Source organism: Lacerta agilis, chromosome 6 (genome assembly GCF_009819535.1).
Source record: "Lacerta agilis isolate rLacAgi1 chromosome 6, rLacAgi1.pri, whole genome shotgun sequence".
Taxonomy (NCBI): Eukaryota; Metazoa; Chordata; class Lepidosauria; order Squamata; family Lacertidae; genus Lacerta; species Lacerta agilis.
Window position 1 is genome coordinate 1577351 of NC_046317.1, and position 70728 is coordinate 1648078.

At 45.5% G+C, this 70728-nt stretch overlaps 4 protein-coding genes across 5 annotated transcripts in view; 1 reads left to right on the forward strand and 3 right to left on the reverse strand.

Moving 5' to 3' along the window:
- Window positions 1-22567: 22567 nt before the first annotated feature.
- LOC117047841 (laminin subunit gamma-1-like) lies at window positions 22568-32823 on the reverse strand. Its single transcript, XM_033151067.1, has 8 exons — window positions 32817-32823; window positions 32290-32369; window positions 30324-30461; window positions 28717-28861; window positions 26848-26997; window positions 25496-25610; window positions 24553-24681; window positions 22568-23149 (listed from the first exon to the last, which is right to left on the reverse strand). The coding sequence occupies exons 2-8, from the start codon at window positions 32328-32330 to the stop codon at window positions 22893-22895; spliced, it is 975 nt and encodes a 324-aa protein (XP_033006958.1). The 5' UTR covers window positions 32331-32369; window positions 32817-32823; the 3' UTR covers window positions 22568-22892.
- A 14747-nt stretch (window positions 32824-47570) lies between these two features.
- Window positions 47571-49991, reverse strand: LOC117047934 (N-acetylglucosaminyl-phosphatidylinositol biosynthetic protein-like). Of its 2 annotated transcripts, none has more exons than XM_033151182.1 (2): window positions 49631-49991; window positions 47571-48126 (listed from the first exon to the last, which is right to left on the reverse strand). In XM_033151182.1, the coding sequence occupies exons 1-2, from the start codon at window positions 49921-49923 to the stop codon at window positions 47643-47645; spliced, it is 777 nt and encodes a 258-aa protein (XP_033007073.1). In that variant the 5' UTR covers window positions 49924-49991; the 3' UTR covers window positions 47571-47642. The 2 variants fall into 2 exon arrangements, with proteins under 2 accessions (XP_033007073.1, XP_033007072.1); XM_033151181.1 differs by having other exon boundaries at window positions 47573-48131; window positions 49636-49989.
- LOC117047935 (lysosomal-associated transmembrane protein 4A-like) lies at window positions 48138-49616 on the reverse strand. The gene has a single exon (XM_033151183.1). It carries the CDS (start codon window positions 49504-49506, stop codon window positions 48817-48819), a length of 690 nt encoding a protein of 229 aa, XP_033007074.1. The 5' UTR covers window positions 49507-49616; the 3' UTR covers window positions 48138-48816.
- An 11841-nt stretch (window positions 49992-61832) lies between the features above and the next one.
- The window catches only part of LOC117047843 (nicotinamide/nicotinic acid mononucleotide adenylyltransferase 2-like), a 13748-nt gene continuing 4852 nt past the window's right edge, over window positions 61833-70728 (forward strand). The window contains exons 1-5 of the mRNA XM_033151068.1: window positions 61833-61960; window positions 63202-63242; window positions 63438-63526; window positions 65967-66101; window positions 70112-70238. Of these exons, the coding sequence (XP_033006959.1) occupies window positions 61833-61960; window positions 63202-63242; window positions 63438-63526; window positions 65967-66101; window positions 70112-70238 (520 nt within the window). The remainder of the gene's footprint in view (window positions 61961-63201; window positions 63243-63437; window positions 63527-65966; window positions 66102-70111; window positions 70239-70728) is intronic.

Sequence of the window (70728 nt, forward strand, 5' to 3'; positions counted from 1 at the left end):
GAGCTGGGACAGAGCAATGGGAGCTCACCCCGTAGTGGGGATTTGAACTGCCGACCTTCTGATCGGCAAGCCCAAGAGGCTCAGTAGTTTAGACCACAACAGGGGACATAATTATCAGTCCACAATGGCTTTCTGCACCTGAGCTTTATACTTTCCTTCAAAGGGGATGACCAGTCCTGTAATCTTCAGGTGGAAGTGAGTCTTGGACCTTTTCCAGTCAGTCCAAGTCCAAGCTTTCACAGTGGAACACCAATGGAAAGCCATATTTCCGTCTGTGTCCAGGGAGTTCTTCAAAGCAGTGGACACATCTGGAGCTAATTGTGCTTCATTGTTGTCTCTCACTTACATTAGTGACCTTGTGGTACCCTTGCATTATTTCTTAGCTCTATGCTATATGCTATAGAATGTATTTGTAAGCATCTGGGTGAAAAGAGTAAAGATATGGAACAAAGTAACAATCTTTAACCCACTTCACCACACAACTTGAATACTCCCTATCGCACGTTGTATTCTTGACCTTTAAGATTTCACCCAGATTGTGACAACTCTCTCTTAGTTTAGCTCAAATTTTGACTTGCTGACATGTGATCAAGACATGACCTGCGTCCCATATTTTTGTTCGCTGCAAGTGGATGTATGAAGCTTCACACAGATTCAGAGCAAATCATGACAGACCAGCTTGACTATGCAGCCAAACCAATTAGCAGATTACAGAATGGAAAGTTCTGTTGAGAAATCCACCGTGGTAATTTTTGCAGAATCCTACAGCCCTTTCAATGGCACGGGCAAATGAAATAATTCACAAGAACTCTAGTGGTAGAATATTATCTGGCTTTTCCTTGTTTATTCCCATGAGTGCCAAAGAAATCTTAGCCGACGGTTTTGTAAACTGTTCTGAGACTTAAGATTGCAGTTTAACCTGGAACTGCTGTTTGTATAGACCAGCTCTTCTTATTTGTGTAAAGAAAAGAAAATGGGCCTTGGTGTAAAAACTCCCCTTTCCTTTTCTGTTCAAGAGACACCTTGGATATCATAAGCAGGGGGGCTGAGATAAGGGGACAGGTCTGCTTTCTCTCCTACCTGTCTCTCCTCCAGTCCCACTGCCCATCTAAGCGGTCCCACCCGCCAAGTCTGCAAGCCCCCAGCCTCAGGAACTATGCTCCATCCAAGCAAATGGCAGCTTAGCCTGTGCAGCTGCTGTCCAGCTTCTGAACTGACTGCCTCCCTCTGCTTCTGTTTCTCCTGCAGACTGGCTCTTCAGCATGGTGATGGTCATGTGGTGGATTACTTGTGTCAGCCAGTCATTGATTACATCCTCCAGAGTCAGCTGTACCTGAATGCCTCTGGCTAAAGCTGCCTTGGAGTTGCAACGGGGCAGCCCTATTACTCCACTCTCCTACGGTTGTTCATCCCAATTCTCTCTCTCTCTCTTTTCTCACTCTCGCCTTTCTTTCTCATTGCCTCTTGTGTGCATCTGCCCGTTTCACTCTGATGCCCCACCACCACCACCAAATGCCGGGAAGTGCTGCATACAACAACCAACCAAGTGCACACGCCGTCAAGTCAGCTTCCCCCCTTCTAGTTAGGAGAGAAGATGGAAGAGAGGATCAGATGCCATGTGCCTAAGGGGGGCAGCTTGGGTGTCTACCTTCCCAGCATGCATTATTAGGGGGTGGAACATTGCATACCTTTCTAGCACGCCTCGGAAGCCAGGAATGTCTTTTCATAATACATCAGCTAAATAAATTTCAGTGGGCCTTTTTATTTTTAATGCAGGGTTCCCCCCCCCTCCCTCTCTTTTTGGCTTTCTAAAAAATTGCTGTGATCCATTCAAATTAGAATGTGGTTGGCAGGAGGAGATTCTGACCCACTTGGTACAAAGCCCAGACTTTTTAGGTCAAGCATGGAAGATTTATCTTGAAAAGAAAAGAAACTGCCCCAATTCTGGATTGTGTTATCTGAAGGAGGGGAATTGCTGGGGAAAGGGTGCAAGAATGGCAGAGAGGCAGAATTGTCCTTTGTAAATAGATGCTTGTTTCTAAGGGCAGGGGATTTAAATGGGTTTCCTGTTGTGCTTTAATCCCTTTCTAAAAAGGAGCACTCTCTAGAGTAGAGTAGCCACACAGAGCACACCTGCCTGGGATGCTACAAGTAAGTAACCCACCTTGCTTCCTCGTGGAATGCCTTCAGTAATTTGCCCCAGATTTGCTGTGTCCTCTGGGTTTAGACTGAGTGTTTCATTTTCTGCAGAAACTCATTTGTTGTTTCATCCCTTGTGGTGTCCACTGTACCCTTGCTAGTGTGATTAGTTGAGGCTCGCTCCTTCGCAGCTGTTTCCCTCTGTCAACATGCCTGCCTCTTTCAGCCTTGTGAGTTCCACACTCAGGAAGAGGCATTCCCCCCTCACTCAGGCAGCGCTCTCCCCTCAACCTCCAGGAAATACCAGCAGCTGCACTAGATCTACCGGTAGCCAGTTGTGATGGTGTTATAGCTAGGGAGAGGAATCAGCGAATGTCCGTCAGAGAGGAAGAAATGCAATATGGTTCTTCAGAAATAATGTGTCACAAGAAAACCATGAGTTGCACTTCCTCACTTGGCCCCACTAAACAGAGTTAGAGGATAGAGAAATGGGCCAAATGTCCGAGGGGTTGTGTGTATTTGCTTGATCTGGGGAAGTATTCACACGTGTGACCCTCCATTAACACTCTAGAGTGGTCAAGCCTCAGGAAGGCTGTTCCATGTGAGATTTCTACAAGTGTAGATCAGCTATTCTTGGCCGGAGTGAAAGCAATGCATACTTCATTCTGAGCTCTTGCTTGGCTACATGTTTCTCACTGGACCATCTGCACTGAATACAGGGAGTGTCCCTAGAAAAATCAGTATTTAGAATCTCTGGCTGCTTCCACATTAGTGACCCTGAGTGCTAATGCAAACTACAACCAGAATTGTAATTGTCTTCCACACTATTGGGGATATTTCGCTTTTCTTTTGTTTGTTCTGCTGTGTGACATAGCTGCTCTGGATGAGGAAGAAGGTCCAAATAACCTGTACAGTTATTTGAGGGGGGGGGGGAAATCCAGTTGTTGTTGTTTTAAACAAAGAGTCATTTATTTAGTACTAAGCACTTACTCATTTGAGTGTGATTGTCCATTATTACTAACAAAATGTCAATAACCAAGTATTTAATGTTTCCTTTGTGTTGAAGGTGTTGAATCAGGGGGAAAACTCATTGAGGTGATGAGTGGAAAGGTTTCTGTCTTCTTTTCCTTTAGTAATTTATTGTTAGAGTACTAAAACATTTTTTTTTCATTTAAGCAGTATTTTGCTACTATTTTAATATTATATGCCCAGAAAAGCATTTTAGTGCTATTTTAAATATTGACGTAAAATACTGTCTGATTATAAAATGGTGCCCACCACAAAGGTTATCATGAATGATGAAGTCACTGACCCCATCAAAACCACATCTCTTTTTTTAAAAAAGAGGATAAGAATAACACTAAGGGCATCCATCTATGTGAAGACTGCACAACCCTTTTCAAGAAGATAAAACTCTCTGCTATTAGAAAAAAGATGAAAGAAACACTGAGAAAACAAAGGGGTTATAAATGGGAGATGTCATGTGCACTGGTAAAATGTGAGTGAATGGGGCATGGGGATTCCACCCTAAATACACCCTCATTTTCTTTTGCACATTCCCAGGCAGCTGCTACCCATACAAGCGTTTGGCAACCAGAGAGGATGGTGGCACACAGGGATGGCTCTCTGAGATTTGTGTCGCAACCTGGCATTATAGAACCACACCCCAAAGCATTCACTACCCCTTAGACACTCACTGCCGTCACAGGCAGATGTACAGAAGAGACCGTCTCTTGGATGAGAATTTTTCTACTCACAGAAGGCTGAGATATCCTACATGACTCTAGATAAGTAGCCATTGCTGTCCTGTTCCAAGTTACCAACTACTATTTCCAAAGCACTCTCTCTTTCACATGCCTCCGTTTTAAGAGCAGCCACAACCTCTTGCTGGAACCCACGATACATCTCAGTGCTAAGCTGCAGAGTGCAAAGCCAAGGACGTATCTGACAGTGTGTATATGTCTCTGTGTGTGAGAGTGAAAGGCAGAAATGGTGGCCTTCCAAAAAGTTTTGAAGGACACTTTTGTGGGGAGGATAAAAAAAAAATGAGGTTAGCAAAGAAAATAGAGGGATGAATTCTCCACACTCTGGAACAAAAGATGGGTTATTTAGGCCACTTTCCAGTTTCATCCAGTTAGGACAGCATGCCTTAGGAACATAGCATTGTGGTTCAGATGATGTATATAATGTCTTCTTTGTCCTATCTTTGCCTTCATGTGCTCAGTTATGGTTGGGGGGGGGAGAGCAGGGGCGTAGCATAAATTTGGGTGGTGCTGATGGGATTGGTTTGGAAAGAGTTGGCAAAAGTGTCAGGCTTTGACCCACTCATTAAAGGAGTGGGTTTTCATTGCAGGGTGGGGATGGGGGGAGGGAGAGGGAGGGTCGGAAGGTGACTGTTTTACATTACTTGCAATTTTAAACCGTAAAATTCGCTTTGTTAAAAAAAAAAGTTTTAAAAGGGGAAAAAAAGATTTGAATATGCTAGAGTTAGATCATTGTTGCTAAAATGGTCATGGCCAAAAACCAAAACAAAATGTTTAAACGGATGTAATAAAAGGAAAATTACACTAATGAAATTTGTGTTGATCTTCACTACTGCTTCCATTTACTAGGTAAATTTCTGTGGTTTGCAGCATTGCAACTGAAGCCAAGTTCTTAACCTGAAGCGTTATTTCTGGGTTAGCGGAGCCTGTAACCTGAAGCGTCTGTAACTCAAGGTACCACTGCATATTCAAATAGAATTCTGCCGTGCTTGCTCATTTGTTGTAGCAAAGGTTGAATGACCCTATTAGAGAAATGGCTGGTTGTTGTTAAAGTAGCCCGCTGACTCCATCGGCTGCTGCTGCCTCTTCTTCACGCACAGAATCCCATGTGGAAGGTCTGGTGAACAGGGAAAGGCAGATGAGTCCTAATCCAGAGAAGTATCCAGTCAGATTTTCATGTGCACCTGGGTTTTTATTGTACTTTTATTTCTGTAGCACAACAACCCTCCATGTAGCATCAGAAGCTGATTTCAAACTCTGGTGGGAGAGCAGTGCTAGAGCAGGGCCTTGGTGTGTCAAAAAACAAGAAGAGAAGCCTCGACCCTCTTCTGGACTGAAAGTGAATCATGGTTGTCTGTTTTGTGGACTGAGCAAGAAGCTGGCCAGGCTGAGGCCAGGACTAATCCCTAGTGGTAGAACGGCTGAGGGGTGTTCACAGAATCAAGCATGGACCAGGATCCCTCAGTCGCTGGGCCATGCTGCAACTACCTTCATCCAAAGTGAAAGTCGATTTCCCCTCCACTCAAATGTCCACACTGTACGGAGTAGGGAGGGGGGAGAGATGTTTCCAGAATGAGAAGCACAATTAAGGAAATAAACAGCCTTCTCAAACAAGCATGGGGATTCATTCTTTATTTGGCCCTTTTCACCCAACCACAACAGAATACTTAATATTGAGCACCATTATACCCGTGTATGAAGTACTGTTTGAAGCAAGGGCGTAGTTCATGTTTCTTTTTCCAACTACAGCCTTGAACGATAACTTAAAACTGAGTTAGTTATACAATGGAAACCAACAGAATTATCCAGAGGGATTTTGTCTGTCTCCCACAAGAAAGTCTGTCCCTCCTTTGACTGAGATGGTGATTCAAAACAAGAAGCTTAGGCTGCCATCCTAGACCCAGTTACCTGGGGGTAAGTTCTATTGCATTCGATGGGACTTTCTGATGAGTATATATAGGCTTGCACTGCTAGGCAATTTTACTAAGCTATAACCTAAGGCCGGGTAGGTGGTTCTCACTATATAGCCACATGAGGTTAACAAAACACTCTTGAGCTTGTTGTAGATAATCTACCAGAGACACCCCCATATTCATTGTTAAGTATGGGAGGAGAAATGAAGCAAGAACATATTAAAGCACCATTTCTGCCAGAGGCTTCTACAAACCTATATTTATTTTCTACAAGTACCGTAACTCAGGGCTTCCCCTTGGACTGGGAACTGTAGTTTGATTAGAGTATTGAGAATATGCTGTTTGATATCACTGATTTCCCAGAATTCCTGTGGTGAGGCAATGCTACTGAACCAGTTTTAGGCCTATGCAAGCTTTCAGAGGCCCACACTTACCCCTCCTTGAGGTTAAGGAACATTAGATGCTAAGAAAGATTTTCAGAAGGAAAAGCAACCTGCAAGATTCTAAGTGGGAGGGTGAGAGTTAAGAGTAATTCATGGTAATAAAAAGGTTTTAATGGAGCATAAGTTAATTTACCTAGCTGGGTTTAACTTCCATCTTATTACATTAGATCAGGCTGGGAGAAAGGAAGGCTAGGATGGCGGAGACTTAGTAGGGAGTTCAGATTCAGCTGCTGGCTCCGAGCTTTGAACTGTGGCCACACACTAACCCAGGGCACATACCTTCTCCTAATATATTCAGCAATAATCATGTCTCTCTGCACACCGGTTTCTTTAAATTCAGCTGCTTTGTTGTGCAGCCTGCAGGTTTTCCTCTTGCTTCCCAGGAGTGGGACAACCAGGATAAACTTTATGTCTCCGTGCTTGATGCACCAAAGCGGAAGAGCTGCAGCATAAACCAGAATGATGCACCTGCTCTTCCAGCCTGATGAACGGAACTTTAAAAAGATCTATTCAGCAGCCACATGTGGCTTTTGGAGTCCTGAGAGGCTCGGCTCTTTGGAAGCACTCAAAACCGTTTGCCTAACTGATGCTTTGTGTATCCAAGATCTGGCAGAGTACACGAAAGTCTTCTGTCCCAGCTTCCAAAGGCTTCAAGGTCTCTCAATGGGTGGTATGTTGTAGCAACTTGGGGGAAGACTATCCCGGATTTCTTCCAGGTTCTTGATGTCTGCAAGGATCTCAGTAATGCTCCATTCCAGTGTCTGAATCCGAAGTTTCTGACGCCGGGCTGTTTCCTCCAGATGCGCCATCAGTTCTTTCAACTGGTTGTTTCTTGTTCTGACTTTACTTAGGTTCGTTTCAAGCATGATCACACCTTGCTCACCCACAAACTCAGGTTGGTCTATACGAGGAGGTAAAATAAAAGGAGAACTCAATAGCAAAACCTTCTGAGCAAGCATCCCTCAATCTAGTTGGCTGTTGAAGGAGCTGTCCCATAATCCCACAAACCCAAGACTTTATAATAGTGTTGCCTAAACTTCTGGTAGCTAAGGCCCACTTAAATTGTCTGAATTAAATTTAGAGGCAGGTTCACTGTACCTTCAAAACACTGACTTTAGAGGCTGAAGGCAGTAGGTACCTCCTATACCTTCAGAGGACTCTGTGTGAGAAACTGTTCAGAGTAGGCCTGGTTGGAAGAAGCACATCCAGAGCAATGACTCTTGCAGGGATGCAATGGACAGTTCCTCTGAAGGCAGGTGATCGAACCAACAGGTAATGCAGAGAGGCTGTGTAAGTTTCCAGAGAATGACGGAAGGGGCAAGACCAGGCAAAGACACTGCAAGTAGCCAATTTAGGGATCAGAGAAGCATTCACTTAATTCCAGCTTCATTCACAAATCCCAGTTTGACACAATCAGTTACAGTAATTAAGCTATTGTCCATGGATAAATCTGCCATTGGAATGTTATTTATTCACTTATGGATCCTGGATTCTAGAAGGAGATCGTCAGCTTTATTTAATAGGTGCACATCGTGATTCAGAAGTGGTCAAAAACCCCGGATTTTCTGCTACCCCTTGCTGAAAACTGACCTAAATTAGAAGATCTTAGAAAGGCTTTCATTAAGGTAAGTTTCCAAACAATGTCTCCATTGTATGTGGGAATTTTTAAAATGATACTAAGCAATCTATGATCTTGCATTGTGGATAGATTTTGAATTGTAGACCGTTATTTGTTTAATCAACCAAAAACAGTCTTCTTATAGTAAATATGCAACCATAGACAATGAACAATGTTGTCGTCAAATTGCGAGAAACTTCATAACCCATACGTCTCTCTGTTTGCAGTTGCAGCCAAGAAAACCCAATCAAAGCTTCTCAAAGGGCTTAAATTGATTGTGATGGAAATCACGTAGTATGAGTGGTAAAATTTATGATAGGAATTTCCCTATCAGTCACCCGAGCTATTTATAAATCCAGTCTGAGCTACCCTCTGATGTTTAATTCGGTAATTTTACACTCATAAAATTTCTAACAGACTGCAATTTGTGATGACTAACGTTGTTTAAAAAACTTGATACAATCTTTTTATTTAGTGACATTTGCATTCCACTCTGCTCCTCACTTGCTGGCAACAGTGCATTAGCTTTACGGAAATATACAAGGTAATGATGCTAAGCAATTTCTCCACAAGTGCCTGCATTTCCCCATAGGTAACTGGATTTCCCCTGTCCAAGTGCAACACTAATCTCCAGCCATCTGTCCACATTTGTCTCACTCACAGAAGCCCCCAAGCTGTGTGGCGCATCTATGCAATTTGAGAATGTTATGACTCCACCTACTACATGTGCTTGCCCCATTTTACACCCACAGCCTGGATGGGATATCATAATTTCCAAAGGCTCTGTGTGTGATACCTGGGTATCAGACAGGACAGGCATGCAGAACTCCTCCCATGCAAATTCATGCATACCTTAGGGGACTGTGTGAACTACTTTGTCACAGGGGTGTGATCATGGGTGTCATCTTATAACAGAAATAAGCTAGGTCTGATTAAGGACTTTGCATGGACCAGCAGCCTCAAAAGATTGCAATTTATCACACAACAGCATTCAGTCCTAGATTCATAGAGTTGGAAGAGACCACAAGGGCCATCCAGTCCAACCCCCCGCACCCTCATGAACTGGTCCTGGTGCATGTAACGTGTGAGGACTTCAGATCCAAGATCTTTTCATTTCTAACATCGGTAACGTGTTATGCTTTGACACACCGCAAAATGCTGCACATGTTGAAGAGCAGCTGGTATGTGGAAAAATATACGGCCACTCCTAGGGCACAGAAATATGTTACCACAGCAAACGTATGTTTGCAATCCCACATTTGCCAAGATAATGTGAATGTGGAGTGGGAGGATCAACAGGGAGTAAGCACTCCAATCTCCTGCTTGCCTATTCTCCCCACATACAGCCTGGCTCTCAACAACTGGGATAGGGACTCTCTCATGATGATAGATCACATGGTTTAATCATACAAGGGGAATAGAAAGCTAGCAGTTAAATTTTATCTCTGTATTTGAACCCATCATGTTTTGTCCAGTTGTGTTTTAGACTTCTTCAGCCTATGAAGAATGGGATAGTAGCAGCCTCTAGATTTCCCTCTGCAACAGGGGGCATCAGTGCAGGACAATACACTACAGGGATTTTCATTGTGGGACAATTGCATGTGGTGCCTCAATCTAGGCTGTCAGTGCCCAGCTAATCCTTAAGTACAGTGGCACCTTGGTTCTCGAACTTAATCTGTTCCAGCAAGTCCGTTTGACTCCCAAAACCGTTCAAAAACCAAGGCACGGCTTCCAAAAACGTCCACAAACCAGAACACTTACTTCCAGGTTTGCGGCGTTCGGGAGCTGATGTGTTCGACAAGTTTTTTTTTTGTTTTTTTTTAAATAATATTTATAAAGGTTTTCCAATTAAATCCAAATTACAATACATGATTACATTTTTCTAACCCCCCTTTCTCTCACCAAGAGGAGCATACTAAACAAACCCCCCTCTCACTGAGGTAATCAATAATACTTTCTCAATTTAACCACTTACATTACTCATATCATTTTTACATTCGCAGACTTCCCCGACTCCCCCCCAATGATTCCCAAATTAACCCTAATTTACAGTTATTGCCAATTAATCCCCATATTATTTTTTCTCCTTCTTACATTTTCCATATATCTTTCACTAAATAATTTTCCAACTTACAAATCATAACACAGTCTAAGATGTTAGTATAATGTATTGTGTTGTATTACAGTCTTTATTTGAATGTACTAGTTACAGCGGGAACAGCAACCATTTGCTGAGGCAGGGAGCAGAATTTGGATCCTCTGTTGGATTGGTTCCCCTCAGGAGGGAAGCCGTGCCATTGGCTCCCGCCAAAATGTATCTCTCTTTACTAGACAACTGTTTCTATATAAACCCCAGTTTTTCTCCATTCCCTTGAGTTCTTCCCTGTACCAGAAATAAAGAAATGTTGTACCTACTTCTTGCCTCCAGTCATTGACGACACTACATTCTGGCGACGAGGATGGGATCCGGCTTGCCGTAAATGGAGGACAGAGGTCGGCATCCGGAGTCAGCAGAAGAGGAGGAAGAAGTCGTAAACGCTCCTGATCACGCCATGGCAGGAAGTAAGATAATTGAGCCGTTCAAACCGGGAGCCGCAGAGGCTTGGGATTCCTATCTCCAACGTTTGGTTTCGCTGCTGCCGCACAAGGAATCACCAACAGCGACAGGAAGAAGGCTGTCTTTCTGAGTTGCTGCGGTGCCGAAGTCTTCGAGTTGGCCCGAGGGTTGGTGGCTCCTCTCACGCTAGAAACAGCGACGCTGGTGCAGATAACAGATCAACTTACGAGGCACCTGGCCCCAGCAGCAACTAAGACAACACGCCACATAGAGTTCCATAATAGGAGGCAGAAGGATGGCGAATCGGTCTCCATGTTCCTTGCTGAGTTGAAGGTCCTGGCGAGGCAATGTCAGTTCGTGGCTCTTGAGGAGGCGTTGCTTGACCAGTTCATTGGCGGCCTGAGCAGCAGTAAGGCCCACCGTCGAATCGCTGCAAAGGAAGAGGTGGATCTAGCAACGGCAGTGCCCGAGGCCTTAGCCACGGAGACCGCAGAGGGGGAAAAGCAGAAAACCCCACAACGAAGCACCAGGCCGGCAGCAGAAACAGCCCACGCAATGTGCATCCAGGAGTCCAGCCCGTCCCAGAGTCCATCCCGTGCCGTTGGATCCCTGGGGGCTGGTTCATCGGGAACAAAGGGAAGAAAACTAGAATGCCCCGGTTGTGGTGGGGCGCACGAACGTCGGAAGTGCCGGTTCCGGAATGTCACGTGCCGCATTTGTGGCAAAATGGGCCATATTGCTCGGGTATGCAGGTTGGCTACCGGGGGAACATCAGGATCCCCGCGATCGTCCCGGCGACAGGAAAGTTCATCGGCACACGTTGTGGACGACTGCAACTACCTCACCGAGATTGAGGGCAAGACTGTTCAGTTTCCTGCTCAGGGGAAGGCATCAATCCAGGTCAGCATTGAGGGCCACCCTTGCCAGATGGAGGTAGATCTGGGTCAGGATTCACGATTGTCTCTGACAAAACAGCGAGGTCGTTTTTTTTTAGGGGGTAAGCTTCCTCCATTGGAACCTTTCCCCGCCACATTACAATCGTACTCGGCCTGCCGGATACACATCCTTGGAATGTGTTCCGTCAATGTAAGCTTTAAAAACAAAGGGCTGTGCTTAAGCTGGTGATTGCCAAGGGAAAGCGCACTAGCCTATTGGGAACAGACTGGTTTCCTGCTTTAGGGCTGGGCATATCTGGGTTGAACGCCATAACGATAGCCCCAAAAACATTCGAGAAGCTTTTTGAGGAGTTCACACCATTATTTGATGGCAGTCTGGGGTGCTATAAGGGGCCTCCCATTAATTTTGAGTTGGACCAAGGGGTGACCCCAGTCCGCCTTAAACCAAGACGAGTACCATTTGCCTTGCAGCCCAAGATAGAGGCAGAACTCGACAAACTAGTCCAGCAAAAAGTATTGGAACCAGTTGAATCAGCGAGGTGGGAAACCCCAATAGTGACCCCGCTAAAGGCAAACGGGGAAGTGCGTATCTGCGCAGACTATAAATGCACAATAAATAAGGCAATTCGGGGAAATTCTTACCCCATTCCAGTGGTGTCGCAACTGCTAGCAAAGTTGGCGGGAGGCAAAGTATTTGCAAAAATTGATCTTGCCCAGGCGTACCAGCAGTTACCTGTAACACCACAGACCGCAGAAGCTCAGACTATTGTAACCCACAAAGGAGCATTTAAGGTAAACCGATTGCAATTTGGAGTAAGTGTAGCTCCGAGAATATTCCAGGGCATTATGGAAAGGTTATTAAGGGAAGTACCGGGCACCCTCGTGTATTTTGATGATGTTCTAATATCGGGGAGGAACCCCCACGAGTTGGAAAACCGCATCAGACAGATGCTTAACAAGTTCCAGGAAGCTGGACTCCATCTAAAAAAGGAGAAATGTAGTTTTGGAGTTCCTACGGTGGATTTCCTCGGTTACACCATTGATGCTGAGGGAGTGCACCCCATGGAAAGCAAGGTTAGGGCCATCGCTAATGCACCCAAACCCAGCAACAAAACAGAACTCCAATCATTTTTGGGTCTGGTAAACTTTACCATGCGTTTTTTACCGCACAAAGCAGCAGTGGCAGAGCCCTTGCACAGGCTTCTGCAGAAGAAGTGCGTCTGGCATTGGGGAAAGCCGCAACAAAAGGCTTTCGAAACCATAAGGGGAATGTTGTCGGCTGAGAGTGTTTTGGCCCATTATGACGAGACGAAGCCCCTTGTACTTGCTTGTGATGCATCGCAATATGGATTGGGAGCTGTGCTCAGCCACAGAGAGGCGGATGGGTCAGACAGACCCATTTCATTCTACTCAAGGACTCTTACATCCACCGAGAGGAACTACGCGCAGATTGACAGAGAGGCATTGGCTGTGGTAGCGGGGGTTAAGAAATTCTATGACTATGTGTATGGGCGATCGTTCTTAATCGAAACGGACCACAAGCCATTACTGGGCCTGTTTAAACCCCAACAAACAAACCCCTCAAATCCTGTCTCCTAGAATGCTCAGGTGGTCGATCTTTTTAAATGGGTTCCAATATAAAATATGCCATGTAAAAGGAAATTGCTTTGTCACGCAGACGCCCTCAGCCGGCTGCCACTCCAGGGAACTGGTGATTGTGATCCAGCACCAGCCGAACAGGTCATGATGCTGGAAACACTGCCAGGCGCTCCTGTGACCGCGGAAGAAGTGGCGGCCAGGACGCGTAAGGACCCCACACTCTCCCGAGTCCTTGCCTGGGTAGGGAGGGGGTGGCCCAGTGGGGGCCAAGAAGAAAAATTCCGCCCATTCGTAATGCGGCAGCATGAGTTGTCACTTCATAAGGGTGCATACTGTGGGGGGACAGGGTGGTCGTTCCAAACCCACTGAGGAACCGCATCTCTAGAAACCTTGCATATGGGGCACCCGGGAATGGTAAGAATGAAATCCTTGGCACGTTGTTATGTGTGGTGGCCAGGGATGGATAAGGAAATAGAAATGTGGGTGCACACGTGCAAACATGCCAAGAGGTTCGACCTGAGGTTCCCGGGGCACCTATTCATTGGTGGGAACAGTCCAAGGCGCCATGGAACCGTATTCACATAGACTTCGCGGGCCCCTTTCAAGGGAAAACATTTTTGGTTGTGGTCGACGCCTACTCGAAATGGTTGGAAGTAGCCTAGTTTCCAGTCCCACTCAGCAGCCGTTATCAAAGTTTTAAGGCGTTTGTTTGCCACGCATGGTCTGCCAGAAACAGTGGTGTCAGACAATGGGGCAGCATTCGTGTCAAATGAGTCAGAGGGTTCCTTGCTGACAATTTCATACGAGGAGTGACCTCTGCCCCTTTTCACCCCTCCTCTAATTGGTCAAGCAGAACGAATGGTGCGAACCGCAAAAGGGGCTATTTCACGCCTGCTGGAGGGTGACTGGGCAGCCCGGATTGCTCGTATGCTATTCCTTGCAGCACGCCACACCATGCACAGCCACAGGAAAATCACCAGCTGAGCTGCTGTTAGGCCGAAGGTTGGTGACAGTCCTGGACTTTGTGCATCCAGATAGGATGCCCTCGCGTCCTGCATGGAAGCCACCCCCACCTGAAGGGGATAGAACGAGGACACTTTAATCCGGAGGATCTCGTGTGGGTGAGAAATTATGCCAGAGGGTCCGATTTGGGTTCCGGGAGTCATTTCACGGGCCACCGGTCCCGTGTCATATCATGGTCACGTTATCACAAGGTCAGGTCTGGCGTAGGCATGTGGATCAGCTGAGAGCCGGATACCCAGCCGGAATGATGCGAGGAAACCTAACGCCTTGCATTTAAATGGGGAGTCGCCATCCCCAAGCCAGGTAGAGACACCTGCACAGGTTAATGGACCCGCCAGGGCAGTCAAACGGTGCATCACCCGCTGAAAACACAGAGTTGGCGGAAGATCTGAGCTGGGGGAATCATTAGCAGGACAGGGGTAGCCCAATACACCCGAGGAGATCCCTCAGCCGCCAATTCCTCATGTCACAACCACCAGAGGTGAGACGATCGGGTAGAGATCGCAGGAAGCCACAGTTCCTGAAAGACTTCGTGTGTCATTCCCGCTAAGCATGGGGGGGTGTTGTGTATTAAGCAATAACACAGTCTAAGATGTTAGTATAATGTATTGTGTTGTATTGCAGTTCTTTATTTGAATGTACTAGTTACAGCGGGAACAGCAACCATTTGCTGAGGCAGGGAGCAGGACTTTGGATCCTCTGTTGGATGGTTCCCTCAGGAGGGAAGCCGTGCCATTGGCTCCCGCCAAATGTATCTCCTTTACTAGACAACTGTTTCTATATAAACCCAGTTTGTCTCCATTCCCTTGAGTTCTTCCCTGTACCAGAAATAAAGAAATGTTGTACCTACTTCTTGCCTCCAGTCATTGACGACATACATGTGAGACTAACGTTGTTTAAAAAACTTGATACAATCTTTTTTTATTTAGTGACATTTGCATTCCACTCTGCTCCTCACTTGCTGGCAACAGTGCATTAGCTTTACGGAAATATACAAGGTAATGATGCTAAGCAATTTCTCCACAAGTGCCTGCATTTCCCATAGGTAACTGGATTTCCCCTGTCCAAGTGCAACACTAATCTCCAGCCATCTGTCCACATTTGTCTTACTCACAGAAGCCCCCAAGCTGTGTGGCAATTTGAGAATGTTATGACTCCACCTACTACATGTGCTTGCCCCATTTGACACCCACAGCCTGGATGGGATATCATAATTTCCAAAGGTTCTGTGTGTGATACCTGGGTATCAGACGGACCAGGCATGCAGAACTCCTCCCATGCAAATTCATGCATACCTTAGGGGACTGTGTGAACTACTTTGTCACAGGGGTGTGATCATGGGTGTCATCTTATAACAGAAATAAGCTAGGTCTGATTAAGGACTTTGCATGACCAGCAGCCTCAAAGATTGCAATTTATCACACAACAGCATTCAGTCCTAGATTCATAGAGTTGGAAGAGACCACAAGGGCCATCCAGTCCAACCCCCGCACCCTCATGAACTGGTCCTGGTGCATGTAACGTGTGAGGACTTCAGATCCAAGATCTTTCATTTCTAACATCGGTAACGTGTTATGCTTTGACACACCACAAAATGCTGCACATGTTGAAAAGCAGCTGGTATGTGGAAAAATATAAGGCCACTCCTAGGGCACAGCAATATGTACCACAGCAAACGTATGTTTGCAATCCCACATTTGCCAAGATAATGTGAATGTGGAGTGGGAGGATCAACAGGGAGTAAGCACTCCAATCTCCTGCTTGCCTATTCTCCCCACATACAGCCTGGCTCTCATCAGTGTTACAAGACAACAACTGGGATAGGGACTCTCTCATGATGATAGATCACATGGTTTAATCATACAAGGGGAATAGAAAGTAGCAGTTAATTTATCTCTGTATTTGAACCCATCATGTTTTGTCCAGTTGTGTTTTAGACTTCTTCAACCTATGAAGAATGGGATAGTAGCAGCCTCTAGATTTCCCTCCTGCAACAGGGGGCATCAGTGCAGGACAATACACTACAGGGGATTTTCATTGTGGGACAATTGCATGTGGTGCCTCAATCTAGGCTGTCAGTGCCCAGCTAATCCTTAAGTACAGTGGCACCTTGGTTCTCGAACTTAATCTGTTCCAGCAAGTCCGTTTTGACTCCCAAAACCGTTCAAAAACCAAGGCACGGCTTCCAAAAACGTCCACAAACCAGAACACTTACTTCCAGGTTTGCGGCGTTCGGGAGCTGATTTGTTCGACAAGTTTGTTTTTTGTTTTTTAAATAATATTTATTAAAGGTTTTCCAATTAAATCCAAATTACAATACATGATTACATTTTTTCTAACCCCCCTTTCTCTCACCAAGAGGAGCATACTAACAAACCCCCCTCTCACTGAGGTAATCAATAATACTTTCTCAATTTAACCACTTACATTACTCATATCATTTTTACATTCGCAGACTTCCCCGACTCCCCCCCAATGATTCCCAAATTAACCCTAATTTACAGTTATTGCCAATTAATCCCATATTATTTTTCTCCTTCTTACATTTTCCATATATCTTTCACTAAATACTTTTCCAACTTACAAATCTAATTTATCGTTTTAAATTATCCTCCACATTCACTGTATTTCTAAACTTCCATTGTCTAATCCCAAATCCATTACAGCAACTAAATTAAAATTAATTTTACTTTAACTCTTTCCCCCCCTTTCCCTCCTATTCACCATTCATTTAAACACATTAGCCATTGTCCATTACCAGCCATATGTCTATACCATAATGCAAAGAGAATTTCCATAAAAACAATATTTTTTTTCAACCCACCCCCACCCTTTCAAAATCCAAAGTTCCCCTGTCCTGGGAAACTGGCCTCTGCTCCATTCTTATCTCATATGTCCTTGAGAGTTTTTCAACAATTTCCAAAGTCTGTACCGCCTTCCGTTGAACATTCTTCTTTCCTGCAGTTTTCCCATTTTTTCCTCTCGTTGTTTTGAACCTCCTGATTTTTCTATCTTTTTCCAACGGGTTGAATCTACCGATTTTTCCCTGGATCTTCTCCTCTTCTGTGTATTTATCCTCATAGCTTTTGCAAAAAGTTATAAATCCATTTTCCTGCACAGCCAAGTCCGCAGCAACCACTGTCCCCGTTAGCTGATTTAGCTGGTTGACTCCCACTGTTAAGTTGTACAAAAGTTCCAAAACCTTTGTTTTGAAGTCCTTCGTCCGTTTCCCTTTGGGCATCCTCAAAGTCCATAAAGTCTGTAAAGCTTATGCAGTCCAAAATTATCATTCGTTGCCAGAGCAACCAATCAAAGTTTCCACAAAGAGAGGGTAATTGTATCTTAAAAGCTTCAGAAATTTCCTTGTCTTAAAGTCAATAGATTGCTTCGGAATTGAAAATTACACTGTTTCCTCTTCCATCAACGCTCAGGGAACCGACTTCCGTTTTTAGAGTTCCCAAAACATCCAAATTTAGATCGATTTTCTTTCTTTCTTTCTTTCTTTTTTAAAAAAAGAGTCAATACTTACAAAATCGAATTAGCCAAGTCTTGAAAGAATTGGACGCTCTCTCTGACGGCAGCCGCTACTTCTCGCTGCGAGGCTAGTGGTGGATCCTCAGCCCTCACCTCGCCCATCACAGCAGCCCTTACTAGGGCTTACCGGGAGAGCAAGGATCCCATGGCTCCAGGACACCCTCCTGGAGTTTCTGGGGGGTCGAGGCGCAGTCCCGACTCCCCCCTCCCTCACAGTCACATCTGGCCTTGTCCAGTCTGCTGCCCCTTCCTGCAGAAGGACTCCTCCTTCCTTCCCTCTCAAGATTAAAGGATCAGTTTATTTGCCCCTCTGCATACACATTCAATTTTGGCCCTTTTAGCCTCTTTGTTGTAACTGTCAGGAAAGGAGCATCAATGGAATTCCTTGATGACATTCCTCGCATTTCTTGATTAATATGGAGAGGGATTTTGTCAACTCCTGAGCTGCCAAATGAGCTTTTAACCAAGAGAGCATTATACAGACACTATTTTCATAACACACTCCAGCAGGTCTAGACAAAGGTTTTTGTGGTTGTGGGTGAGAACAGGTAGGTAGCCGTGTTGGTCTGCCATAGTCAAAACAAAATTTAAAAAATCATTCCAGTAGCACCTTAGAGACCAACTAAGTTTGTTCTTGGTATGAGCTTTCGTGTGCATGCACACTTCTTCAGATACCAGATATTTCAATCTGGTTTATGGTCCATGATTTTATATAGTTCCAGATAATAGTTGAGATGGGAGATGGTGATACTGTTAGTTCTACTGGCCTGCTCAGTAGCTTGCAATACCATCAACCATGGAAGGAAGAGGAATATTTAATTGCTGACTGCATGTTGGGGGGTTGGGTGCATGCACATGAAAGCTCATACCAAGAACAAACTGAATTACATTCCTAGACAGCAAATTGGGGAGGCTAATTTTCTAAATATTCCCCAGGGAGGACTGAAATTCTAACAGTTCAGGAGGAGCTCAAAAAAGTGTAAAATAGTAATTGGCAATTGCTCAACAGGGCTGCAACTTTTAAAAGCCTAGCTCTGCTTGGCTCCATATTGCTCAGCTGTTGTGCCCAATCTTGGCCAAGTAAGAATTTCACGGGAAGTACTCTTATTGGACTCGTGAAGTAAATTTAGCAGCCACAGAATGAGAGGACATTGCTTTTCACGAAGGCTGATTAAAGTAATGGGTAATAATAATAATAATAATTTATTATTTATACCCCGCCCATCTGGCCGGGTCTCCCCAGCCACTCTGGGCGGCCTCCAACAAATATCAAAATACAATACAGAGTCACAAATTAAAACTTCCCTAAACAGGGCTGCCTTTAGGTGTTTTCTGAATGTCAGGTAGTTGTTTATTCCCTTGACTTCTGACGGGAGGGCGTTCCACAGGGCGGGCGCCACTACCGAGAAGGCCCTCTGCCTGGTTCCCTGTAGTTTTGCTTCTCGCAGTGAGGGAACCGCCAGAAGGCCCTCGGCGCTGGATCTCAGTGTCCGGGCTGAATGATGGGGGTGGAGACGCTCCTTCAGGTATACAGGACCGAGGGTAGGACTAAGTGACCAACTTTTGACAGTGGAGGGAAGAAAATAGTGGGATTTCTTGAGGATCTGCATTGCAACTTATTCATAAACCCTGTGTCTGAGGTAAGGAATGAGTTCTTAGATGATTTGGAGTTATTTAGGATGACACATTCAAAAGCAGACTGTGAACAGTTCCAGAATGATCTAAGCTAAGCAAGTGGCCAATAAGATGGCAGATGAGATTCGGTGTTAAGAAGTGCACAATGATGTGAACACTGTGGTAAAAAATTCCTATCAAATATATAATGATGGGGTCTGAGCTGGTTATGGTTACCCAGTGTTGTTTCTTTTTAAAATTCTCATTCCCTTTTTTCTTTTTCTTTTTCTCAATCTTATCTTCTTATAAATGAAATTTTCTTAATAAAATAGAAATAATACCCAGGAAAAAGTTTTAGAGGTCATGGTGAATCAGTCACTGAAATCTCCAGTTAACCCAGAAGTCTCTAGAATTCAAAGTGAGCATTTTAGCCACTACAGAGGGGGATATTTTCAAAATGTGAAATTAAATCTTGAAGCCGTTTAGAAATTGGTTAAGTTCCATGCCAAAATCCTTTTTTAGCTCAGGTTTCCTTCCACAAAAAGGTGGTAAGGTAAAATGAGACCATTCCACCCCATATTAAAATCCGATAGGAAAAGCAAATATATTTGGACAGCTGGTACATGTTCTCTCTCTCTCTCACACACACACAGTAAATACTCAAGAACCCAGCATATGAGGGGTTACAAATATTCAGTCTTTATTATAAATAAGAAATACTGTTTTATACATAAAACTGCCAAGTGTTGCATTTTTGTTGTTCTTGTTGTTCACTGCCCCCAGACAGCAAGACCACAGATTTAAGTCCAAAACTGGACTGAAGGCACTTTTTGAGGTGCTCACAGTTGAGAATAAAAAATAAAATGAAGGGAACTCTTCAGCAGGTGTCTCCCGTGAACAGCTGTTGCATCGCTTTGTTATGCACGGAAATAATAACTTGGACCTATACAAACGTGATAATAGCTGTTAACGCAATATTCGTAAATTCTTATAAAGGCCTTTTTATTTAGTTATTTAAAAATTTAAAAAAATCTGTTAAATCCTGTTTAAGAGAAAAGGGGGGGGGGAATACTAGAAAGGCAAGGAAAGAACTAGAAGGAGACTACGGAGTGAACTGTAACCATCCCCTTCTATTTGGCAGAGAGGAGATACCGTTAGGATCCAGCCATCTCAAAAAGACTGAAGTCAAGTGCGACATGCCACAGCAAAAAGCCATTTCCAGTTAATGGCTTTAGGTTCTGCTTGCCTGGATGCATGCCAAGTCGGCTTTATGTAAACTGTTGAAGAAGTTGCTTGGATAAAGTTAAGATCCGGCTGGAACTTCTCTCTGGCCCTGCAGGTGCTGTAAAAACCAAGGCCAAAGCGATTTTGCCTGCCTACCTGTAATGGTCTAGCTCTTACTGGGCTGGAAAGGATGTGGCTGGCTGGCTCCCACGATTGAATGCTCCTTAATTTCCCTACATGTAGACAACGAGCCACGTCTGAGAGAAAAGTTTTTCTCTTGCATGGAGAAATGGTACCAGCTCAGTCCTAGGTTAAAGCACCTGAGTAAGAACTAGGCCCGTGTCGCATTTCCTCTTCAGAGCCAGCAGGAAGCCTATAACCATTCCTAATATCAAGACCACAAACCAAGGGCCAGTTTGGGTGATGCCTTCACCCCCCAAGCAGGAGAGCTGGGGAGGAGGAGGCCTCAGGCCTGGGGGTCTCCTTCCTGTACCCCCTCCCTGTGCAGGCCAAAGTCCGCTGCTGAGAGAACTCTGAATGGATGAGATTGTGGTTCTCCCATTTCTGCTCACAGTGGAGGGGCAGAAGGCGCACAAGTTGGAGGCCTGCTCCCCATTTCAGCCCAGGCAGAGTCTCCCAGGGCAAAGTATCCCCCGAAATGGCCTAAGGCACCATGACTGAATCCTTCAGGTGTCAAGGGGCTTGAGAAGAGGCGAAGGAAGGGCAACTTGCCTCTCAGCTGCTGGCAATGCAGAGATATGGAATACTATTAGCTCCCAGTACGGGAGGGCAGAGAAAATGCCTGACGCTGGCCCAGCCTGCCCCTCACTGCCAAAGGAGAGGATGTAGGCAGCAGTGTGGCGGGCGGTTAAGAGGAAGCCATGAGAGAACAGGGCCACTCTGGAAGCAAGGCCAAGCATATTTACATGGGGGAAGGGAGAGAGAAACAGACTTTTCCTCACACTATAATAATCATGATAAAAAAGACACAAAATCCCACATTCACACAAAAATATAAATTTGAAATAATTAATAGCACCAGTGTGTGTGTCAGATAATAAATTTCTTCCCCTCGACGCAAACGTACAAAGTTGCATAGTGTTGAAGGGTGGCTATATGCAGATCTCCAAAGGCAGGGGGTGTGTGTGGCAGCATCAGACCTCTCTCTTGAGGAAACTGCAGAGGCAGATAATTTCCTCCCGTTCAGAGTGGGGGTGGAGAAGAGAGACAACATGGAAGGAGAGATCTTCTCCCCACAAGGAAGCTGAATCAAAGTGGGAGAGGGGACATTCTGAGTGGGGCAGAAATTCATACCAAGCAACCACCAGCTCAGTTAGTCAATACTGTGAACTCTTGGAGTTATTTACCACTAGAATTAGGCCTGACCAATTATGTTTCCTAGAAAGATGGATCAGCTATAATTTGTGATTATTCTTCTTTTACACAAACGGTAAACCTACCAAGGCAAAATGATATGATTCAACCTGCAGAAAGAGAGCTCTGCAAACATTTTGAGTTAATTTTCTACCAGAGATTATGTTGACTTCAAATTTCACAGGCAAGTCTAGCAAAAAAAAAAAGTACTCTCTGGATAGTGGATGTTTCTTTCAAAAAAGGGGGAAAAGAAAAAGGCCCCTGCCCCCCCCCCCCCAAGAGAGAAAGACAGAATCTGTTCATATTAAATTATCTGTTCTTGGAAGATACCCCTTGATTATGACTAGTGACTGGCTGGTGACAGGAACAATTCTGATCACAAGTAGATTCTTCCATCTTGAAGAATTAAAATTTCTGCCTGTGTTCTCAGAGGTCAAAGGCAGGCCAAGGTATAGCACCATGGAGACCCAACACACCACTCCTTCCTTGTGACTCCCCTAAAACATTTCTGAGAAACTGTTTCTCAGAATCAAGATATACATATACATATTGCACTCTAGAAAGTTTCTTTAAAATTGGCAGCTGGCTACCAAAGTGGTAGTTTAATTGGCCACTAATATATGAATTAAGTTGATTTTTTCTTCTTTTCTGATTCTGAAGGCCAGTAGCATTTCTTACAAATTGTAGCTATACTGGCCGTTACAATTTAATACTTTGGTAGCCAAACCTTTTCCTTCATAGAAACAAAAAGAACAGAGAAATTGCGAGATGGGGTACGGGAGAGAGATACGGGGGAAAGAAAAAAGGAGAAGCCTGTGACTGCCCCCAGTATGCATCAGTTCTCATGGCCCTTTCTGTAATTCAGCACAACAGTCCATAATATTTCACATCATTATGCAAATCAAAGGGGAGTCTTTTCTGGGAGAAGAGGAGAAAAAGGAGTGTTTTGAGCAAGGAAGTGTATACATTTCATATCTTTAAACCCTTCTGATGCCCAAAGGCTGGATATTCAATTTGCGTTCATTCAGAAACTTGCAATTTTCTCCCTTGAATTGGGAAAGAAAGGACTGATAGCTATGTGGGAGATGAGGTGGGGGTCCTGAAGAAGGTAACCTAGGAATTAAGGCACTCCACAGCCAAAAGAACTGCTCCACCAGTCATTGAGGTAACGCCCCCCCCTGCCTTTAGCACATCCTTAGGGTTTTTCAATGGATGGGGTGTTGAAACAGCCAGTTGGTAAGGTCTTCTTGATGTCCTCTAAATTGCTAATGTCTTTCCTAATGGTGTTAATGTCCCTGTCATATTCACTGATGGCACTGGCTTGCTTTTCAGCTGCCTTCTCCAGATCAGAGACTTTCCGGTCCAAATCATTGTCCCTCATCTGGTTTTTGGCAGTGTTCAAAGTATCCTCAATCTCATTCAGTTTGCTCAAGTCCACAGGTTCCACACGCCCTGTAATAGGAACAAAACAGAAAATTGGAATGTTTTTTGATTAAGGCCCACTTCATTCTGATACAGAAATAATTTCCACTTGTCAAATGCAAAACAGAAAGAGATTAAAGAAGCAAAATAATTTTAAAAATCTTATCTTCCTAGCTTGCCAAATCGTCTCTAACTGCTGCATTCAAATTGTTTAAATTTGAGAGATAAGTTGTGTATCAAAATTCAGAAATGTGTAACATCGGAGCACTCAGTTCAGTGTCTCTTAAACTGCACACCCAGAAATTCACATTATGTACAAACATTTTACATTGTGAAATTTAAATGTTATCTGAATTTTATTTCCGCTGTTTGAGAAAAGGTTCTCTATACACATACATCCTTAACTATTTTTTTCCCCTTTTTACAAAGCCAAGATTAAACAACAACATAAACGACTGATTGCCCATTCCCTGCATTTAATCATTCATCCCACCCGTTCTTTTTTACAGGCCAAGTCTATGGACTTACGAAGCAGTAAACTGTACAAGATATTATTGTTGTGGACATAAAGGTGAAAACAGGTGCAAAATGTGGCTGCAAAAAAAGGGAGAAGCTTGGATAATTCTTGATTGGGCAGCCAATTCAGCAAATAAAGTGTCTTGTGGACTGGTTGGTGAGTAGGGGTTGTGGGGGTTGGCGAGTGGAGCAAACAGGGACAGAGCCACCTTAGTGCTATATGCACACACTACAGTAATCCAGCTATCAGTGTACCCGTTAACCTGGCAAGCATGTCGATTTGCAGAGTGAAGTCTTGCATACTGCAAGGGCCCCCAAGGGGGTGCTGTACAACTTTCTGTGATTTGAACACAAAAACATCCCTACCCTGTATGGAATCCCTGACAGTGGAGGCCTGGACACCCTTTGTCAGGGTTAGCTGGCAGGTTTTGCCTTCACAACAACATGCCATTAAGAGTAAAACAGCAATGGATGTAAATAGACAGCGCTGGGAATGGGAGTCAATCGTTGCACATTCATAGATTTGTCCATCTAGACTTTGTTTTAGACAGTCAGATTGTACTGGATACTGGGAATGGACTTTGAGACACACGCCAGACATATCTTAATATGTAAAATAAGTATGAGTGCAGTTTTACATTAAGCACCACTTGTCTATCATAATTTCAGCTTTGACAGCTCAAGTCACTGTACACTGTACACTATAAGTATTTTATTGAAGTCCTTTGAGTAAGTCCACAAAAATTATTAGACTAGATGCCCAGCTACACAAACCTATGCTAGCCAGGTATCTTCAAGCCAGGCTTGAAAGAACAAACAAACAAACAAACAAACAAACAAGGCAATACCCCAAATGCCACACTATTCAGGGTGAGAAGGTCAAACTCTCTAGCAGTTTACCAGCTGAAGATACATACCCAGCTTCTCAAGGAGGTCATTAATCATGCTCAGCAAGCTGCTAACAGAGGTCTTTGCTTTCCTTGCATTGGCTTCTGCTTCCTGAGCTGCCTCTGAAGCCTGGGGAATTAAAAAAATAAATTCAAATGGATATTACAACTGAATTCACATATGAATGTGTGTAATTCCATATCAATTACTTGTGGCTGACCACATGAACCAGCTAATAAGACACTACCTGTGGTGTTTAATTTGCAGTGAGTAACTCTACACACATAAGTCACTGAGTAATGAGCATGCATGTGTCAACTCTGTCTTGAACACTGCAGCATCATGCAATGTCATTTCTGCTGGAAGACAAGGGAGTCGCCCAGGAAGACAAAGGTGAGAGGATGAGAAAGAGAAAAGAAGAAAATGATTTCCAAATGGCATGAGACTTCTTTGAAGGGCACGCAGCCATGCATGGTTTTTGTAAAATCTCTTTTAAAAAAGAGTCCCAAACATACAGTGGTACCTCTGGGTTATGAATGCCTCGAGTTACGTTTTTCGGGTTATGAACGTTTTAAACCCGGAAATGAATGTTCCGAGCTCTCTACGGAGGCTCCATCAGCAGGAGCACTCTGAGGCCTCCACGAATGCCCGGAGCCAGGCCCCAACATCCTCAGGATGCCCAGCAGGTCACATCCCAGCCCCAAAGTTAGGTAAGGAACACTTACCTAACAAATGGGTAGCCGTGCTGGTCTGCCATAGTCGAAACTTAACAAAGCTATCTTTAGCCATCTCACCCCTTGCCTTTCCCTGCAAGACTAATTGCAGCCGTTAAGAGTCGTCAACAGGTTTTCCACACCTATCAGCTGATCACCCATTCCCACCACCCTCTGAGTAATACCCCTCCCCAGTCCCTCACTATATTTAAGGATCTGGTGACTTCTGTTTCAGTGTATCTGAAGCCATGCTGCCTACCTTTCAAGTTGCTGAGAATGTCATTGGCCTCCTGGAGTGTGTTGCTCCCCTTCTTGGCGGATTCTTCAGCCAGAGCCTTGGCAGCATCTGCTCGAGCCAAGAGCTGATCAGCAGTCTGTGCAAACAGACACAACACAGCAGGTGACCCATATGCCCTCTCCCTCTCTCTACAATGCCCTCATATAGCGAGTATTATGCACAGACTGTTTCTATTTAATTTCAATTTTTAAATTTAATGTAATTTTTTTAAAAAATAATAATACTGCTTTTATTTATTTTCATGGTACAGAAGACAAATTTTGAGAAAACAATTGTAACAACAGTAAACAACAAGTAACTTGTCCTAATAAAATTACAGACTTTTATCATGCCATGTGTTAAAAGTTTCACTTGATTACTCTAAGAGATCACACCACATTTCCCCATGAGTGCTGGGTGGATTCCTGCCACAGTCTGAGCATTGTTGTTGTTGTTTTATTTGTACCCCACCCACTCTGGGCAGCTCCAATGTTTTCCCAAAGGTGCAGGGGCAGGAGTCAAGTCTCTAGTTTCCCCACCTTAATTCTAGCCCCACAAGGCAGCCCAAAGCTTATGGCTTTGCAATGCTTCTGAAATACACTCCGGCTTGGATTTCGTGAGTCTTCAGTGGGCGTGAGTTCCAGCAGAGAGGAGAGAGCCACTGACAATGCTTCTTTCTTCCGTGGATTTCAAGGAGGGTGTAATCAGACACAACGGAGGAAGCGGCCTCTAAACCATGCTGAACCTAAGAGTCTCTGATTATCACGTGACTAAAGCAGCTTACAAGGAAGTTAAACAGTATAGGTTGGGAAGTACAGTTGCACAGTCACAAGAACAAAATCTAAACCTTTTAAACAGTTCATATATTTTAAGGACAAAGATGCTAAAGAATGGGAAAGGTTCTTCATCCTCCCCAACTCTGTTTTTAACTGCTGATTCTGCTTTACTAACAGCTGTGTATACTAGTTTACACCACTATGGTCTCTTTTGGCTTGGACACTAAAACCTTCACTTACCTTTTACACCAAATTGTTTCTCCCTTACTGCCTACTATCTCTCCACCTGTGCTTTCCTCGTCTCCAGGCCACTTTTCCTAGGCTCTGGGGCCCATGTTGTCTCTCCATGAATACTTTGCACCTAGCTCTGTCCTGCGCATGGTGCAGCCATTCTACAGAACACATGATCAAAAAAAGCCCGAAACACATGTCCACCATACCTCTCCATGAATCGGTTAACACAAGTTTTCAAAGGTTGAGAGCAGTTAAGCCACCCCTGTTTTAACCTGCATTTATGGCTTTTGTCAGGGTAGGAGCTTACATAAAAGTAGAACTGACCTGCTGTTCAGTCTTGCCCTTCTGCAAAAGGTTCTGTACTTCCAGCTCTTTCCCTTTCATGTCTTCTCTTAGGTCCTCATAATCCTTCAGCTTCCTGTTAATGAGCTGATCCAATTCTCTGGCTTCCTTCTTGATCTTATTCGCCTCATTCTACACATGGAGAAAACAGGAAGAGAAATGGCTTTTGTGAATGCAGCAACTGTGTATTATACATTTTATGGCACATTTCCAAGGGGCTGAATTTACAAACATCAAACCCACCCTTTAAACCAGGATCAGATACCGCAGTGCTATCTGCAGCACATCCTTATATCTGGTGATGGCTGGACCACCACTGCTTTCTGCTTCAGTTTTGATTTTCCCAAAATGTATTGCAGAACGTAGTTTAGGTGTCTGACAATATAATCCAACTTCCATATGGGGGACGGTATTCCACTAAATTTTACCCAGAGTAAACCCACTGAAAATGGTGAACCTAATTTAGTAGTGTTCATTAATTTCAGTACATCTACTAGGAAAAGAAAACTTAGTTGAACACAATGAAGGGTAAGGAGTGGATCTGGCCTTTGCTATACTGCTCAACATGTGCCTTCCATTCCACTCATCTTCTGCCTGACTTACTAAGTTGGTGGGAAGAAGGCACATCTGGGTACTGCAGTGGGGCCTCTGCTGCTGCTGCCGCTGCTGCCAGCATGTGGAGCAGAGGCACTGGCAATCATAAGAAGTTCGTTTCTCATGGTTCCCAGCACCTCTGTACACCAGAAGTGTGTAGGAAAAGACAGGCACTGAGTGATAGCGCAGCCTCCTCAGTATGGACCGTGGATCCTTGGAATCACTTCTATCTTTTTTTAAATGTGTTTGATTGACATAAAATATAAAGAGTCCTGTACTTTAAACCTTTCTTATGTTTTTTTGTCCACCAGGGTTACTCAAAGTGATTATATTTCAAAAAGAATTAAACGAACAATCTCTTAGCTGACACCAAGAGCTTGAACAATTTATTTCTGGTGTCACCCACAAAAGCAAAACAAGTTTCAGTTTTATTGGTGCTTTAAAGCTCTTCCAACAAACTCCACACAAAGCCCAACTCAGCATATCTCTAACTCAGAAAGATATGCAACCTGTCTCCTTTATTAGGTGTTTCAGATTACTCTTAATCAACACAAGCTATAAAGTGATGCTAATTTTATTGATCATGGCAGCATGTTTGGAGATAGCCACATGCTGCCACACCACAACTAGCTTATCAAGACTAGAAGAAGAAGAAGAAGAAGAAGAAGAAGAGGAAGAAGAGTTTGGATTTGATATCCCGCTTTTCACTACCCGCTTTTCACTACCCGAAGGAGTCTCCAAGTGGCTCACATTCTCCTTTCCCTTCCTCCCCCACAACAAACACTCTGTGAGGTGAGTGGGGCTGAGAGACTTCAGAGAAGTGTGACTAGCCCAAGGTCACCCAGCAGCTGCATGTGGAGGAGCGGAGATGTGAACCCGGTTCACGAGATTACGAGTCTACCGCTCTTAACCACTAACACCACACTGACACAAGAATAGTCAGTTGCACTTGTAGAAAAGTTGACTTGCCAAACAGGGGTGGCCAGAGGCAAACTGGGTCCGATGTCCTTCTATGCCACCTGGCCGCTGTTCCATTTCTTACTTGCAATGGGATAATCAAGCATGTCACCCACCTTGAATGCATTATAACGTGTGGAAACACTTACTGGACTGAAGAACTTTAAAAATGAATATACATGTCCTATTGCACCTTTGAAATCTATCCCCCTTTGGGATCAGCCATGATATTGTTAGTGTCGACTATGTTTGGTTGCTGTATGTATTTCAAAAATAGTAAGATGAGAATAAAAAACATACCTCTAGCTCCTCAGAGTCTATAGATGGCAGACTGGTGAGGTTGGCATAGATCTGCAGGGCCTTATTCCCAGCCTCCTCAGCATCTGCATGGACTTTGTTTGCCTGCTTTTCTAGATCTCGGGAAATGTCTTTTGCCTGGTTATACCTAGGAACCAAAGATAACCTTACTATTGTTCCTCTGGCCTGTTGGTCTAAGGTACTATTTCTGCTTTGGATGCAACAGGTCTTGTGCTCAAGGAGTGGGTAGGTGGGTACGGCTGCACCAGATGGAAAGGGCCTGCAGCTCAGTAGCTGAACAAACTTTTGCACGCAAAGAGCCCCTCATTTAATCTCTGGCATCTTTTGAACGTAGATCTTTGGGAGCAGAGCTGGGAAAGACTGGTGCCTGGAGCAGTCTAGAAAGACTAAAAAGACTTAGAAGAGCTGGTGCCTGTCAGAACACATCATACTGAACTTGATGGATCAATGGTTTGGCAGTATAGGGCAGCCTTTTGAATAAAGTTATTCAGAGACGCTTTCAGATAAACAATTAAACAGTTCAATGCAAATACACACAAATCACTCAATTACATATGGAAACTGGCAGGGAATACACTGCACCTATGGATGGACAGCTGCACAAGCAACCAGTCAGCTTCCATTTAAAAGGTACAGGTCATGACCTTAGTATCCCCAAGTGGCCTGGCCCTGGCCCATGCTTTAAAATTGATCTTTGGGGCAGCCGTGGAAGCGGATTGTGGGGAGGGGGACTGGACCAGGACTCCACAGTTATGAGAACTGAAATCTGAGTTGCTCTTGGTGGTGGCCCTAGGAGTACAGGTCAGTTTCCTCAAAAGAAGCATATCTGATAACTGAACTTTGCCATTTCCAGCACCAAGTTAAAACTGTTGTATTCAGCCAAACTTTTAAGTTCTTTAATGCCGCCTTGTTTTAACCCTTCAGCTTTTAACCCTGCACCTTTGTTGCTAGTTCTGCATCTAAGGAAGCCATTCCACACAAACTGCAGCAGCAAATCCAGGAATGCCACAAACTGTACACTGAATGGGGAGCTACAGTAAATCCTGGGAATGTATGTGAATGAACCATATTTCTTTAAAGACACTTTGGCCTCATTCACACTTTACAATTGTAGATATACTCTTCGTATGTGCACCTGAAAACTTCCCTAAGCCTAATACTGATAAAGGTTTTATGCCAGGGGCCAGCAACCTTTTTCAGCCGTGGGCCAGTCCACCGTCCCTCAGACCATGTGGTGGGCCGGACTATATTTTGGGGGAAAAATATGAACAAATTCCTATGCCCCACAAATAACCCAGAGATGCATTTTAAATAAAAGGGCACATTCTACTCATGTAAAAACACGCTGATTCCCGGACCGTCTGTGGGCCGGATTGAGAAGGCGATTGGGCCGCATCCGGCCCACAGGCCTTAGGTTCCCTACCCCTGTTTTATGCCTTAGGCTCCTGGATATAGATTCCTGACATCTCTTTTTGCATAAACAGTAACTATTTTAGCTATTCTGCTTCTTATGATCACTGCGGCACTTTGGACAGCTGAAACGTTTTAAAAATAAAGCACCTCAATTTCTGTCTTCACTTCATACTTACTTCCTATTAAGGTCACCGATGTCATTCATGGTCTGATTCTCCCCTGCCAGTGTATCCAAGAGCAGCTTATATGCTTGTGTCGACGTGTCGTTTGCTTCTTTAGCCACACGAACAATGTCATCTGCTTCTTGCTTGTGCCTGGAGCAGTATTAGGAGAGCAGAACTAAATGGTCAGAGAAACACCATCCTTTTCTCTCCATACATTATAGTAGGAGTTAGACGCTAGGCATCATTTTCAAAGAGAATGATAACATGCCATAAATCTTCAGTTTCAGGAACACGGCCTGAATTGTCCCTGAGAATGAAGCCAACACAGCCTATTCCTAAAACAGCAATAGCCAGCCTCTTTGTCAAGTGCACCTCAAGGGGCTGCTGCATAAAGGCGATACTCCATGTTTTCTGCTGGTAGCCAAGTAGCAGCACAACATAGGAGAGGCAGGCAGGAGTAGAGGCTTGACTCCATGCCAAGGCCAGGCTCACTGGATCCTCCTGTTCCTCTTCAGAAGATCCATGCTGCCAATGCCACTGGCCGGCCATTCATGATAGCTAGAGGTGGGTGCTCTCCACTTCTGGCAAAGGACTGACATAATAGTTCTCTTTCAAAAGCTTGTAGAAACCCACTGTTTTCCAGTTAGTATTCTTTTTTCTTTAAGGGGTGGGTGGGAGGGAAAGATTCACAGAACCCAGGTTAAAATTAAAAAGGGAGGAACTTAAAGAAGTGGTTGAAGCACTCTAGCTTTTCATGGGCTTGTGGTGGATGAAGGACTTCCATCGTTTTGTGAGTTGGTTGACCAACAGTCTCTGTTCACGTAAGGGGATTCAGATCCTGGTCTCTCCCAAATAACTGCCTGTTTTCCCATTACTCAACAAGACTGTTCAAACAGGAAGTGACTAATATAAAAGTGGAACGGGGTGGGGAGGGGAAGGAAAGAGACATACAACAGACTAAGCTAGCAGATACTTGCCAGTGTTATCAGAACAGAAGGTGGGGGAAGAGGACAAACTGTGACATACTCGCTTTGATCAGACAGGTAATATACTCGCTTATCTGGCCAAGACTGCACCCTTCAGGGCCAGTTCTTACAAAGCATTTTGTATTTACGTACAGATATACCTGAGCACAAAATATATATGTAACGCATTAGTTATGCTTTCATGTATGCTTTTTGTAGGTTTTTCTTTAAAAGCACAATGAGAAACTGCACACCATGCGTTTCAAAAGTAGAAGCTGCTGTTTATACATGCACACACCCCTTTGTAACCTGAACAGTGCTTAAGTGCATTCTGTACTGCAGAAAAGATAAATATGCCTTGTTAAGGTGCAACCCTCAGTTAAATAATTGAAAGCAACACCATTCAAGCAGTTTATGACTACGCTAAGACTGCTCCATTATGGGCCGTCCTTGTTCTATTCCCCTTAGGGCAAAATGGAAAGGTAAGAACAAATGGGGAATGGAATGGGAGCAGGGAGGAAAGAGTTCCCACAAAGGAGAGAGGGGCTGGTGGTTCAAGTGTGGAAGAACAGTAAAAGGGAGGGTGGTAGGTGTGATCTTAAGGTATGCTGAAAGAGAGAAAGACGAAAGTGACTTGAGGAGGGACAGCCTTGTGTTTCTTGACAATGTGTTGCTGTATTATTTATTACATTTATAAAACTGCCCTTTCCCTGCTCAGAACAAATGGAGAAAACAAGGAAAAATAGGCTAAAATGAATCCATCAGGCCAAAAAGTGCAACCAGCAGCCGTCCTAAAAATTCTCAATTTCTACTCAAGCTCCTTCCTCAAATACCTGTGTAAAGAAAGTAGTCTTCACTTGCTGGCAAAAATAAATCACGGAGTGGGACAACTGAACCTCCATGAGGCAGTGGTTCCATCACGTGGGATCCTTCATGAAGGAAGCCCATGGTATTCACCGACACCAAGAGAGTGAAGAGTGAAGAAGGTATGCTAAAGATGCAATGGGCCTTACCGAGCAGCTAGCTGGCGGGCTTCTTCTGCCAGGCGAGTCATGTTGTTGGGGTCGCCGGTTGACTCTGGTGGAGTAATAGACTGGAGAAGAACCAAACAGAATTTTAAGGTCTTCTATATTTTTAAACAAATGAGCAGTAGCTACTTGCCTTCTCAGACTACTACTGGGTCTAAAGTGCGGACTGGAGCTAGACATGGTGAGAAATATGGGGCCCTTGCTGATACAGGCAAGTCTTGTGTGGTTCTCCCTCTTCCCCTGGCCTGTGTAGGTATGGAAATACGCAGTGAGGCCCAAGCAAACACTTATTCATGACTCAACATGTGTGAGAGAGAAAGAGGAACTCAGAACAAGGTTGCCAATATCTCAAAGCTGACGTGCAACCACACTTGCTCTTTGATTGCCAACACCTTATACCATTTTTCAACATTTGACACTGGGCCGGTATCAGACAAACTATCAGGAAATATTCAAGGCACTCAAATTCAGTAATTTTAGCTCTTTCAAAAAGGAACACAAGAACCACTCACCACATTAGCAACTCCCCCCCCCCTGGCCACACCCTTGAGTTTTATGTTCACATGTTTCAGCGCAGAAAATGTATTTCAGTTAGGAGAATATTTAGAGAGGGACGGGAGACGGCTCTCTCCTCTCCTCTAGAGCACATTCAGACAGATGCTTTTTCGCAACTGCCACAGAAACTGTACAGAAAAGCTATCGTTATTTTCATCTATCCATTAACTGATATGGTAGAACTCGAGATTAACGGGGGAAAAACTTGAACTTCAAAGAAACAGGAACCCAGGTGCATCACAGCGGTTAGGGCTGATAAGAATACAAAGGAGCCGCCACCCTTCTCAACAAATCCAGCACTGAGATGTAAAATTTCTTTTTGTGTTGGCTTGCACAACTCTTACAAGCTCATTTATGGAATGCAGACAAGTTGCACAATTATTTGGGGGTTGCCTTCTCCTCAGATGAATCAGACAATAGTTGAACTGGGGGCCAATTCTAAACTGCCCTGCAATTCACTAATACAGGAAGGAGAGGCGTGTGTGTGTGTGTGTGTAGTCTTCTACTTGCTGTAATGATCGATGAGGCCAGTGACCAAATGGGACAGTTCCTCTTTGGTGTTTGTTTGTCTTCAGCTTTCCTGGATACCTATTATCCACAGTTCTTAAGCAAAGGTATCACCCCCAGATGGGCTGCAAAGTCCATTTCCCCAATCAAACAATACCCAAAGAATTGGCCACAGGGAAATTAAACTCCACCACCAATTCACTACTGTGCAGTTCACCCTAAAACAAGCAGCATGTGACATCAGCTTCTGTTTTAGAGGGAGCTAACAGAGGATTGAGGTAGGATACTAGCAACAGCACTGAATTCAATAATCTGTAGTGGGTGTGTAAGGGGTACCTAGAGGGCCCTGCTAAAGCAGCTACGCTTTATGCTGCTGGCACATACAATATTGCTTTCTCCACCTCCTTTTCTCTCCTTGTTCCCAGATCTGGCATGGAAATCTTCATTTTCCAGCTTGGTTGCATTCTATGGTAATTCACTATTACCCATGGGAGGGCATAAACAGTTTCGGCTACCCACCACCTATAAAAGGAGGTTCAGTATAAATGAAGCTTGCAAAATCATGTGCTTGAAACGTTAAACGGAGGTGGAGAACCTCGGGGCCAAGGGCTTTCTCAACTGGTCCTTGCAACTCTCTCCAGGCCACACCTCTCACTAGCCCTATTCCATACCCTTCCTTGAGTGCTTTTGCCTGACTGGAATTTGCCCCATAACTGGCAGGATGCCTCTCTGCTTGCTTGGGCAGAGGATTAAAACCGCTGTCTTTTTGAGTGGCTGGAATGTAGTCTATTGTAGATTTTAAGGAGTTCTTGGAGAACAGGTGAGGTCCCTACAGACTGGAAGCAGGCAAATGTTGTCCCCATCTTCAAAAGGGGGGAAAGGGAAGACCCAGGTAACTACCAACTGGTGAGCTTGACGTCAATACCAGGGAATGTCCTAGAACAGATAATTCAACAGTTGGTCTGTGAGCATTTAGAAAAGGATGCTGTGATTGCTAAGACCCAGCATGGGTTTCTCAAAAATAAGTCATGCTAGACCAATCTGATATCTTTTTTTGATGGATCAGGGAAATGCTGTAAACATAGTGTATCTTGATTTCTGTAAGGCTTTTGACAATTTCCTCCATGATATTCTCTAGAGGAAGCTGATAAAATGTGGGTTGAATGAGGGAACTGTTAGGTGGATTTGTATCTGGTTGACTGACTGAACCCAAAGAGTACTAATTCATGGTTTCTTGTCATCCTGGAAAAAAGTGACAAGTGGGGTGCCACGGGGTTCTGTCCTGGGTCTGCTGTTGTTTAACACCTTTATAAATGACTTGGGTGAAGGAATTGAGTGGATGCTCATCAAATTTGCAGATGACACCAAACTGGGACGGGTAGCTAATGCCACAGAAGACAGAATCAGAATACAAAATGACCTTAACAGATTGGAGAACAGGGCCCAAGCTAACAAAATGAATTTCTATAGGGACAAATGTTAGGCCCGGCACTTTGGCAGGAAGAATCAGATGCACAAATATAGGACGTGAAAGGGATCTAGGAGTCTTGGTGGACAAGCTTAACATGAGTCAACAGTGTGATGCAGCAGCAAAAAAAGCAAATGCTATTCTAGGCTGCATCATCAGAAGTCATCAGAAGTCTAGTGTCCAGGTCAAGGGAAGTAATAGTACCGCTCAATTCTGCGTTGGTCAGATCACATCTGGAATACTGTGTCCAATTCTGGGCACCACAATTTAAGAAGGATGCTGACAAGCTAGAACAGTGTTTTTCAACCACTGTTCCGCGGCACACTAGTGTGCCGCGAGATGTTGCCTGGTGTGCCGTGGGAAAAATTGAAAAATTCGAAAGATTTATATTATAAAGTTTATATTATAGTCAATATAGGCACAGAGTTAAATTTTTTAACATTTTCTAATGGTGGTGTGCCTCGTGATTTTTTTCATGAAACAAGTGTGCCTTTGCCCAAAAAAGGTTGAAAAACACTGAGCTAGAACATGTGCAGAGGAAGACAAGCAAGATGATCAAGGGTCCGGAAACGAAGCCTTATGGGGAACGGTTGAAGGAGCTGGGTATGTTTAGCATGCTTGTTTTCTCCTGCTCTTGAGGGCAGGACTCGCAGCAATGGCTTCAAGTTGCAAGAAAGGAGATTCCAACTAAACTTTCAGAAAAACTTGCTGACAGTAAGAGTTCTTCAGCAGTGGAACAGACTCCCACGAGAGGTGGTGGACTCTCCCTGCTTGGAGGTTTTTAAGCAGAGAATGGATGGCGATCTGTCAGGGATGCTTTAGCTGAGATTCCGGCATTGCAGGGGGTTGGACTAGACAACCCTTCCAATTCTAAGATTCTATGATTTTATGTACAAAAGTAAGAGCATGTGCTTGTCATTGGAAGTCCTTGTCAATATCCCCCTCCCTGAGGGGTTCAGAGGGTGGCAAAATGAAAAAGGGCCTTTTTGGTGGTGACTTGCCTGACGTCATCATTACGTGTCTTTAGGTGCCAGACGAAAACAATCCTTTCACCCGGGTCTTTGGCCATTATATAGTCTATGGTTTGTTAAAGGTGTGGGGGGCACCTTTTATTGTGATTATTTCATTATTATAAACATAGCTTTGTGCTATGTTTTTCTTTTTATGTCCTGTAAAATATGTTTTTAATGTTATATACTGGCCTGGGATCTTTTGATAAAGAGCAGTATATAAATCAAATAAATCATCACAATCTATTGCTCCATTCACATTCTGGACCCCAAAGAGTTGTCAATAGAGGTATGTGGAACTTGAGCTGTGAAAAGTTCCCCACCCCTGTATTTTAAAAAAATAATAAAGTCTGTGGAACATCATTCAACCAGTTCCCCACCTTGAGAGACCTCTGGCAAGTAGCATGTGAATATGCATAACTGAAGTTTCACGCATGGCAGCATACCTGTAGTACCAGCTGGGCAATTGGTGCACACCACCTCCTTGGTTTTGGGTACTATGGCACAGCTTGATCCCCCTGGACATGGACACGGCTGGCAATCGGAAGAGCTGCCTGTGGTTGCATCTCCATAATAGCCATCGCTGCACTTCTCGCAGTGAGGACCTGCTGTGTTGTCTCTGCAGTCACAGGCTCCTGTTTTTAGGTGGGAGAAAGAGGGTGGTTTATTCCCCAGACCTATGCAGCCAGTGGGCAACTGCTTCACAAGAATCTCTCCTGGCCCAGACTAATTTCTCAGCATGTGGCCTTTTCCAGAAACATTATGTGCTTAGGCACAGGGCTGGATTTATTTTTTCGCTTTATTGCTTTGTCTTTCCAGTGACTGCTTGCCATTCCAAGGACAGTATTACCAAAGGAGAGGGAGGGAGGGAGGGAGAGAACTGAAAAGTAAAACTAAATGAGGAAGAGGGGAATTTCCTCTGTGAACACTGTCATGGTCCAGAAGAACTTTCAACTCTGGCTGCTGGCTTAAATCTCTGTAAAGTGCCACAGGCCTCAAATTAGAGACTGGGAAACAGATACAGGCACCTTGCCAGAAGAGGGATGCAAATACTGTTGACCTTTCTTGCAGGGTTGCTGTTAGCGAATGTGGAATACTTGGAACTTTCTTAGATTCTTGAGTTCAGTATAACTGCTATTTCATTTCTAGTCCAGAGATGAACCTGCACCAGGGCATGACAGAATTTGAGGTCAGCTACCCTTGGCTGTTTGAGAGGCTTCTCTGTAAAACTACAGAGCTGGGTCACATATACAGTGTGTTACTTCACTCTAGTTCAGGGTTTCCCAAGCTTGGGTCTCCAGCTGTTTCTGAACTACAACTCCCTTCATCCCTAGCTAGCAGGAACATTCATCAGGGATTATGGGAATTGTAGTCCAAAAAGAGCTGGAGACCCAAGCTTGGGAAACCCTGCAGTCTATTGCTTATTCATCCTGAACATTTTTTGTTCATTTTATTTGTTGATTTTATTTTGCTGCTCCACATGTCCAAACTGCTCTTTATCCCTTCATGTAACACCTAAGAAGCTATTGCACACATATATTTTACTTTTACTCATTGATATGTGGCACACTTCCCTTCGGATTCTTTTCCTTATGTGTCACGTGCAACTAAACTGCAAGTCTGTACCACCTCTCTCTTAATTCATGTATGGCACCTGGCATGGCCATAGGCACTGCATAGCTAACAGACACATGTACCTGTGACAAGTGCCTACATAATGCTGTGCCAACTTTGTCGTTCCTTTGCTCTTCCTTGGACCAGGCATATAGCCCTTAGCACACAACCATGCACCCATCAGTGGATGCAGTTTCACATGGCAAAGGATAGTATAGTAAGATCATAACCAGCAGAAAGCATGGTCAGAGACACTCTCCCTCCAACTTCCATTAGCAATTTCCATTAACAAGGGAATGATTTTCACTTTGTTTGCTGCAGGTTGAAAAACACTTAAAGCTAGCGCTGCACTTTGCACTTAGCCAGAGGTGCCACTGACAATACCCCCCCCCCTTTCCTTTTTTCTTGTGTCTATTTACATTGTAAGCCTGGAGGCAGGGTTCTGCTGTTTTTTATTCTAATTGCCTTTTAAAAGGCATTTATATACCACTCCTCATAATATTTATTCCTCAGTGGGGCAGGGTGGGTGAGGGAAATGTTTTCACATTACATAGTGCAGCGTGTAACACAGTGTTTTTCAACCACTGTTCCGCGGCACACTAGTGTGCCGCGAGATGTTGCCTGGTGTGCCATGGGAAAAATTGAAAAATTCTAGAGAATTACTTTATATATAGTCAATATAGGCACAGAGTTAATTTTTTTAACATTTTCTAATGGTGGTGTGCCTCGTGATTTTTTTCATGAAACAAGTGTGCCTTTGCCCAAAAAAGGTTGAAAAACACTGGTGTAACATGTATTCAAAGCACAATTTATACGCTACACGGCACTAAGCCAATGGGGCACATAGTAATATTAATAATATTATTAATAATAATACCATCTTTATATATACAGGTACCTACTGAGAAGATCCATTAAAAGGCAACTATACCAAAAAGGAATCATTGTGAAAAGAAGGTTGGGGGGGGGAGGCCTCAAATTTTGTCCCCTCAGGGTGCTATATGACCAAAGTCCACTCCCGATTCCAGGACGGGGACAATATTTTCATAACGTTCTTCTTCAACCAACCCTTTGGCCGATTAACACCCAACACCTTTTAAAATGTGTTGGAGGGGCGTTATTTGTTTGTTTTTATTGCGTATTTTGTGGTGTTTTGTTTTTTTAATCTTGCCTGTTTATGTTGTGACTCCACCCAGAGATCTACGGATGAGGGGCGGTATACAAGCTTAATATTGTCAATAACTAATCAGGATATATATTTTTTTAACGGAAATAACTGCACTGCACGTCAGTGCCACACACAGCCACTGCTTCCAAGTCCAGGGCCAGGTCAGCCATTGGCGACCCTTGCCAACCTCTCCGCCTGACCCGCTTCTCAGGGTTGTCGTGGGGATGCAGCAAGGAGGACGGGGAAGACCAGGGGCGAAACGAGGAGGAGTATGGATTTCCTAGGGTCGGGTCGGGCAACGGCGCTTGGCGGAGCTTTTCGCGCGCCCACGATACACCCTATTTGGCCATTTCCCCGCCCGGCTATACCGACCGCAGGGTGATCCGCCCGCCTGGCGCCCTCCTCCTCCTCCTCCTCCGGACGGGACTGCGCGGAGCAGCCGGCGGCGCCCTCCATGGCCTCTCCGCGTGCCCCGCGGCTTCGTTCCGCGCGGTGTCTCAGCGCTGCAGGGTCCGTCCCCCCGCCCGGAACACGCTGCCGAGCTCGAAGGTTCCGCCCGGGTCTCGGCGGGTTGAGAGCGGCGTCAAGTATCCAAGGCCTTCTGAAGAGATCCGAACGGAAATGGAGTTTTAAAGGAGGGGGCCATAATCCTTTTATGAGGGAGCCAGGAGGAGAGTAGTCATTTAGGGGGAGAAAATTAAATTTTGGGGGAAAAAAATCAGCGAGTGGTCTTAAAAATATGTTTTGACTGTGAAGAATCAAAATCTACTATTATTTTTGTGACTGGACAACATTTAGCTTTTTTTAAAAAATAAATTACATTCTGAAATTGTAAATAATAATAAATACTGATAACAATAACAATATATAATATAACTGAAAGCACTTGGCAAAACCTTTTTAATGATTTCTATGCATTTCTACACATACTTTAACTTAACAAGCAAAGCTAAATTATATTAATTTAACCAAAACTTCTTTTGAATTCCCAGGTCACGTTACAACTTTTTAGCACCCCACATTTGGGGAATTTGAAAGTTGAAAAACTGAATGCACCCTAGCAGGGAAGCAGAAACAGCCCCCCACTTCACCCAGCATCATTTCTGAACTAATATTTATAAGGTTTCTGTAAAATGGTGATCTGCCAGTTTAGGATTGGCAGCTAACCACACAACCAGCCCTTTGATCTGCCCAACTCAGCAGGTGATATTTTTGATGGTGTGACAAATGAAGTAAAACCATGCTTCTCATTGGGGTTGTGCTCTGTGCTGATTGGGGATTTCATGGAAAGGAGGCAAACTGCTTGCTTTTTAGTTTATTGTTGTAGATTTACTCCCAAGGAGAGGTGCTTGTGGGCTATTCTGCCTCAGATGCCAAAGCAAGTTGGCTATTCTTTCAAACTATTCACCTTGAATTATGCTTTTGAATTATGGTGCTGGAGGAGACTCTTGAGAGTCCCATGGACTGCAAGAAGATCAAACCTATCCATTCTCAAAGAAATCAGCCCTGAGTGCTCACTAGAAGGACAGATCCTGAAGTTGAGGCTCCAGTACTTTGGCCACCTCATGAGAAGAGAAGACTCCCTGGAAAAGACCCTGATGTTGGGAAAGATGGAGGGCACAAGGAGAAGGGGACGACAGAGGATGAGATGGTTGGACAGTGTTCTCGAAGCGACTGGCATGAGTTTGGCCAAACTGCGAGAGGCAGTGAAGGATAGGCGTGCCTGGCGTGCTCTGGTCCATGGGGTCACAAAGAGTCGGACACGACTGAACGACTGAACAACAAAATTCACCTTGAGTGGGGTGGGGGTGCTCGAGGTACTTGAGCAAAATGTCTATGTCATGAGTGGCCTTTTGAACCAACTCAAAACATTCTGAAGGCATACTTTGAAATGCAGTTTGGTAGACAAGCTTCTCAGCAATAGCAGAGTTTCTGCTAGTACTTTTTTGGAGTGATAAGTCTAATAATACCAATGTGAGAAGCTGGTGTATTTGATTTTTACAAACATAAAACAGCAGCACTTAAAACATCTGTAGCTTCACCAGTCCCCCATCCCAAATCTGTGCTATGCCTAAAAAACAAAAAACAAAAACCTGACAGATTATACGCTTAACACTTTAACAGATTATATACACTTAATATACTTAACTGTTAAGTTGAGACCTAGTGGGTTGCAGCCTGATCTAAGGTGGCTCACAACAGGAGCAATACCACTATGCAAATATATGGTAAAATATTCAGAAAGGGGTCTCCAAATGCATGCTTGGGTTAAAAGGGTGTTGCGGGTCTGAAATGGTTGAAGATACATGCTCTTAACATCAGTGCCTCATTGCTGTATGATCTGCCTCTTGAGTGTACATTTCACATACATTTTCTCAGCAGCTTGTTTCCATGGGTCATTATTATTATTCTTGTGCCCATGCTGCAAAGTGTCTTCCTTAATTCTGTCTGCTGAATTTCATGGCAGAGGAAAGTTCTGAGCCAGAAGATTCCTAGTTGATTAGACACTAGTAACTCTGGATACTGACAGCTTTACTGCTATAGATAAATAGGTCTTCTCCACCTGAGGATGAAGAGGATGGTGCAAAGCTGCCCATGAACAATTTTTGAACTGCTCTGAGTTCAACTTGAGAAAGAGCATAATAAATAAATAAATAAATAACATCTGTCAAGCCCTGTCATTGCAGCAGACTTTACTACTTCCACAAAAAGTGAAGCAGATTGTTTAGTTCACTCAGTTTTGTGTTTCATGAAAGAAATTCTAGAAGTGTGATCTTACTAAGTGCCTCCTAAAAATAATCCCACAAATTGACAACTCTGAAAAGGCTCCTTTTTGGCTTCTGAGTGCCATTTATTGAAAACATAGTGAGAAGAATGAAAACATGCTACTGTTTCTTGAAGGAACTGTCCCATACATCTGCTTCCTGTTGCAAGGACTGCCAAATATTTTAGTGGTTCCACAGAAATCTGAATCTTAGTCTGCAATTCTATACAGGCTTAACTGGGAGCCTCATGGAACTCGGTGGATGGTGGTGGGGAGATGCTTCCTTCTTAATCAAAATTCTCGGGTCATTTGCTTGGAGTTATCCGTCTGTACTTACGCTGCAGTCCTAATTACATTTGTTTGGGTGAATGCATTGGGTATGCATGCATAGGATTGGGCTATAAACTGTAGATCAGTGCTTTCCAAACTGTGTGTTACGACACATTAGTAGTGTGTCGGCCGCAGTGTGTCGGTCTGTCGCACGAACACTCCCCACATTCCTCACAGGGCTAGAAAGGGGTTAGTTTAACCTCCGGTTTGCTAGAGAAACTGAATTACTGTGTCGCGAAATGATGCATGTCTAAAAAGCGTGTCACCAACATGAAAAATTTGGAAAGCTCTGCTCTAGATTATGATTGCTTTCTAGCAGGGAGTAGACTGGGTAGGTGGGCTTAGCTAGACAAGTACTGTAGGCCAATGCCATGCATGCTTCCTGGAAGCAGTGATTCCCAACAACCAAACACAAAATCTCTACAGACAAATTAAGAGTGAATGCTCATTAAACAGCAACCACGGTCTAGTTTCCCTACAAACGTATCAGGATGTATGTTCAATAAACAGGTTGATGGGAATCATCCATTATCACATCCTTACAGAACCATGAGTTCATTGGGGCTTGCAATGTGCATGGGATTGCAACCTCAGTGCAGGGAAAGTATATTATAATCCTTAGCCATTGAGTCCGCAATGTCTCAGTCACTCTTGCAGTCCTATATCCCTACCTGTGGGAGTAAATTCTGTTGAAGTTACAGTTACAGGTGGGTAGCCGTGTTGGTCTGCCATAGTCGAAACAAAATAGAAAATTCTTTTCAGTAGCACCTTAGAGACCAACTGTGTTTGTTCTTGGTATGAGCTTTTGTGTGCATGCACACTTCTTCAGATACACTGAAACAGAAGTCACCAGATCCTTAAATATAGTGAGGGAGTGGGGAGGGGTATTACTCAGAAGGGTGGTGGGAATGGGTGATCAGCTGATAGGTGTGGAAAACCTGTTGACGACTCTTAATGGCTGCAATTAGTCTTGCAGGGAAAGGCAAGGGGTGAGATGGCTAAAGATAGCTTGGTCATGTATAATGAGATAAGAATCCAATGTCTTTGTTCAGACCAGGTCTCTCCATGGTTTTGAGTTTGGTAATGAGTTGCAATTCCCCTGTAAAGGGGGAGTGGGGGTGAAGGGAATGCGGAGCCGGGCCATTAGGGGAAATGCCCCAACCGGGCGGAAAAGCGGCGAGAACTGGCCGTGGTGAGCGAGACGTTCTCCCTGAGAGATGAAAGAAAAAGAAGCTGGAGGTCGTAAGTACTTGATTGGATTTACTGCTGAGTTTAAAGACTTAACGACTTAACGACCCTGGAGGCTTTAGATAAAGGAGTCTGCCTGTCTCCCTTCGGAGGCGAGAAAAATAACAGATTGTGATACTGTTGCTATCGGATGGATATATTGTTAAGACTTTTTGAGGAGTGAGACTTTATAGATCTCCCTTGGGGGAGGAAGAGGATGGAAAATATCCCAGTTGAAAGTTTTGGTCTTTGTGCTCCGGTTTCAGAGAAAAATGGCTGCGAAGACTCTGAATCAAAGTGGAAAATTACTGCTATATGATGAACAACACTGAAACAGAAACTGAAATCTGATACCTATGCCCGTCCTCACCATGTTGGGCTTTGTTTTTGAAACTGTTTTGGACTTTGAACTAACTGATGAAGAAAGGATTATTATATTGAAACTGGAACTGATCAATCGGAAATTGAAGGTTTTGAGTGGGGATTTGAAGGAAAATTTATTTCCCACAGAGGAGACCTTCCAGACACTTGATACTATGGAAGAAAATTTGGACAAAGAGCTGATGGAGCTGATTGAAAAATTGAGCGAGCTGGCATGGCGATCCCCGGAAAAAGAAGCGTTCCTCGGTGGTGGCAGTCCGAGGACGGCAAGGAATATTATATCCAGCCCCCGAGGTGTGAGCTCGGGAGCGATGGTCAAGAAATTAAGATATCTACAAATAGAAGAATGCAGCATTGAATGGGAGAAGCCGAGAGACGAACAGTGTATCCTGATGCTCGATGCAAGGATGGTCGGGGAAGGTGTCTGGTTTTGTGTCTGGTCCTGTGGATGTATAAGAAAAGAGGACAATCTGAGGAGCGGTTCCGGTGAAAGATGGAGAAGGACATGGGACAGAGGGGGGATAGGGTGAACTATATTAAGTATAAAATATAAATGCTTTGTTATGGTAATCTGAAATCGGAGTGTTAAGACATTAAGTTTTATTTTAATTTTTAATAAGAAAAGGGATATTTTGAAACTTTTTGATATTAGCAGCAGTTCAAGGGAAGAAGAATAGTTTAGATTTAATATAAGATTACTTTGTTAAGATCCAAAGAATTGTTATTAAGATTGTTGTTTAAGGTTTGAATTTTATTAAGTGAATAAAATTTTTAGAGAAAGGAAGTTATTAAAGCAGAATATGGATATAAAACCGAAGGAGAGAGGGTGGGGGAAGTCAATTGTCAAGATTTGGAACTAGGATATTTTCTTAAGTGTATAAACAAGAAGAATTGTATTTGTGTTTGTATTTGATTTATATATGTAGGTGTGGGTGTGGGTGTATGTTTGTTATGAAAATACCAATAAATTCTTATTTAAAAAAAAAAGAAAGAAAATCTTTTAAGTTTGTTTCTAACATGGCAACAATTAGTACAAGCATGCAGTTGCCAGCTTTATATTGCTCATATTAGATCGCATCAGTCCTTTCCTGTACTTTTATCACAAGGCAATGCTAAGGCTGATGTGGCCACAACAGAACAGATTTGTGTTATCACACCATGGGACAGTCATGCTATGTTTCACCAACATGCAAAAAGAGTTGGAAAAAGGTTTTAGCTTCTTTAGAACATGCAACAGCTATCTTACAGCAGTGTCTTCAATGTTCTCAGACTGCACCATCACCTTCTACTGGTTTAAATCCCAGAGGGTTTACAAGCAAATGTAATTTGGCAACACAGTATTTTTCCTTTGTTTTCTTTGGACGCATTCTCATTATATTTGGACAACTCCTCAAGAAAGGAGAAGCCACAAGGCAAGTTCTCATAACCTGCTTACTGTAGTCATAATTTTGCAGAGTTTTGTCAACAATTGGAAATTTATTATTAATTTGGAATATATTGAGAGATTTCACAGCACCTTAAAGGCTGCTTTTGTTAAAATTAAAAGGAAAAAAGTGGAAATGGTTTCCCCGCAAATCAGGAATGGTAGCTAAAGTTTCTAAGTTCTAAATTTAAACATCACAAATTTATTTAAACATTACAAATTTATTAATTCAAATTTATTAGCTCCAATTGGAAATCATTTTGGCCAATCCCAAACCACAGGGGAAATGGGCGGGGCTACGTTTTTGTGCTTACTTTTTCAGATTTAGTTTGGTTCCAGCTCACTGTGTGTGAACAGCTCGCTGCGTGAAACCATGGAAAGATGGATTGGCGTCAGGATCCAATGTTCCACCTGATGCCCAACCTAGCATCACTGCAGATCCAGGACTCTCACCCAGACCTGATGCTCAACCTGGCCGCACTACAAATCCATGACCCCCAGAGGGACCAGAATCGCGTGTCGCTACAGCACTCCAGATTCAAGACCCACAGAGAGCCACTACAGCATCATCATGTCACTTGGGGAGAAATCAAGGCTCTCTCATCACATCATGGCAACTTTCACTTGTTTAACCACTAACTCGTTGCAGACACATGAACATAACTATGTACAACATTAATGTGTCAACAACACGTTTATAGAAGACACCACCCCTCCATTGAGGAACAAGTTTATTTTGTTGAACTTTTGACACAGACATTAAGATATTGAGCCCTCACTTTCTGAGAGACTAAAAAGTATTCTTATTGCTAATTGTTTCATTGTTTGATGCAAAGTGTACATAGGGTTTTATATAAAGTTTATGTTTGTATAATGTTTCATATGAAAAGGTTTACAAGGTTAATGCAATTGTTGCACAGGTTTTGCCTCATGACATACACATTATGCCCATAAAAGCGGCATTCCTTACCCTCTCACAGAAGTGACTTTCCACGCTTGACACAGATATGCTGACACCCTTGCTCATCTAACTGATTTGGCCTTTTGCATTTAATAAATTAAAAGGGGGGAGATGTGGGAATTATAGTTTAGCCAGGCGTTGGCATACCACGCCGCTCTTGTCTAGATAGAATAATTAGAATAATTAATATACAGTGTTGGCATACCACACTAAATTAGGTAAGCTACAGAGCTTCATTTGGCATACCATTTGGCTCTGTGGGCACCAAGTTGGGAAACACATGTTTAGGCAGAGCAGGAGAACAAAGGAATAGGTGGAAAAGTACTGGAGATCATGAGGTGTTTAGAGGAGGGGGTGAGTGATAGAGCTCTAAGCATGCATCAGGTCACGTACTCAATGAAGGGAGGAAAAGGGTGTGTTATTAGGAGGGGCTTTCCATATTTGGTATTGGAAGGTAGCACCTTTCCTTATTTGGTCTTTGGAGTTCTCTGTGTATGTTAATGTTTAACTTAGCTGTGAGTTTTCAATAAAAGGAGCCCCCTAGAATGCTCTGGGCGGCCTTCCCTTCACATCATCCTGTTCATCGCGTCAGTTAATTTCCTACAAGCAACAATATCTAATATTGGTTTTAATATCTAATATTCCATATTCCATAACAACAAGCAACTTCTCTTTCCAGTCTATTTCTGAAATTCCTTTGTATTAAGACAGCTACTTTGAGATCTTGTATAGAATGTCCTGGGAGACTTAAGTGTTCTCCTACTGGTTTCTCTGTCTTGTGATTCCTGATATCAGATTTATGTCCATTTATCCTTTGGCGTAGGGTTTGGCCTGTTTGTGCACTGTTGGCATTTGATGGCATACACAATGTTAGAAGATGAGCAATTAAATACTCCTGAGATGGTATGTTTGATGTTGTTGGGGCCAGTAATGGTGTTGTCCGGGTTTATGTGGCAGCACCTGCCCTGAGCCTTATTACTGCTGTTGGACCTCAGTGGTACCTGATTTTTAAGTATCTGCTACACTACAAGCCTTTGTGCAAAAGCTGCTTTGTGGGAAGTGGACAACAATCATATGGCCTACCCAAAACTTAAGAGCAAGAGAAGATAAAGTGTCTTGAGCAGTTGCACTAGAAAACCTGTTTACTCAAAAGTAAGCCCTTCTGTGTTCAAGAGAACTTACTCCCATGTAACACAAGACTGGAAGCCGTGAGGTGGCATGGTGCCAGTGCTGAAGATAAATAAATATGTCTGCTAGAAAGAGTTAATGGGCAAATGTCTTTTTATTACGCTTTGCTCTGAATTTGTTGCCTATCCTAGGTTTTTGGTTTAGGCACCCCTATATCTCACAACATTCCTTTTTATTTTATGTGTTTGCATGTTTGAACAAAGCCAACTGTATGCATTATGACTCTTCTTCTAGGCCCTCTACCTGCAACAATAGCTCTTGCTCAGGTCATCATGATCCATGAATTCACAGCAGCCTCACCTGTATTTCACTTGTTAAAAGTGGCAGCCCCACACAGTTCCTGCCAAGCAGCATGTGAATCCACATGCAACTGCATGCGGTCCGCCACAGATCTAAACTGGATTTTATACTTGCCAGGTCTTAAAATATTTAGGCGCCAGGTAGAAACTTTCTTCTATAACCAGGTCTTTGGTGTTCAACTATATGTGACCTTTTAGAAGTGGGTGAGATGCTTTTAATGTACAGGTATTTCTCTTTTCTCTCTGCTTTATTGCATCTGTGTGTGGGGTTTGTTGCCTTTTTGTTTGGCTGTAAGTCACTTTGGGCTTCCCTGGGCAAGATAAAAGAACTGACAAATTTAGTAAATAATAAAATAATAATAAAACCAGCCATAATATCATGCAGCAAAACTTAAGTGCATTTAAAAGGTAGATACAAACAGAAAGGCAATTTCTGATCAACTCTATAGCATTAGAAAGAAGCAACATGAAGTGCAACGTATATTTTGGATCTCATTACCTTTTCTATATACGAGCCTGCTCACAACAACAACAGTTATTGTGCTTTTATCTCTTCTAGATACATCTGGAGTGAAGTCAGTAGGATCAACGGCATTAGGAATGACAGAAACTATTTCAGGATTCAGTGCTGCTCTCAACACAGTATTTTCCTTGCTAGTGTAAGAAACACATATGATGTGGTTTGTATCACATAGCGATACAGTCAAGAGTTTGTTTGTAAGCACCGAACTAACATCAGCAAATCCAAAAAGGGAATGGTCTGTAAAAACTGTCCAAAGTTGCATTGTCTTGGCATGGAACAGGGCATCATGAGCCATAGCAGAAAACAAACTATGGGCATGGACAATGGTGACTCTTTCACGTACAAATATATACCTGAGCAGAGGCAGGCTATGGAAGAGAGTTGTTGCAGTAGACTGGTTGTACATGACTTTTTATTTTTTATTTTTTTAACAAGATTTTATTAAACATCATTTATAAACAAAGATGGAAATGCACACAGATTGGAAGCATGCAACTGACACAAATGTAATTTCTTGCTGCACTTTTGCTGCATTCACAGCATATAGGAAAAACTTCAAATTAGTGCCAGCTTTAGGCTTCCTGAACATACTGTTTCAAGGCATTGAATAACAATAAAGAAAGCTAAGAGAAAGTGCAAGTAAATATACCACATCTGTCATATACCACATCTGAACTTCCCACTACAATATAAATGAAGAAAAACACAAGCTGTTATCTTGCCAACTGATCAGATTGTCCTTCAGAACTAATCCGTATCTGTAAAATACCTGATCATGTGAACACCTACGTCGGATCCTAATCCTTATTTATCAAATTAAATGAAAACGCAAATGCATATGAATGAAGTTATATACAAATATAGAGGTACTTGCAGAATTAAACCCTAAGGCATAACTGTGTAAGATGATTGAGATGATCAATGAGATTAAAAACTACTGGCGGGGGGTGATTTTCATATGGATTTTAGTAAGGTTATATCAAATGCCTCTCAACCATGTGGCTTTGCACCTAAAGCCCTGAATATTAAAGCAGTCTGGCAATATAAAAAAGTGAAGCTGGTACGGGTGTTCAACCACAAGTTTTCAGTTTTCTTCAGGCAGGTATGTAAGGAGGTGGAGGTTCCTTCTCCGGCATCTTTACTGCCATTTCATAGGTTGGCAGGACATACTGCGGAGGTGCTTCAAATGCAGGGTACACTGCGATCTCAGGCGAGTTTCTGTTGCAAATGTATTTATAGCAATTCCACACACAGTTCATGAGGTAGGCCTTCAAGATGATCACCAAGGCAAAAAACACCAGAACAGTGAACAGAAGACAGCTTGAATCAAGGGAAAGGAGGTCATCTTTGTACGGAAACTCTGGCAGCTGATCCAGGTAGTCCTTTATTCTTGGCAAGTATGTCCAGGAACTTCTAGCCACCAGACAGCTGAGAACAAAGTCAAAGAGCTGGTAACAGAAGAATGGAATCAGCCAGCCAACTCGATGAGCAATTGCTCCATACACCATCAGAGCACTTCTTGTGAACATGAGGAGCGAGACAGCAAAGAGAACACATGCATTTTCAGCCACCCTCTCAGAGGGATAGTAGCTACCAATGATTTCAGATTGGATATAATCCACTGTTGGCACAGTATTAGGGTGAGCAACTTCAACAGTCAGCAAAATGCTCATCAACAGATTCACTACCATGTGCCAAGTGCCCAGGATGATAGTGCCGGTGCGGACATGGCAGCAGCAGCAGCGGGTGCCGTAGAGCCGGTCGCGGGCCCGCTTGGACGTCATGGCGGTGTCGCTGATGGAGCCGGCCCGCTTCGTTCACCTCGGAACGGAACGCTGAAGGCGCTGAGGGGTCCCCTTAAAAGCGTCCCTACGCGTCCGGATAAACTAATCAGCAAGCGCGTTGTACATGACTCTTAATGGCAAATAATAGACTTTCAGTCCATTGGTGAGGTAACGAATGCCTTTACGGTCTTCATACGCATGAGTGACAATGATAACTTGGTGTCCTCTTTCAATTAGGCACTGTGACAATTGGTAGATGTGGCTTTCCACTCCTCCCATGTTTGGATAAAAAAAGTCCGACACCATGCAAATGCTATGAATTTTACTTGAACGTGATGGAGATTTATGACAGTTCACCATGGAAGAACACATGGAGGAGAGGAACTGCATGTGATTTCCTGCTCTTCGACAGGCCATAGTAGTTTAGCAATCAGTCCGAAAAGTAGACATTCAACATGAAGGAAAGGCTCCATCCACTACCTAAAAGAGCAAAGAAGAAAATACACATTACACATAAAAGGCTAAAAAAACAACCCCTCACCTCTTACAGGGGTCTTCATTGTACAGCACAATACTATGCATGCTTCTGTCAGAAACAAACCACATTCTGGTCAATAGCGTTTATTCCTGTCCCTAGTAAGTGTGTTCAGGATTGCAGTGTTAGAATAAAGCCATTATCATGCAATTTATCTGCGTCCCGCGCAGCGTTCAAAACTAACCAGTCGTCAGCTGCTTTGTGCAATTCAGGAGTGAGTGCCCCCCTTGCGACCAAGTTGAGATTTCCAGTCATGTGGTTTGCAACCGAAATCTCCTCTGGCTGGGTGGAAGAGCAGAGAGCAGTGTCACTAACTAAAGTGTTCCCTTTCCACTTACTCCTTTGGATGTGCTAAGGAAGAGGAAACCCTTTCATTGTTGTACAAAGCTCTTTCACAGTTAAATAGGTTGCTTTTATCTTGCCAGGGATGGGTGTTACTGTCGCATACATGCCTAAACTTAAGTCCCACTGTGCTTGCTCTCTGTACAACCTGTACCCTCCAAGTACCACAAAAAGGACCACATAAATTCTCTATGCAAAGGTGTGTGTTTTTTTTACAAATTCATGAAGAGAAAGGTTTTGGTAAGCTACCTGCTCTAATTGCGTAAAAGAGGTTTGGTTTTTATTTTGCTGGAATGAAACTGCATTCACATCTCTTCTAGACTGCTTTGCCACTTAGAATCATAAAATGCGGGTGCTGTAGAGCCGGTCGCGGGCCCGCTTGGACGTCATGGCGGTGTCGCTGATGGAGCCGGCCCGCTTCGTCCTGAAGGCGCTGAGGGGTCCCCGTAAAAGCTGTTGTCGCACACTTATTAGTCTGCCAGAAAGAGAAAATCACATTACAGGGTGCTGCAGGTGAAACCCATACCCCTTGGAGAGAAGCGCTTAAGGATTTTCTCTCCTGAAAATACCCCTCCTGGCTCCTCTTTTCCCCTGGCACAGGGGTCTGCAACCTTTAAGACAAAAAGAGCCACTTGGACCCATTTCCAAAGGGAAAAAAAAACCTGGGAGCCGCAAAACCATTGCGACATTTAAAACAAATATAACACTGCATATATTGTTTCTTATCTTAATGCTATATATACAGGATCGTGCAGTCAGCTGCTATAGCTGCTATATCAATGAAAAATATGAGCATGTCTGATCTGTGACTTTTGATGGCTAGTCCCAGTTATTATTCTCTAATGAGGGGAGAGAGATGCACCCCATATGGTCCCAAATGCATGTATGCTTTGCTGCTTTTGATGCCCCAAATACAAAACCCTCTCGTATTCTGAGCAAGCTTGGGCTTGCTCTCCTGGGTGTTGAATGAAGTCAAGGTGTGCATGTAGGGGTGTGTGTGTGTGTTTGTTTTGAATCAAATAAAGGGGGTGTTGAATAAACTCAGGGGGTGTGTATGTGTGTTGAATCAAGTCAAGGTGTGTGCGTGTGTGTACGGGGGTGTATGGGTGTTCTCCCAGGCTCCCTTTAAAAAAACGGGGATAAGCCGCTCTGAAGGGGCACCATGCACCCCTTCACAACGGCTCATCCCCGCTTGCTTTGAATGGAGCTGGGGAGGAGGGGTGAGCTTTCACCCCTGTCCCCAGCTCCCTTCAAAGCAAGCGGGATGAGCACAGGGCGTGGGGTGGTGGAGAAAGCAGCATCCCGGCTGCTTTCTCCACCACCCCGCGCCCAGCCGCCGATCCCAAAAGCCTGCTTTTGAGATCGGCGGGAGGGCGCAGAGTGGAGAAAGCAGCCGGGATGCAGCTCTCTCCAACCTGCGCCCAGCCGCGGATCCCATTTTGGGATCGGCACACAGGGCGAGGGGTGGAGAGAGCTGCATCCCCACTGCTTTCTCCACCCTGCGCTCTGCTGCCGATCCCAAAAGCCAGGCAGGGGGGGGGCGCAGGCGGGCCACAGGCGCAGCGCCCCCCACCATTTCCCCGCCCCGGAGCCGCGGCAAAGCTCTAAAAGAGCCACATGCGGCTCCGGAGCCGCGCCTTCCCGACCCCCGCCCTGGCAGAACTGCTGCCAGCTTACTGTTGGAACTCACCGTATTCGCTCCAATGTTCTGGCGTATGGTTGGGGGGGAAGCGGATGATGTGGATGGGGGGCGGATGGGGCAGGCTGGGGGAGGGAGGGAGGGGGGGAGGGGGCATTGGGCAGGGACGTTTGAGGGAGGGAGGGGACCGGCTGGGGGAGGGAGTGAGGGGGGGAGGGGGCATTGGGCAGGGACGTTTGAGGGAGGGAGGGGGCCGGCTGGGGGAGGGAGGGAGGGGGGGAGGGGGCATTGGGCAGGGACGGTTGAGGGAAGGAGGGGGCCGGCTGGGGGAGGGAGGGAGGGGGGGAGGGGGCATTGGGCAGGGACGTTTGAGGGAAGGAGGGGGCCGGCTGGGGGAGGGAGTGAGGGGGGGAGGGGGCATTGGGCAGGGACGTTTGAGGGAGGGAGGGGGCCGGCTGGGGGAGGGAGTGAGGGGGGGAGGGGGCATTGGGCAGGGACGTTTGAGGGAGGGAGGGGGCCGGCTGGGGGAGGGAGGGAGGGGGGAGGGGGCATTGGGCAGGGACGTTTGAGGGAAGGAGGGGGCCGGCTGGGGGAGGGAGGGAGGAGGGGAGGGGGCATTGGGCAGGGACGTTTGAGGGAGGGAGGGGGCCGGCTGGGGGAGGGAGGGAGGAGGGGAGGGGGCATTGGGCAGGGACGTTTGAGGGAGGGAGGGGGCCGGCTGGGGGAGGGAGTGAGGGGGGGAGGGGGCATTGGGCAGGGACGTTTGAGGGAGGGAGGGGGCCGGCTGGGGGAGGGGGTGAGGGGGTGAGGGGGCATTGGGCAGGGACGTTTGAGGGAGGGAGGGGGCCGGCTGGGGGAGGGAGGGAGGGGGGGAGGGGGCATTGGGCAGGGACGTTTGAGGGAGGGAGGGCGCAGGCTGGGGGAGGGAGGGAGGGGGGGAGGGGGCATTGGGCAGACACGTTTGAGGGAGGGAGGGGGCCGGCTGGGGGAGGGAGTGAGGGGGGGAGGGGGCATTGGGCAGACACGTTTGAGGGAGGGAGGGGGCAGGCTGGGGGAGGGAGGGGGGAGGGGGCATTGGGCGGAACCGTTTAAGGGGGGGAGAGGGCATTGGGCGGGAACGTTTGAGGGAGCGAGGGGGCGGATTCAGGGAGGTTATCAGGGGCAAGGGGGCATTTGGTGGGAAAGTTTCAGGGAGGGAGGGGGCACATTGGGGGAGGGGTAGAATTTCAGGGGGGTAGGGGGCAAATTCGGGGATAATTTTGGGGGGGTAGGGTGCAAATTGGGGGGTGATTTTGGGGGGGTAGGGGGCAAATTGGGGGGTGATTTCGGGGGGGTAGGGGGCAAATTCGGGGGTGGGCCGAAGGGAGAGGGAGCAGAAGGGTTGGAGAATAGTGGAGGGGGACTCTGGGGGGGACTCTGGGGGGAGGGGGACATCCAGAGGATTGGGGGGGCTGGGGGGGAGGGGGACATCCTGAGGATTGGGGGGGCTGGGGGGGAGGGGGATATCCTGAGGACTGGGGGGGCTGGGGGGGAGAGGGATATCTTCAGGGAGGGGGGTGGGGGCGAGAGAGACATCGTCATGGAGAGTCTGCAAATGAAAAGTAATAAAAATTATTATTATTATTATTATTATTATTATTATTATTATTATTATTAAAAAATCTCCAGTGAAAATAGGGACATCCTAGACCAGTGGTGGCAAACCTTTTAGAGACCGAGTGCCCAAACTGTAAACCAAACCCCACTTATTTATCACAAAGTGCCCAAACTTGTTGAGCTTTTTTGGGGGGGGGTCGCACAAAAGTTGCTTTGCTTTGGGGGGGGCGCCCCAAAGCTGCTGAGCTTTTTTGGGGGGGGAGAAAACAGAAATAAATGACAAATAATACCTTCGCTGGAATTAACATGCAGCGCCGACATCATCGTCTGCCAAAGCGCCAAAAAAAACCACACACAGCACAATAAGGGTTAAAAAAAGAACGCTGTTATGCCCAATCAGAAACAACTACTGACGCAGCGAATTGAAAAACAGATCAATCGCCGAACACAATTTCCAGCGACTAGCAAAAAAAAAAAAAAAAAAAGTTGAAGGTTTCAACAGCGGACACAAGCCTGGGGGAAAAACAACAACAACAGCACGGATGGGCCGATGGTGCGCGTGCCAGCAGTGAGGGCTCTGCGTGCCAAATCTGGCATGCGTGCCATAGGTTCGCCACCACTGTCCTAGACCTTGTGGGGGGCCGGACTATGTTTTGAAAGAAAACATGAACGAATTCCTGTGCCCCACAAACAACCCAGAGATGCATTTTAAATAAAAGGACACATTCGACTCATGTAAAAACACGCTGATTCCCGGATAGCGCGCGGGCCACATTTAGAAGGCGACTGGGCCACATCTGGCCCCTTTGTCTTAGTTTGGGGACCCCTGTCCTAGGGAAAATGCTAATTCTGGGGTGATGCGTTTATAATGCCTACTATGGGCGTACCCAGGGGGGGCAGAAGGGGGCAGCTGCCCCCCCTAGAAGCCAGCTGCCCCCCCCAGAAGCAAAAATGATCGGCGCCGGGCGAGAGGAGCCTCAGCCTGGGCTGCCCGGAGCGGAGAAGGAGGGGAGGCAGTGGAGAAGCAGGAGGCTGCTGTCCCCGCCGCCCGAGTTCCTCCCTTTGCCCCCCCTTGCCCAAGGCAGCGCCTGTCGTGCGTGCACAGCTGCGGGCTGCGACGGTTCTGTTTACTGTGCTGCCACCGCTGCGTCAGGCTTCGCTCTTCCCTCTTGCGCCTGCCTCAGCCTCCCTCCCTCCCCACCTGGCCGTCTCTCTTTCTCTCTCTCTCTCGCGCCGTTGCCCCTCCATCGGGTGCCTGCGTGCCTTCGCCCCTTCCCCTTCTTGCCCTTTTTCTCTCCCCTCGCTCCTCATATTCCCTTCCTTTTGCGCTGCCGGTCTCCTTCAGCCTCCTCCTGATTCTTGTTCGCTTTCTGTCCCTTTCCCTTCCTCCTTTCCTGCTCCTCTTTGCGTCCTTTCCATTTCTTCCACCCCAGCCCCAGATATATTTCCTTCAGCCTTCTCCACTCCACCCATCATACTTTACCTCCTTTCTTGCGCCATTGCCATTTTCCTCACTCAACTTTTCTTTTCTCCCCTCCCCTCATTCCTTTGTCGCTTTCTCGCCTTTTATTGTCTTCAGCCTGTCGTCTGCTGCCCCTTCGTTCCCTTTTCCCATCTCCTTGGCCCCCAGGCAGAGACCCAGAGAGGGGACCCAGTCAATGACACTTCCCTTGGCTACTGCTTTCTGAAAGCAGTAAGGAAGCTTTCTTTGGTGAAAACTGGGGTGGTGGTGACAATCAATGGGGCTTGTGCATTTCATGGAATTGTAGAGTTGGTCCAAGTACCCCCCTTTTATCCAGCATGGGGCTCAAGCCCACAAGCCTGAGATTGAAAGTCTCCTACTCTACCAGCTGAGCTGTTCTCCTGAGGGCTAGTGCAGGACATTTTGCTGCCTGAGGCCAAGGATGAGAGTTCACCCTTCCCATCCTATGCATTTAGTAATTTGTTAGGTGTCTATCTCATCTTTCCCTCCCCATACATTTCCCTTTCCCCCATTATCTGTGCAACAGGCCTATAGAAGAGGTTAGGCCATGGGTAGGCAAACTAAGGCCCAGGGGCTGGATCTGGCCCAATCGCCTTTAAATCTGGCCCACGGACGGTCCGGGAATCAGCGTGTTTTTACATGAGTAGAATGTGTCCTTTTATTTAAAATGCATCTCTATGTTATTTGGGGGGGGGGTCTGCCTGTTGTTTTTACATGAGTAGAATGTGTGTTTTTATTTAAAATGCATCTTTGGGTTATTTGTGGGGCATAGGAATTAGTTGATTTTTTTATTTTCAAATTATAGTCTGGCCCCCCACAAGGTCTGAGGGACAGTTTGCTGCTGAAAAGGTTTGCTGACCCCTGGGTTAGGCTAAGAGACTGGGTCTATGAGTGGCTTTGAACACTGCTCATCTTGATCCTCTAACCACTAGACCACACTACAGAGGCCCACCAGACTGGCAGATGAAACTTCACTGCTAACAAAACAGAGTCCATCGCTGCAACAGGTTGGCCTAGTGGGCACAGGGCAGGCTGCATGGCACTCACAGCTCTGTGGAGCAGGCAGGGAAGGAGCACCACTGCTTATTTCACAGTTGAGTATGGCAATGCTCTCTGTGCCAAATAAATCAGCTTTTACTCATTCATCCTTTTCCTTCTAAAGACCTTTTTATCTCCCCAGGCTTTATTAACCTCTGCCTAACCCCCTGCACATAGATCGTTTTCAGTACTGCCTATTACAGTTTTTAAAGGAATTTGTATTAGTTCTTATAAACTGTCTTGGGAATTTTGAATGTAAGGGCAGGTGCATAAATATTTTAAATACAGTGGTACCTCTACTTACGGACGCAATCCATTCCGGGGTGCTGTTTGCACCCCGAAAAGTCTGTAAGTAGAGCGCTGCTTCTGTGCATGCACATGACGCAATGGAGTGCTCCTGTGCATGCGCGAAGTATGCAGAACGATGGGGGGTGCCAGAAGGTGATCTCGCCTAGGGCGCAAAAACCCCCAGCTTCCATCAGGCCCAGCCAGTGTGGCCTGTGATTAGGGATGATGGGAGCTGGAGTCCAACAACATATGGGGGATGCAGCTCTGCATGGCTGAGAGCAGGAAGAGGCCTGGGCTGAGCTGGCTCAGCGCCATTTGCAGCAGCCGCCCATTCCCGAGCCTGCTGCCAGCTGTTTCAGGTAATCTGTGCGTTTTTCCTTTATTTTTTTAATAATGGATGTGGATGGGGTCTGGATTGAAACGAAAGTTTTGAACAAGTTTTCTTCAAACCCAAGAAAAATGATATTAGTATAAGACAGGAGTGGCCAACAGGTCGATCGCGATCTACCTGTCGATTGCGAGGAAGTTCCTGGTAGATCGCGGGTAGATCTTGGGTTCCTTAGTGAACAGCAGCCTAAAAGGGGAATAAAGCTCTCCCCCTGTAAAAAGCTCTCCAACTCTTATCTTTCTCCCACTCCCAAAATCTCGACAACAATGGGCAATTACTGGGAGAGCTCTTGCCGAAACGGACACTCTGTGTGTGTGTGTGTGTGTGTGTTGCGCAGGATGGCAAGGCAAAGAGTTCTTACCTGTGTAAGCGGATCCTGTCCCTTTGGAGCCACAAAGCCAGCTGCCTCCCCTTCCTCTGCATGCGTGCCAGGTGGCTGGCTGGCACCTCCCAAGCGTCCACGGCCGGAGAGCGATCCCTGCAGAAGTGCAGAGGCTTAGGATGCAAGTGTGAAGCTTCTTTCCCAAGCCTCCCACCCCACTCCCCAGCCTTCCCTCTGTGAAAGTACGGTAGCATTTATTACTACTCAGGAGGAGGAGGCGGCAGCAGCAGCAAGATGAACATTTGGGGAAGATGTGAATTACTGGTAGGTAGGTTTGACTTTAAATGGAAATTGAATCAGATTCCTCCCTCATTCCTACCTCATATGAAAGCCCCCAGAGCTCTCTGTAATGAACAAAAAAGAAGAAAGTGCCACTTCTTTTGCCTTTATTAAAGTAATTGCGTAGGTCCAAACCATACTGAGCTAAGGGACTCGATGTGGGAAGCTCACATATTTATTGTCTGCCCCCCCCCCTTACTAGGGGATAAAGTCTCTCCTCATTTGTTAATGACAGTGATGGTGGTTCTTAATGGCACTGTTGACTGCTGTTCACTTTACATTGTTGAAATATTATTCTGATATACTGGTAGTTTATTAAATAGTTTAGTTAGTACAACATTTGATTCAGAATGTTTTTTCCCCTTGTTTTCCTCCTCTGAAAACTAGTTGCATCTTACGGCCAGGTGCACCTTATGGAGCGAAAAATATGGTATGTGGCCGAAATTGATTCTGTTATTCTGGAGTTAGAAAAAAGATTTGGCGACTTCAAAAAAAATGAATTAATTGTAGAGTACATGTCATTTCCATTCATTTCTGATTTGGACATTAAAAAAATTGTAGTCATTATCAGTACAAATTACTCATTGTGCAAAACATCTCTTGAAAATGAGATATTAACTCTGAAAAATGACATTTTTCTGAGGGCCCGTGCAGAAGAATCATCATTTTGGAGTTTGTGCAGCGTACAGATTTGTGAGTGCTTTTATGCAACTCTCTCCAAAGAAATCTCTAAAAGTTTCTGTTGTCCCCCCGTAAGAAAAGTATTGGGGCAGCCCCCCCAAAAAGGTCACACTCAACAACTTTGAGCCAAACTCCTAAAAACGGGGCATTCCTCATCCCAATAAAGAACAACAACTTTGAGCTGAACCCCCCAAAAACAGGGGTAGATCACTGCCAGATTTTAATTCTGAAAGTAGATCACAGTCTCTTGGGAGTTGGCCACCCCTGGTATAAGACATTTAACTAGAATAAAAATTAATTTTTTCAAGCAAATCATTGTAATAACTACCGTAATAAAGCACTGCTGTAATTATATATAATTTTCTTAAAATTTTGGTTTCATTCACTTTTTCCGTGCTGAAATGTCACAACCTGAATGACCATGGCTTGCCCCCACCCCCCAGTTTTGATCCTGGGCACGCCCCTGTGCCTACCTCCATATTGGCAGAGTCCGCTCAACTGCCTCAACATTCTTTTTTTCTGAAGCATCGCATTGGAATTCTCTGGCGTCTCCAGGGACACTGGAACCCAGGCCCTGTGACACAAATGGCTGCAAATCCCAGGCAGCCAAACGGGGATCCTCCAATCTGTGGGTCAAAGTAAACCTCTCCAGCGGTCTGCTTAACTTTGGCCCACAAGGCCATTTTTCCACCTGGTCCGTGGGAGATGATGAATTGGGCCGGAGTTTGGGATCCATCTTCAGTTAGCTGCATACACTCAGTATTTCTCCAACTCCACTGATGCCCTCATAGATTTGGGGACAGCACTCCACTGGTTTCTCTTCCTCGGCCTTCCTTGGTTCATTAGTTGAAATGTCAGTTTGCTCAGAGCCCCCACCCCACCCCGATGCCAAAGGATGGAGGGGTGGGGGGGGGCTATCTCAGCAAGACAACCACCCCAGTTCCAAGGCTTTCTGGGCATCCTGGTGGAACCAAAGCCTTTTGCCCTCCACGCCTGGCAACCCCCCAGAATGGCTCCTTTGTGCCCTCACTGCTAGCAGGGCAGCCAGAGCAGGAGGCCTCTACCTTCAGAGAGGGTCTCCATAGCAGGTGTCCCACTTTGCAGGTCAACGCCCCTCTCCTGATAGGCTGCAACCAGGTGCTACCTATTCTTCCGACTGTAAATTGTTCTCACTTATGTCAAGCTTGCATTTTTATATTGTTGTAACCCACCAGCTACAAACCCACCTAACAGTTAGCTTGTTCAACCCACATTTTACCAGCTTAGAATATCATGGGGGACTTTGTCAAAAGCAAAATAAAAAATAATTTAAAAATTCCTTCCTTCAGCTCTCTATATTGGACAACCAGGCCAAACCGTAGCTACGCCAAAGGATATATGGACATAAATCTGATATCAGGAATCACAAGGCAGAGAAACCAGTAGGAGAACACTTCAATCTCCCAGGACATTCTATACAAGATCTCAAAGTAGCTGTCTTAATACAAAGCAATTTCGGAAAGAGAAGTGGCTGAATTGCAACTCATTACCAAACTCAAAACCATGGAGAGACCTGGTCTGAACAAAGACATTGGATTCTTATCTCATTATACATGACAAAGCTATCTTTAGCCATCTCACCCCTTGCTTTTCCCTTTAGGACTAATTGCAGTCGTTAACAGTCATCCACAGGTTTTCCACACCCACCAGCCAATCACCCCTTCCCACCACCCTTCTGAGTAATACCCCTCCCCACTCTCTCACTATATGTATATATAAGGGTCTGGTGACTTCTGTTTCAGTGTATCTGAAGAAGTGTGCATGCACACGAAAGCTCATACCAAGAACAAACTTACTGGTAGTTGGTCTCTAAGGTGCTACTGGAAGGATTTTTTTATTTTACATTTTGTTTTGACTATGGCAGACAAACACGGCTACCTACCTGTAACTGGAACTTGTATGCACATCTTGATATAAATGTTCATGTACATATTTGTGTATGTTTGTGCACACATATATCTGCATTGTGGAAATTTAGAGAAGCAGGAACTTTGAAAAAAATAGCTGCCTTTCAGTTTGCATGTTGTTTTCAGAAGTGCAAATAAGGTAATGTAATTGCTCCCCCATCGTTACCTCCCACCCCAGACCCAACATTATGTTGGAATTCCCTGCCTGCCTTGTAATGTGTATAGTTTCTCCCTTTATTTTTATTATAGGTAGTTCCACAACCTGTAGCTACCCACGAGCTCAAGGAGCTTAGTAGGGCCTGCAGACAGATAATTATTTTATGCTGCCTCCGCACTTCTTGGTTGCTGTCTTTGCAAATGAAGAATGTCAGTGCTGTTGGGGTTTGGGGTGGGGCCGGACCCTTGGCCACTCATTCTTGGTACCTCCAAAAAGGCACTTGACCTTGCCACTCTCTAAAACTGGCCTTTCTTGTGAGTTGTAGTCAGACACTGTTGTGCTGTGTTATGCATTACAGCGAGCAATTCCTAGCTGCAGGCTGGTGAAGGTCCATCTGGACCAGGGGTCAGCAAACCAAGGCCCATGGGCCACAAGCAGACCACGGGGGTCATTTAACCGGCCCCGAGCTGCCCCCGAACAGAGCCACCCACTCGACAAGTCCCCCCGCGCTGCACTAAACTGGCACAGCACGGCGCGGGGACTCGCTTCTGCAGCACCGGAAATCGCATCTGTGCAGATGCAGACACTGGAAATCGCGAGAGCGTGCGGGATCCAGCCCATGGAGGGATTTCCGCTGGAGTGAACCGGCCCAGGCAAGGCAAACCTTGCTGACCCCTGATCTGGACAAAGGACAAAGAAAAGTGGGTAGAATTTAGCGTCGTGCTGTTCCAGTTATTCCATCTGCGCAAGCATTGCAGCTTGGCAGATGGATTGACACCCCCCCTCCATCCTCCCTGACCTCTCCTCTAAGCCAATGGTGGGGCAAGCCCTGTTGTGCAAGCAGAGGTCCTTGCGCAGGGCTTCCACTTAGGGGGCTGGTTAGGGGAACCCTCACCCTCCAACACTGGGGTGCACATCTTTTGGTGGCGCGCTGCTGCGTGAGCGAAGCACCTGATGGGAGCCGTGACATTCCCTCCCTGGAGGTCCGAGGCGAGGGAGGAAGGGAAGCCAACGCCACCCAGGACTCTTGCTCCTGGTAGCCACCGTGTGGCGAGGTGCCGGGGGCACGGCTGCTCCTGGGAATGGTCGTTTCTCCCTCCCTGCTCTCTTACTCCCTGCCCCACCCTGCCTCCTCCCTCAACACTCCCCATTGCTTGGGGTCAAGTGGAGGCTGGTGTGAGTGAGCAGGTGGGGAAGGAGTGTGGGGCAGGGGGAGCCACTGCAGCCCAGCAGGCTTCACAACTCAGGAACCACAGCAAGCCCAGCGCTGGCTGCAAGGAAGGGCCAGCTCCTCCTCCCTGAGCCTGGTGGGGCTGCTGCTGCTGCTGGAGGGGGGTCAAATCAGAAGCCAGGGGGGTGCCTTCTCTAATTCCAGGACCACCCACCCCAGGGAAACCGGGACACTTGAAGGGTATGGGTGAAGCCCACCCAGAGACTGTAAGGCCTAGTGAACTCTCTTTCCCTCCCTCCCTGCCACCCGGAGAGAACCAGTAGCCCCCATTCCCGATATAGAAGCCGGCCGGCCGACCGGACGGACAGTGAGGAGAGGGCACCTGCTGCCACTGCGCCTGAATGGAGGGAGACCCTGTCAGAACACACCCGTTTGGCCTCCAAGGCTTGGCCCCCGATTCCCGTCCTGTGCCACCCCCAAGAATCTGCTGCCTGAGCCAGTTGCCTCACTCGGCCGGCCTCATGGAAAGGTCCGCCATGCTATTGCCTGCTGCTTTAGCCACGAGTTGTGAGATTTGTGACAGGGTGGCTCCAAGAAAGAATTCCTTTTCTCTGGAATCTCTAATCCCACCATGTTGAGGGTAGGAAGCTAAGAAGAGCTGTGGGACAAGTGCAGGTCTTTTTTGCTCAGCCCCAGAGTGCAGAGGGTGGTCTCTCTCTCTCTCTCTCTCTCTCTCTCTCTCTCTCTCTCTCTCTCTCTCTCTCTCTCTCTCTCCTTGGGAGGCCAATGGCAGCCAGAATTAAGAGCAGAGATCCAACTTGGGGTGAAGGTTTGGACATGGGAACAATGCACAAAGCTACAACTCTGACTGAGATCGAAGGCCGACAGTCTGACTGGCCTGCAGTGCCTGTCCCCGGAGTTTGGGCAAGGACAGTCAGCCGGGATCAAATTCAGGCAGAGGGACGGCCGGCCTGAGCTTTCTGAATTCAAAAGCTGGAGAAGATTGAACGTACAAGCCTTTTGTTCTGTACTAGGCAGCAGCATTTTGGTGGGACTGAACTCCAAGTTCTCTCTGTCACAGAGTCTCTCATCAGAAATGTACCGTGTTTTGTTTGCTGGTGTCTTTTTGCTGTAGTTTCGAGGCCTCAGCCATTATCCAGATACTGTCGTCTTGCATTTGAAATAGCTTGCGTGCGGATGCTCAAAATACTGACGACTTCTCTAGTGCTATACAATTTTACACACCTTTAGCAAAACTAAATTTTATTAACTTAATCAAAATATCTTTTGAATTCCAAAGTCATGTTTCAAATTCCAAAAATGAGGAGTGCTCAAAAGTTGTAAGTTTAAAAATTCAACATGCCCGCCATTGCAATGGGCACAATGACTTTAGAGCTACCAATATTGCCTTGCTTAATTGGGGAAATTAACAATAAAACAATGAACAGGGTGGTGATACAATGACTACTGCAATCGATACAAGATAATATCACTAAATGTCCATGAAAATGGCAAAAGTGGTTTCTTTTCAAAATAGGTTTTATCTTAAACAACTGCAAACATAGTAAATAAAGAGTTTCCTCGATTTTAAAAAATTATCTTACAGAGTTCCAGTTACAGGTGGGTAGCCGTGTTGGTCTGCCATAGTCGAAACAAAATTCTTCAGATCTGAAGAAGTGTGCATGCACACGAAAGCTCATACCAAGAACAAACACAGTTTGTCTCTAAGGTGCTACTGAAAAGAATTGTCTATTTTGTTTTATCTTACAGAGATAAAGATGGGCAGAGAGATTCCTTAGTGCTGCATGCAGGTGGGTCCTAGGGAACAAGGCAGAATTCATTGATGGCTTTTGTACAGATTTTGAGATCCATTGTTTTTGAAAAGCGTTGCAGTCCTCTGTCCACATATATTTGGACTGGTTTGGCCTGCTTTTTCATATCTGGTGAGAAGAATTTAAATACTCCTTTGTTTCTCTCTCCCCCTGCCGCCTTTTCCTTTCTACTAGAAAGAGCCCGGGATTATCTGCACAAGACAGGAAGGTTCATTGTCATTGGTGGAATTGTCTCACCTGTACATGACTCCTATGGGAAGCAGGTGGGTAAGCCCCTTTATTCTTTCCAGTGTTTGTGATCCTGCCAATACAGTACAATATTCATTCATGACTAGCTGGCCCGGCCACGTGTTGCTGTGGGTTTTTTGCTTTTTTAAATCCTGACCCCGAAAGTATTCCGAAAGCTCCTGTTTTCATTCTTCCCTGTCCCTCTAGAGCAGGGGTCAGCAACCTTTTTCAGCCGTGGGCCGGTCCACTGTCCCTCAGACCATGTGAATGAATGAATTCCTATGCCCCACAAATAACCCAGAGATGCATTTTACATAAAAGAACACATTGGTGGGTGGTATTGATCACTTGGGACTGTGTGTGTTGAACATGCGAAGCTGCGGCGGCCATTTTAGGTGAGGGCACTTGGGAAATTTTAAAATGCCTGCGAGTGTGCAGTGGCCATTTTAAGTGAGGGCACTGGGCACCTTATGGAGGCCTACTGCGGGCTCTGATGATGTCAGCAGGCAATCCGCCTTTCTATTGGATGCTGTTGGAGTCTTCATTCCTTTTGCTGGTGAGGTATAATAGGCGCACCACTTCCCCCCCGTTATCCTTTATTTTAGGTATGGCAGGTGTGGTTTTTTTAATTTTTTATTATGCCAGATCCTTCCTTGATGGTCAAGTTATGCTTTGTCCTAATTTGATGCTGTTTGGTGCAGCTGTTACAGAGAACGGGGCTTGTCGCCTTTTCCCCCTCCCAGCGGTTTTTTTCGCCGGGGGGTGGGCCAGCGAAGAGGGGGTGTCATGCCAGTGACAAGTGTGACACCCCCCTTCGCTGGCCTGCACCCCCCCGCCGAAAAAAATGGCGGAAAGGGGAAAAAGAGAACCAGAGCAGGCGCTTGGATGCTCCTGCTCTGCTTCCTTTCCCCCCTCCCAGCGGTTTTTTGGGGCGGGGGTGGGCCAGCAAAGAGGGGGTGTCATGCCAGCGTGACACCCCCTCCTCGCTGGCCCACTCCCTGCCGAAAAATAGCCGCTGGAAGGGGGAAAAGGCGACAAGCCCCCGTTCGGGCCCCGCCCAGTGGGGCGGGGTGGGAGGGGCCGGCCAAAGTGTCACCCCCCTCCCCTGGAACTAGGGGCGGCCTGCCCCCCCTTGCGACGCCCCTGCCTCCCAGAGGTGGGAACATGTAGCATCTCTCTGGTAGCCTGGTTTGGTCCAAGGGCTTCCAGTTGCTGAACCCAGTTTTAGAGTATTCCTTGTGTCTCGCTATTTCATTCTGTTTCATACTTGCTTTGTTGACAGATCTTACTCTTGTCAAGTAGCCTGTTAGCAGAACAGTCCTGTGCAGAGTCCTTCCACGTTCCAGCTTGCTGTCAGGTTTGCTCATCCACTTCGGAGTTGTCTTTCTGGAATGCAGTGCACCCCCAGGAAGCATTTTATTCGCACCATTGGCGAATGTGCCTGGCATGGTGATGGGCAGAACTGCCCCAGATGACAAGCCCCAAGTCACCTGCCCTTATTCATCTCTGAGCTGCAACACTTGCACAAAAAGGATTATATGTAATTAATGGTATTAATTGCTGGGAATCCAGTACATGTAGTCCTTCTTTGCTGCAATGAATTATTTCTTAAGCCTGCATTTTGTTTTCATTCAGAACATTCTCAATATTTTGCAGATAACTCATTTTTCATGACTTGACCAGTGAAAGTTCTTTTTTTGTCAGAGGGAGAGAAGAGAAGGATAGATCCACATAAATATACACTTTGTTGTTGTTCAGTCGTGTCCGACTCTTCGTGACCCCATGGACCAGAGCACGCCTATCTTTCACTGCCTCCCGCAGTTTGGCCAAACTCCTGCTAGTCGCTTCGAGAACACTGTCCAATATACACTAGTAAACATGAATATCATTGGCTGTGCTGTCTGAGACTGATGGGAATTGTGTTTAAAGGATGTGACTAAAGGCTAATCACCCTGAACCTGGGAGGGTTGAATGCTGCAGGTCTAAGTAACTGGGGAATATAGATATATTTCACAAAAGTGAAAGTTAAGGAATTGGAAAGCCAGGGCAGTAAAGGCCAAAACAAAGGCCTAGATTCCTTCTGAGACTCCTGGGACTGTCACCCTCCGATTAATTACTTGACGGGAGTAGAGATGACACCTGAAATTTATGCTGTGTTTAACAATCAGCAATCAATTGGAGAGTAGAGACCACAACACAGCTGACTGATATATCCCTGTCTCCCCTGATAAGGTTTTTAAAATTAGTACTGCTGTGTGTGCATCAGATGAATATGAAGCCTTTTAACCACCATGGAGCCTTGCAGAAGTGGCCCAGCATTTCAGAAACTCCTGAAGCTACCTGAGTGTGGACCTAATCAATAATCTGGGTGGGAGACCAGTGGGAATCTCTCGGTCCAACTAGAATAAATGAATATTTGTAAATGGACAAGCAGGTTATATATTTGCACTGTGGTCTATTCAATTAAAATAACCAATTATCATGATCCCCGATTGTCAAGGCAGCCTTTCTTTTCCTTTTCCCCACTGCAGGGTGGACCCCTGGGAATGTTATCAGGATACTTGGCAGACCACCTGCAGTGTACTGGAACATCACCGGGATCTGATGAAAGTGAGTTGATGGCTAAGAAAGAGAGTGGAGGCTGGGGGGAACCGGGGCAGGCAGCTGAATAGGTGAGGGGATTTGTTTTAAATATAGTCTTAGGTATCGTTGCTTCACTTTCCACTTTTACTTTAATCACAAATTATTAGTATGTTGAGGTGTTTTTGGCCTGGTGTACATATCTAATTTCATTTCATTGCTGCTGCTGCTGCAAGTTGAATGGATTCCTAGGCAATGTTACGTAATTCTGCACAAACACAGAATGTTTCATTAGACATAAAAGTTCAGTATCCAGAGAATTTTAGCTTTCTTGTAAAAGAAAGAACTAAAGAGAAAGAATGCCTTGGGAATGCCTGGTGAAAATGTAGTATATTCAGTACTGGCCAAACAAACAAACAAACCCTGAAACCTTAGTACTTTACTATATATATTCTCTATAAGCATTCAGCTGGCATAAAAGCAGCTATATTGTATTGCAATGGTGGCAGTGAAACCTCTGATCCTGAGTGGTTGAACCAGCATAGTTCCACATGTTCAGTTTGCCAGAAAACAAAGCAGTTTTATTAAGTGAAGGAACAGTTGCTAGTCTGGCTGGGATTAAGATGTTTACACAAAGGAGTTCTCAGTGTAGGGAAGAAATGCCAGGGCATGCTAAAGTACAGGGTACCCAGAGGTAGGGAGGTCTAAACCACAGAGCCTAGGGCTTGCCGATCGGAAGGTCGGCGGTTTGAATCCCCGCGATGGGGTGAGCTCCCGTTGTTCAGTCCCTGCTCCTGCCAACCTAGGAGTTCGAAAGCACGTCAAAGTGCAAGTAGATAAATAGGTACCACTGTGGTGGAAAGGGAAACAGCGTTTCTGTGCACTGCTCTGGTTCGCCAGAAGCGGCTTAGTCATGCTGGCCATATGACCCGGAAGCTGTCTGTGGACAAACGCCGGCTTCCTTGGCCTATAGAGCAATATGAGCACCGCAACCCCAGAGTCATCCGCGACTGGACCTAACGGTCAGGGCTACCTTTACCTTTACCTTTACCCAGAGGTAAGGAAGCTGAACAGATGATAAAGAGTAGAAAATGAAGTGACAAAAAAGAGCCCGGAGGAAGGGTAGCTGGTAGCCAAATTTCACACACAACACATACAAGGACGCACACATTTTTTGCTAGACTGTTCTTACTGTCACTTGCAAAAGTCAGTGTGTAGGATTTTATTATTTGGCATGCACTAGCAAAGTTGTGAGAGGCAGTTCCCCAAATTACCTTGTTCCAGCCCAATTGGGACACTTTGCAGGAACGCTTCATTACTGGGGGAAACCCAACTCATATTAACAGTTTGGACGTAATGCCAATCCAATCCATCACTTAGCACAAAGCAGCCAGTGAACAGGTTCTCAGACTGAAGATAGTGACTGGCTTCGTTCAGCATCCTCCCTCTGTACTGCTGCTGCCGTGCTTCCCAGGGCTGCACCCTGGTTTGGCTTCGTATGATGTCCGTACTTCACACAGTGAGCAGTAAATCAGGAGCAAAAGTTAGGCTAAATCTTGTCTTAGCTGTGGGTAGCATGGCAGTAGCAGGACTGGGGAAGGAATACTGCAGCACTACGTCAGTAGTCTGGGAACCTGCACATGTGCACAATAGATCCCTCTCCCTCTTCTGGAGATTGTAGCTCTGTGAGGGAAAGAGGTGTCTCCCCAAAACTCTCAGCACCATTACCAAATTTCAACTGCACGACTAAAGTGGTCTGAAACTCCTCCTCCTTAAAATACCCATGCCAACCACCCAGTGCCATTTCACATCTTTCCTACCATTCATTAATGACAAAGACTCTTCCTTGGTGTGCTGCTTTAGCTCTTAGAATTCATGCTCCAGAAAATAATTCTAAACACCTTTATTCTGTTCCTGGCAAGGAAGTGGGGGGACGGGAGCAGGCAGCCAAGAGTGCCAAGCCCAATGGCATTAGGGAATGCCTCCGAGAGGGAGAGGGCACCAAATCCAGTGCTTCACCTGCCAGGCATCATTTATAAGGATGCATTTGCTATATAATCCTTGAGCACTTATAGACTGAGCTCTGCACTGGTGGAAGGCGGCAGCCTAGCGGCAAAAGGATTTGTTGTATTCAGATCACAGGTGAAATTTCCAAAAGCCAATTTCAAGTTAGCATTTTGCCCCAAATTGTTGACTTTTTCAAATTGACTTCCTTTCCTTCTTATCCTGTCTTTTAATAGAATAACAGCAGCTAGATGGATGTCCATAAAGGGCCCCATTATCTTCAGTAGCTGAGGGCCTCATCCCGTCCCTGTGTCCAATATATCTGTTTCCTCTTCCTTGTGTCCAAGGGCATGCTCTGTGGACTGGGCCAACCTCAGGCACTTTGCCGCCCAGCAGCAGTGCGGTGCTGCCCGCTGCTCCCCCAATTCCACATACAGAAGTCCGGCAGGCTTACACTTGAATCTTACTTCATTACTGGCAATGAGACAGCATCTCTCTCTCTTCCCCCCCCCCCCCAGCTTAGGGGGCACAGGAGAGGCCGTGCATGGTGTGCATAGCTGTGTCTTTCAGCACCTCACCTCACTCCCCCCAACACCCCCCCCCACCTGCTGCCTGAGATGACCACCTAACTCTGCCTAATGGTTGCATCAGTCTTCTGTTTGGAGAGCTGTGGTTTCTTCCCGAGATTCGGTAACACTGCAGTAGTGATTCATGCTCACTCTGCTTGATGCTCGGGTGCCGTACTGATCTTTGCATATTGTTTCTGGGTGAAGTTTTTACAGTGTGTGACATTTCATTTCTAAAGCAGTAGGCTCACCTACCATTTTATATGCACAATGCATTGGATCTTCTGTTTCTTCAACTACAAAAAGAAGGAAAGAAAGAATTGAGTGCCCTCTGGTGGCCAGAAGAAAGACTGCTTCCTCCAGAATGCATTTTTTTAAAAATCATTTGGTTTAAGGATTTATTCATTAATTATTATTTTTACAGAGTAGCTGTGCTGACTTCAGTCATGAGAGATCAATACTCCTTCCTTCCCCCTTTCCCCTTTTCCCTAGAATCTTCAGGGTCCACCAGTGGGTCATAAATTTAGCAAGCAAGATTGCATACTTGAGATCTCTCAGCAATCTGTGTTAAGCAGTCTTGAATATGGACTCTTGCTTAAGAAATGCCTTGATGTATCAAATCAACATCCATTTTGTTCAATGCTCTTTTTAAGAATACCAGAACTATGTTAATTATGCTTTACCAAAATCTCGGTACTTTGATCCATCTCTGGTGGGAATGACCAAAAGCACATTTTGGTGGCAGGTCTAGTTGAGATTCCTGCATTGCAGGGGATTGGACTTCACGGTTCCTTCCAACTCCACAATTCTGTGATTCTATCATTGTCTGAAGGATAGAAGGGTTTTGTAGGTACATGAGATATTTGGATAGTGATGGAGTGAGCATTCTGAGTTGAGGTGTTTGGATATGCAAGGAGAATTGAGGGAGGCACAGGCCACCTCCAGTCGATCTCCCACCCTGACTTCCGCTTACAGTTCCACCCCTTGGCAGTCTCTCTTCATCAAGGCTGGGCTGGGCTGAGCTGCCTGCCTGCCTTTTGCAACCTGAGATTATGGGTCACTGCTGCTGCGATCCGTGGTATGAGCTTAGGCTGGAAATCCTGCAGCTCCAAGGCATGCAACAAGATTACAACTACCTATTGAAGCCAGTGGTGATCTAGAGGTCTCCACTGGTTTTATCAGACAGGTCAGAACTTGCAAGAGCCCTGGAAGTGAAGAAAAGGTTTCCAACGACCCAGATTCTTTTGAGCCAGACATAAGGCTGTTCCTCCACCCCTGCTTTTGGGTGGCCAAGGGGGGTGGAGTTGGACGAATGAAGGTCATGGGCAGGGACTTGTCAGGAGAGCACTGGCATATTTTGCAGGTCAGAAAAAATAACTTGGTGAGTACAGCCACATAGACATCCCTAAGATTGCCGATGTATAAGCAATGAATGCATAAATACCAACTGACACTCAGCATTTCTTCTAGCGAGTGACTGGCTGCATCCTCTCCAACGTGAACACACCTTCCTTGACGCCAGTGATTGGGCAGCCTCAGAACGAGTCCCCACAGCCTATCTATCAGAACAGCAACCTCTCTAACAAGCCCACCGCAGGTAGGTTCCAGCGGAAGGCAACCAAGTTCTGGGGGAAACAGCAGGGCAAATGGGAAACCGCTCAGACTCGTTCCTAGACTCATTTCCAGGCACAGGACAAGCAAAGTGTGGACGAGCCCTTTTGGGTCACCTGCAGTTGCTCAAGACTAGTTGCATGCAGCTTTGAATCAGGGTCTAAAATTAGATTATTAATTCAAACGATGTCTATACAAAATAAACGAAGGCTACAATGCTACACACACTTTATTGAGAAGTTAATCCTGTTGAATTTAGGACTCACCTGTGAGTAAACAAGCATTGGGTCAGACTCTGCATTGCATGCAAATGTATGTAGAAAAGTCCCAGCATATTTTTTTGGATGAAACGGGAGGCATGGGAGATTGGGGTTTTGCGTAAATGAGCAACAAGCTGGAGGGATGCTGAACTCTTTCCCACTGGCCATTTTTCTGCTCCCCAGCTGCTTTCCCCCCTGCAGACTTCCAAATGCCCA

Coding starts and splice junctions, on each gene's coding strand:
- LOC117047935 (XM_033151183.1), bottom strand. CDS start 49,506: ATGACGTCCAAGCGGGCCCGCGACCGGCTCTACGGCACCCGCTGCTGC.
- LOC117047934 (XM_033151182.1), bottom strand. CDS start 49,923: ATGGCCTGTCGAAGAGCAGGAAATCACATGCAGTTCCTCTCCTCCATG. Junction 48,127..49,630: donor TATTTGCCATTAAGAGTCAT/GTACAACGCGCT, acceptor ATAAAAAGTCAT/GTACAACCAGTCTACTGCAA.
- LOC117047841 (XM_033151067.1), bottom strand. CDS start 32,330: ATGACTCGCCTGGCAGAAGAAGCCCGCCAGCTAGCTGCTCG. Junction 25,611..26,847: donor AGGGCAAGACTGAACAGCAG/GTCAGTTCTACT, acceptor CTGTTTGCACAG/ACTGCTGATCAGCTCTTGGC. Junction 23,150..24,552: donor TGACCTCCTTGAGAAGCTGG/GTATGTATCTTC, acceptor TTCCTATTACAG/GGCGTGTGGAACCTGTGGAC.